Source organism: Mauremys reevesii, linkage group 22 (genome assembly GCF_016161935.1).
Source record: "Mauremys reevesii isolate NIE-2019 linkage group 22, ASM1616193v1, whole genome shotgun sequence".
NCBI lineage: Eukaryota > Metazoa > Chordata > Testudines > Geoemydidae > Mauremys > Mauremys reevesii.
The window spans coordinates 6,869,426-6,940,042 of record NC_052644.1 but is presented as its reverse complement, the minus strand read 5'-3'; the positions used below and the strand labels follow the sequence as shown (position 1 = coordinate 6,940,042).

Sequence of the window (70,617 nt, the reverse complement as noted above, 5' to 3'; positions counted from 1 at the left end):
CACTTGCATGCTGGGATAGCTACCCCTAATGCACCGCTCCCAATGCCGCTGAAAGTGCTGCAAATGTGGCCACGCCAATGCACTTGAAGCTGTCAGTGTGGACAGACGGCAGCGCTTTCCCCACTGCGCTCTCCGAAGGCTGGTTTAACTCAAAGCGCTTTGCATCTGCAAGTGTAGCCATGCCCTAAGAGGCAATACTTCCCCTCTCACAAGCACAGAGCCTGAGCGTAGAAAAGAAACTTTCAATAAAAAGCAGGAAAGCAACCCAGGAACATGCCACAAGCAGGATTCATAAGCTTAAAACCATGAGCAAAAGACCCACCCCAGAATATGTTGGGCAGTGTCTTTTGCCTCAGGTTCTTAAGTCCAACAACCAAAAGTTCCTTTAAAGTGCCCCTCCCTTCTCCCTCCACCCCACCCACGGTAGTTGTCCTTGCTCAGTGAAGCCCCAGAGACCTGAAAAGAGTTTTGTTTGTCTGAAATGCTGCCTCATGGAGCTGATGGAAGAGAAGATGAAAAGTCTGGAGTTGCAGGCTGCAACTCCAAACTTTATTTGCAGGCAGAAACTATGGTTGAGTTTCAAAGGGGATTTGAGCAGATGATGGAGGGAAACCAAGAGGAGACCGAAGAGAAGAATCTAAACTCGCAGATGCAAGTTAGACTGGAAAACTGTGAGGGTAGACTGCTGGATGAGGAAAGTCGTCCGTGGAAGCATGTGACTGCAAGAACCAGGCAGAGGAAAAAAGGCTGGCTAGTGAAGGAGAAATAGAGCTCAGGAATAGGTCTGCTGAGTTGGAAAATGAAGAAGGGGCACAGCAGGCAGTAACAGAAGGCGGGAGGGTAAGGAAGAAGAGAAGTCCTGCAAGAAGAGAAGAAGAGTCAATGAAGATTGCAAGAGTTCAGAGCCCCAAGAGGATAGAGAATGACTCACAGATGATAGGAAGGGAGAACAAAAGAGAAGGACTTGCAGTCACAAAGACCAGGAGGAACAAGCAGAGTGTCACACCAACACCAGAAAGAGGCAGGACTACATGACTGGGGAGGGGACTCCTGTGATGTTGCAGTCTATATAATTTTATTAAAATATGCTAGTGAGTGAATATAATGTAACTGGAATATGCTTCGTGCAAAAGGTCTCTTGTAAGGTATAATTACAAAGCTTATTATCTACTGAGTATGATCATCCTATTTGTATAAATGTACCACTCCTGTATTTGAAACTAGAAATACGAAATATAACTCTGAGGGCCTATTGTAATTATGCAAAGTGTGGGCCATTAATAGTGGTTTGGAATCTTGACGACGCTCATTAACCAGGACAATTATCTGCAGATGGGTGTGTTTTACCTGTAAGTCTTCCTGTATATGTGTGTGCTAGCAAGTGGGCAATGAAGTCTTGCAGTGACATGTGATCATGTCACCTGGACTGGAATCCATCTTTAACCTGGTGTCTTTCCATTGAGAAGGAGGGGGTGGGAACCCAGAGAGAGATAAAGGATTCCTGCCTTAGGCAAAAGATATACAAAGGGGTGGAATAGAAAAAGAGGAGAGTGGAGCCATCATGAGGAATCCCCCAGCTACCACCTGAGCTGGAACAAGAGCTGTACCAGGGGAAAGAATTGTGCCCAGGTCTGGAAAGTGTCCAGTCTGAGAAAAAAAAACTTACTGAAGCATCTCTGAGGGTGAGATTATCTGTATTCAGTTTGATTAGACATAGATTTGCGCATTTTATTTTATTTTGCTTGGTGACTTACTTTGTTCTGTCTGTTACTACTTGGAACCACTTAAATCCTACTTTCTGTATTTAATAAAATCACTTTTTACTTATTAATTAACTCAGAGTATGTATTAATGCCTGGGGGAGCAAACAACTGTGCATCTCTCTCTATCAGTGTTCTAGAGGGTGAACCATTTATGAGTTTACCCTGCATGAGCTTTATACAGGGTAAAACGGATTTATTTGGGTTTAGACCCCATTGGGAGTTGGGCATCTGGGTGCTAAAGACAAGCACACTTCTGTGAGCTGCTTTCAGATAAACCTGCGGTTTTGGGGCAAGTAATTCAGACTCTGGGTCTTTGTTGGAGCAGACGGGAGTGTCTGGCTCAGCAAGACAGGGTGCTGGGGTCCTGAGCTGGCAGGGCAAACAGGAGCAGAGGTAGTCTTGGCACATCAGCTGGCAGCTCCCAGGGGGATTTCTGTGATCCAGCCCGTCACAACTCCCTACCAAGAAGAACACACAGACCAGTCAGAGCTGATCTGGAGAAGACCAGGGTGTGGTGTCTGCTGGGAGCTAATATACGGGATGCAAACCTAATGCTGAAGAAGGTCCTAATGCGAGCAGGAAATAATCCACTGACTGTCCTTCATCTAGGAACAAATGATACTGCTAGATTTTTGTTGGAATGCACTAAGGGAGACTCTGCCAGGCTGGGGAAGACACTTAAATAAATGGAGGCTCAGGTGATTTTCAGTGGGGTTTTATCTGTCCCTAGAGGAGGAGAATGAAAGCAAGACAAGAATATGATGATCAACAGATGGCTCGGGCAGTGGTGCTATCGGGAGGGCTTTGGGATGTTCGACCACGGGCAGGCATTCATGGACAGAGGACTGTTCTCCTGGGATAGACTCCACCAGAGTAGGAAGGGAAGTAGACTTCTTCTGGGATGGAAGTTGGCAGAACTGATTAAAAGAGCTTTAAACTAGGAATTCAGGGGAGATATTCATATAATCTCCACCCTCGAGTCTAATATTATGTGTCTCCCTTAACATGGAGTCACAGACGATCCCCTTGGGCATGCCGCTCTATCCTGAAACCCAGGCAAGCTTGACTCTGTGATAGATGGTCACTTTACATTAAAAAACAAAACAAACAAACAAACCAACAATATTCAGGTTACTCTCAAGTCCCAAAAGACCAGTCTCTTACCCCAGGTCAATTGCACTTCAGATCTCATACCAAAGACAAGGCCTGTAGCCAATCCTGTAATAAACTAACTAAAGATTTATTACTACAAAAAGAAATGAGAGTAATTTAGACGGTTAAAACTGGAAACACATACACACAAATAAGTTACAGCCTTAGATTTAAAAAGGTAATATAAGGTTCTACAAGAAGCAGTTATATGTCCTTTAGGGCTGACCCATGCTAAGCAGCGGGGGCATTTGTGACATACCAGGACACAATCCAGCCTAGTGGGGGATGCGACACCCCTACCCTGCAACCTTGTTACAACGCCTCACTGAAGTAGCTCCCTCCTGGCTGCTCACAAACAGCCTTCCAGCATGCAAGCCACACCCATTGTCTGTGTGTAACTGTAGCCTGCCAGCTACACCCTGGCTCTCATCAGCCTTGGTTATATTGCAGGGTGAACCCAACACACCCCCAGTCCCAGATCTTCCCCCAGAAATATAGGTCCTATACTGCCCAGCCCTCTCCTAGACAGTACAAATATATTAAATCCTTTAAGATAATAGAATGCCATCTTAATACCTCAGATAGTTACAGACACTTCAATTTAAACATACCAAATTAGATAAACCAGTAAAACAAGTTTATTAATTACAAACAGATTTTTTAGTAAGAATAAATAATGAGGCATGAAAGTCAGAAATGATTACAAGAAAAATAAAGACAAACTGCTTACTAATGCCTAACTTAACAAACTACATTATATTCCAGCAAAATTTCTCACATGCTTCCAGCAAGATTATTGACCAAACTCTTCAGGTCAGGACCGCACCCATAAAGCCCAATGGCTGTTTCCTTTTGTCTTCTCAGGTGCAGAGAATGTGATAGACAAGGAGAGAGAGAGAGAGAGAGGTGTCTTCCAGTTCTTTTACAGTCCTGTCCCCCATTTGAGAAGCATTTCCAGCTGGGAGCAAGGCCACAGGCAGTCTGGTGAAAAAAAGGAAACTCCATGTTGTTTCTTCCTATAATGTAGATTTTGTCCCTGCCAAAGAAAAGCCACTTAGCAGGCAAAGGCTGAGGCAGCAGCTTGGCCTTTGTCTCGGAGGAACTGGTTTAGGAAACATAGTTCAGTCATGATTTCAGCTTATGTTCATAACTTTACATATAATGTTGCTATGGACATTTTGGTATTGGATTGGTCAGCAAGGTTTTCATGCATCTCTATCCTGTTATAATGTAGCAGCAAACATTGACATTGTTTATACTCTCGTAACTAAATAACCCATCAAAAGAGAAACGAGGCTTTTAGCATGTAAATGAAGAACTCTAAGGGTAGGTCTATACTTACCGCGCGGGTCGACGCGGAGAGTTCGACTTCTCGGAGTTCGAACTATCGCGTCTAATCAAGACGCGATAGTTCGAACTCCCCACGCGCTCCGGTCGACTCCGGAACTCCACCACCACAAACGGCGGTGGCGGAGTCGACCTTGGAGCCGCGGACTTCGTTCCCACGGCGTCTGGACTGGTGAGTAGCCCGAACTAAGGTACTTCGACTTCAGCTACGCTATTCACGTAGCTGAAGTCGCGTACCTTAGTTCGACCCCCCCCCCCCTTAGTGTAGACCAGGCCTAAGAGAAAAGACCTAATTTCGACGCGAGTGGTCATTGTATGTGATGATTGGAGGTCAAAGACTCTAAATGCATTCCTCGCTCTCTGTCATCAAAGGAGAAGCTCACGTGGGTAGTGAGCCCGTCAGCTTGTTTTCTGCGAGAAGAAGCTGTAAGTATGGATTCAGGGGAAAACCCTTCACCTCTGGACTGTCTGAACTCTTACAGGGAAGTGTACCAGATGCAAAGCGGAGATCCCCAGAGACAATCTGGGAAGCCTGAAAAGACTTTTGGGAAACTGACAGTTTATTACATCACTGCCACCACTTGTAATTACAAACTGTGACTCACTTGGACATATATTTTTTAATCTGTCAATAACTCTCACTTCCTTTTCTTAGCTAATAAACCTTTAGGGTATGTTTACACTACCTGCCGGATCAGTGGGTAGTGATTGGTCCATTGGGGATCGATTTATTGTGTCTAGTGTAGAGGTGATAAATCGGTCCTCGATCGCTCTGCCGTTGACTCCTGTACTCCGCTGCGGCAAGAGGCGGAAGCGGAGTTGACGGGGGAGCGGTGGCACTCGACCCCGCGCCGCGAGGACGTGAGGTAAATTGACCTAAGTTACGTCAACTTCGGCTACGCTATTCTCGTAGCTGAAGTTGCATATCTTAGGTCAATTCCTCCCCCCAGTGTAGACCAGGCCTTAGTTACTTTACTATAGAATTGGCTACCAGCATTGTCTTTGGTATAAGATCTAGATACCAATTGACCTGGGGTAAGTGACTGGTCTCTTGGGACTTGGAGCAACCTGATGTGGTGTGATTTTTGGTTTAAGTGACTGTGACGATGAGGTTCTGGCGGGACCCAACTGAGAGAGCCAATGCAGGACAAATCGCTTAAAACAGGGCAGTCACAGCCCTAGGCTGGGGTTTTTCCACCTCTAAGGCAAACCAAACCAGCAGACAAAGAGGACTTTGGTCTCAGCCCACTGGCTAACCACAAGTTGTGACGGAGCGATTCTGGCAGGACCCGACTGAGAGTGCCAAATCAGGACCAATTGCTCAAACAGGGCAGTTACAGCCCCAGGCTGGGGTTTTTCCACCTCTAAGGCAAACCAAACCAGCCAGACAAAAGGGACTTTGGTCTCACCCCACTGGCTAACCACAAGTCACACAAGCAATTTCCTTAGACACTCCAGTCTCCCAGTATCACCACCAGTGCACTCGTCCTGGGGATAAATGGTTATGAAAACCAACACCCCAATAAAAGAAAAAGGTTCTCTCAATCCCAAAGGACCAAGCCCCAGACCCAGGTCAATATACACATCAGATCTTACCCACAAATCACGCTGTTGCCAATCCTTTAGAATCTAAAATCTAAAGGTTTATTTACAAAGGGAAAAAGGTAGAGAAGAGAGGTAGAATTGGTTAAATGGAATCAATTACATACAGTAATGGCAAAGTTCTTAGTTCAGGCTTGCAGCAGTGATGGAGTAAACTGCAGGTTCAGTTTAAGTCTCTGGAATGCATCCCCCGCTGGGATGGGTCCTCAGTCCCTGGTGTAGAGCTTCAGTTTGTAGCAAAGTCCCTCCAGAGGTCAGAAGCAGGATTGAAGACCAGATGGAGATGAGGCATTGGCCTTATATAGACTTTTCCAGGTGTAAGAATCCCTTTGTCTTCACTGTGGAATTTTACAGCAAAATGAAGCCTAGAGTCACATGGGCCAGTCCCTGCATACTTTGCTGAGTCACAAGGCGTGTCTGCCTTCTCTCCATGGGTCAATTGTGTAGCCGATGGCCCTTTAATGGGCCATCAATCCAGCTATGCCGGCTAACATCAGCTTGTCTGGGACACTTCCCAGAGGCAGAGCAGAATACAAACTATAGACATTACAGAGCCAATACTTATAACTTTAACTACAAATGATACAGACATATAGACAGCATAATTATAACCAGCAACCCATAATCTGGTCTTAGACACCTTAGATGACCCCCTTTATCTAAGATTTGGTGCCACTGCAGGACCTTGGTTGCAACCCATGTTCTATATGGTCCCAATTTATATTAATAACGTCACACCCCCAACGCAAAATTGATGCAGGAAGGGATGACAAAACATCGCTGACTGCATCCCAAGAGCCCCCTTTCCTTGGGTCTGTCTCACTACAGCTAGTGTTGGGCTAGAGGCCGTACCAGTGTATAACAGAAATGGTTTATCAAAGTCATGTTCAATAACATGATTGAATCTCTTTACAAACTCAAGGTATAACTGGGTTAGAACAATAGTGGACTGGATCTGCTCTTGCAGTATGGTTCCTGTATGTTTCATGTGATCTTGCCAAGAGCTAAAGAAAACAGCTACTTTATCCATACCAGCTTTGGCCAATGTTTGGAACCCAATTAACATTACACCAATGTAGATATTGATGTTGTTCATAGTACAGGAATCTTGGCATTTAGCCATGAAAGCAATATGGTAGTGTGCCTCAGTTTCCCCTTTCATACAGCACATCAGGTCTGGAATGTATTTTCCCCTGTGAAAAGTTCCAACACTGTTTACAGGCATTAACTGTGAAACATCAGTATAGCAAGGCCCTTTAACATAAAGTGTGTTTTTATGTATTCCTTTCAACATGTTCAAGGGATTTTCCAAAAGATTAGGCACATTATACATTGTTACAGTTAGCATTAGCAATAACAACAAATTGATTGCAAGTGTCCATCTACAAACATGTTTGTCATGCCACACCCTTGGCTCAATACCATTGGAGTTTGGGCCTTTTAGGGTTAACCTGTGGGTTCCCTTTGCAAAATTCAGTCTTCTCTTTCCTTCTTGTTCTTTAGGATTAAATCCCGATTTCTCTTGCTTAACAGAATTCACTGGCTGATGGGGCGGGCCCTCTGTGCTAACAGCTATTAGCAATTCTGTCTTCTCCCTGCCAGCCAAGTAATTCGCATCAACACAGACACTAGCTTTTAACTCTTCAGCTGCTATGGATTCCAAGGCTGGACTTTGTCTCACAGAGATACCACACAAATCCAAAGAGTCTGAGGGTGAGAGCTGGCTTGCTCTCCCCTGCCTCCTCAAGCATTTAGCCATACAACTGTTCTGCTCTGAAACACCAGTAACTGAATCTGTCCTCAGATCCTGAAGCACAGACTGCTCACTTACAGATTCAGCATGGAGACATTCCTGTCCCAACAGCATTGTCTCCCCACCAACAAGCTGGCCACACACAGCCAGGTGGTTATAGGGCTGCTCAACTTCCTTAACAGCTTCTATTCCACCTGAGACCTTTTCAAAGCTGCCCACACTGGATCTTTCAAAAGGAAAGTCAGTGGATCCATTCACAACAGAAAATTTCTGGCTGTTAGGAACTGAAACTTTCTTGATTAAATCACTTTTACACCCTTCAGTTGCAGTAAACTGCTTGCACAGGCTACCATGAGGATTCCTTTCCCTAGGAGCTTCTCTAAGCAGCAATTCACCCTCACAGAAATTCTGCCCTTCACCTCTCCACCTAGGGCTTGCTCTACAGGAACACTTCCCTGAGCAACCACAGCCGCTTTCTGGGTCTCACTTACACTTAGACTCACTTCAGGCCCCACAGGCGGATTTCTACACAATCCCCTTTTAGGCACACCTACAGACTTTCTAGATAACAGGTCAGAAGCAGTCTCCTTCCCTTGGCCATGAACAAGTTCAGGAATCTTTTCCTTCTTGCTACAAGTTGTCAAACTGTCAGTAGGTAACACACTTAAATCACCTTCATGCTCTCCTTGTGCCCCGGCTAGGGTATCACCCTGATCAGACAGAGTTGCTGCACCCTTTTCCAACCACACATTAGCAACTGGCAAACTACAAGCACCAGAACTGTCTGGTCTCTGGGATTTTGCTAAGACACTAACTGGATGCAACCTAGTTACAGTGCCATTCTCCCCAGCAGACCCAAACTCAGGACCATTCCCTTCCTGGGCTTTAGCTGTATTTACAACCAACTTCGAGACAACTGAATCACCCTCAACCATCACAGGCTGAAAGGCCCCTTCTGTCTGCTCCACAGACACAGAAGAGCCGGAGACACATTCACCTTCACCAGACACACAGCTTGGGATTTCACTTCCCTTGTCCCAGCACACAGGGCTGTTTACAGACAACTGCTTGGAGACCGAGGTAGCTCCCTTCATAGGCAAGTCAATACTCCTGACAGACACAGGCACATTCCCTCCACTGTCACATTTCTCCACACAGGAAACAGGTAAGGGATATGGACACTCATCTTCCACTATCCCTCCCTTCCCAAACTGCTGATTAGACAAAGCCATCAGCTCACAAGGCTGCCTAGGCCCCTCCAAACTTTCCCTACCAGGCACATTGCCTCTCCCAACAGATAAGCTGCTGCTCTTTTCACTACACTGAGCTACTTTTAGCAAATCACAGTTACCCATTTCAGGTTTACCTCTACAAGCTGCACTAGCCACCAATCCATTACCCATTACAAATTTACCCTTTCCTTCCTCAGTTAGGGCTTTAACCTGACCATCTACTTTAATCTGCTCCTGAGAAACATTTTCCTCACCAATGAGATCTTTCTGCTCTTGATCTAACTCCAGATTAACTTCTGAGACATCAGACAGACATTCAGAAACTTCATTCCCAGACAAGCTGCTTTTTTGCACAGACAAACCTTTGGAGCAACCCACCTCAGGCAAATCCTTGCTCACAATAGACACAGGTTTAAGATTATTCCTCTCCTGTGACTGGCTACCTGGATTGAACAAAGCTTCAACATTTTCCCCAATTAAAAGATCTTTAGGCAATAACTTCCTGACGCCAGCTATCACTTCATGCTGAGCCCCATTCCACTCAAGGTGGATTCTGGCTAAAGGCACAAGGACAGTAAACTCACAGAGGATCACAACATTCACACTCTGATTTGGTAAATAATCTTCCTCTTTGACCAGATCTGCTTTAACAAGAGTGATGTTAGAAGCCATAGTTTGCCCTAAACAGCTTTTACCATTGACTTTTACACTCTCATACATAGCACTGGCACCATTTATGGGGCCACCCCCTACTGAACACACAGTAACAGCATTGACATAAAAGGTGGCATTGTTGGGGTACATTTGGTTACCCCCAGACAACTGCTCAGAGTTATACAACATACCAACATTGTTACAAACTGGACTTTCAAGAGGATACAGTCTCTGCTGTTCTTCCATTGCTTTTTTGACTTGGAGTTGGAGTCTAGCTGTCTCTTGTTGCACCTTGTGAGTCTCCTCCTCAGCAGCCAGCAGCTCCAGACGCCCCTTACGAGCTTTTTCTTCTCTCTTAGCAGCCTCTTTCCCTCTCTCAGCTGCCTCTCTCTTTCTCTCAGCTGCCTCTCTCTTTCTCTCAGCCGCCTCTTTCTCCAGCTGGGCCAAGACTTGCTTCTCTTCCATTCGAATTTTTGCCAGTTCTTGCGCATAATCAAACTGCAGGCTGTCTCTCAAGGCTTGCAGTTTCCTTGCTTTTTCTGATGCTTTCTGTCTCATGGTCACTGACCTTTAACCAACCAAACTCTCAATCCCAAAGTTAAAATTTGGATAGCGTGGGGTTCTGACCCAAAGCTTAATTGACCTGGTTCTGTGGATCCAAGCACGACTACGCCACTGTGACGGAGCGATTCTGGCAGGACCCGACTGAGAGTGCCAAATCAGGACCAATTGCTCAAACAGGGCAGTTACAGCCCCAGGCTGGGGTTTTTCCACCTCTAAGGCAAACCAAACCAGCCAGACAAAAGGGACTTTGGTCTCACCCCACTGGCTAACCACAAGTCACACAAGCAATTTCCTTAGACACTCCAGTCTCCCAGTATCACCACCAGTGCACTCGTCCTGGGGATAAATGGTTATGAAAACCAACACCCCAATAAAAGAAAAAGGTTCTCTCAATCCCAAAGGACCAAGCCCCAGACCCAGGTCAATATACACATCAGATCTTACCCACAAATCACGCTGTTGCCAATCCTTTAGAATCTAAAATCTAAAGGTTTATTTACAAAGGGAAAAAGGTAGAGAAGAGAGGTAGAATTGGTTAAATGGAATCAATTACATACAGTAATGGCAAAGTTCTTAGTTCAGGCTTGCAGCAGTGATGGAGTAAACTGCAGGTTCAGTTTAAGTCTCTGGAATGCATCCCCCGCTGGGATGGGTCCTCAGTCCCTGGTGTAGAGCTTCAGTTTGTAGCAAAGTCCTTCCAGAGGTCAGAAGCAGGATTGAAGACCAGATGGAGATGAGGCATTGGCCTTATATAGACTTTTCCAGGTGTAAGAATCCCTTTGTCTTCACTGTGGAATTTTACAGCAAAATGAAGCCTAGAGTCACATGGGCCAGTCCCTGCATACTTTGCTGAGTCACAAGGCGTGTCTGCCTTCTCTCCATGGGTCAATTGTGTAGCCGATGGCCCTTTAATGGGCCATCAATCCAGCTATGCCGGCTAACATCAGCTTGTCTGGGACACTTCCCAGAGGCAGAGCAGAATACAAACTATAGACATTACAGAGCCAATACTTATAACTTTAACTACAAATGATACAGACATATAGACAGCATAATTATAACCAGCAACCCATAATCTGGTCTTAGACACCTTAGATGACCCCCTTTATCTAAGATTTGGTGCCACTGCAGGACCTTGGTTGCAACCCATGTTCTATATGGTCCCAATTTATATCAATAACGTCACACAAGTCACACAAGCAATTCCCTTAGACACTCCAGTTTCCCAGTATCACCACCAGTGCCACTCATCCTGGGGATGAATGGTTATGAAAACCAACACCCCAGTAAAAGAAAAGGGTTCTCTTGATCCCAAAGAATCAAGCCCCAGACCCAGGTCAATATACGCATGAGATCTTACCCACAAATCATGCTGTTGCCAATCCTTTAGAATCTAAAATCTAAAGGTTTATTCATAAAAGGAAAAAAATACAGATGAGAGCTAGAATTGGTTAAATGGAATCAATTACATACAGTAATGGCAAAGTTCTTGGTTCAGGCTTGTAGCAATGATGGAGTAAACTGCAGGTTCAAATCAAGTCTCTGGAGTACATCCCCCGCTGGGATGGGTCATTCAGTCCTTTGTTCAGAGCTTCAGTTTGTAGCAAAGTCCCTCCAGAGGTAAGAAGCAGGATTGAAAACAAGATGGAGATGAGGCATCAGCCTTTTATAGTCTTTTCCAGGTGTAAGAACCTCTTTGTCCTTACTGTGGAAAATCACAGCAAAATGGAGTCTGGAGTCACATGGGCAAGTCCCTGCATACTTTGCTGAGGTTACAAGGCGTATCTGCCTCCTCTGCATGGGTCAATTGTGTAGCTTATGGTCCTTAATGGGCCATCAAGCAGGCTAGGCAGGGCTAACACCAACTTGTCTGGGGTGTCACCCAGAGGCACAGCACAAACTTGAAATACAGACAGTATAGAGCCAATATTCATAACTTCAACTACAAAATGACACATGCATACAGACAGCATAATCATAACCAGCAACCCATAACCTGGTCTTAGACACCTTATATGACCCCCTTTACATAAGATTTGGTGCCACTACAGGACCTTGGTTGCAACCATGTTCTATATGGTCCCAGATTATATCAATAACGTCACAGTGACCTTTTATCACAAAGTTCAGTTTGTCTGGGTGGCAAGATAGACTGGAGAGTCTACGGGGACTGTCCGTGACTCCATGGCAAGACTGGCCAGTGAGATGTCTGCTCTGTTTTCTGACAGTCTGCCCTGACGTAGGCACTCACAGTTGTGAATCACTCCAGACAGCTCCCATTGGGGATCAGATGCGTCTAAGTCCATGAAATTGCAATGGGACATGTACATCAGTGACTGGGATGGGAGCGCATGCAGTTCACTCTTTGAGTGAGCTACAGGCTGCCTTCTAGGCTGGGCAGATGATGAGTGAGCCCCTCAGTCCCAGACAAACCCCAAGTCCTTCAGCCTTGGGTAGTACACTCATTTATGCCTGGTCTGCCTACAAATGGTGCACCTCAGGTCTTCAGGCTCCCTTAGTGAGGGTCTACCATCACTGCCTGCCTTCCTCCCCACTCACTTTGGGTTTACCCAAATCTCACTTCTGCGGAACCTCCACTAATTCTCCTTCCCAGGACCAGTCCCCTTGGGTCTCTTTTCATAGCTGGACCTACTGTCCACAAGCTGAAGGCCCGTGTACACGAATCCTTAGATGCTCAAGCCCCTGACCACGTATTAAGCTCAGGAGACCTATTCCACAGAATTGCTCTAAACCCATCAGGTGATACAAAGGTTCCAGGATAGTGACACTGGCCCGTCTCACCCACTTGTGGGATTACACCCAACCTCCATCTATGTCACCCCTTTGTTATTTTGCACACTGCGACACCCCTGCTTATGGGCCTCAGGTAAGAACTCAGACATAGAGCTGGTCCACATTAAGAAGCGGGGTCGAACTAGGGTACGCAAATTCAGCTACGTGAATAGCGTAGCTGAATTCGAAGTACCCTAGTTCGAACTACTCACCCGTCCAGACGCCGCAGAATCGAAGTCCGCGGCTCCAAGGTCGACTCCACCACCGCCGTTTGCAGTGGTGGAGTACCGGAGTCGACCGCGGCGCTTCTGGAGTTCGAACTATCGCGTCCACATTAGACGCGATAGTTCGAACTCCGAGAAGTCGAACTCACCGCGTCGACCCGGCTGGTAAGTGTAGACTAGCCCATAAGGAACCCGTCTCTTTGGACCTGTTCCCAGCACCAATTCGCCCCACCCAGTTGTCTAGAAACCCCATTTGCTGGGGTAAGGGAGTGGGACGACACTGCCAGTTTGCAGGGGAGATTTGGTTCACGTCACAAACCTTCTCAGAGTGGCTGAGGTGGGCATCTGTCTCTCCAGGAACTGTGAGGCCACTTTTTGGGTGCACTTGCGTCCCCCCTTCCTCCAATCCCCCCCCCCGCACCCAGGGCAGGGACACTGGAACAAACTGTACCCCCTGGATAGGAGAGAAACCACTTGAAGCCAAGGGGTGCAGCAGCAGCAGCACTGCCAGTGCCAGCACCTGGGGGGGGGGCGGCTTCTCCCCAGGGGTGAAAAAAAATCCAAACGCCGCTGATAACGACACGATTTCATTTATTTTACGCTCGGGGTTTTTGGAAGTTTGGGGCGGGGGACGCTGCACGGCCCAGCCCCGCGCTCCCTTTTCTGCGTCTCCCTGCAGCCGGGGCAGGGGGGGACCCGGAGAAGCTGCCACCCGGGAGGCGCAGGGAGCGGCCGCGGCTCGCCCATGGGGCGCCTTGGCTACTGGCCCGGGAGCGGAGGCGGCCGAGCGGGGAGCCCGGACCGCGCTGGCTCTCGGAGCAGTTGCAGGGCGATGGGGCCGGCAGCGCGGGGCTGCCGGTGCGGGGCGCGCGCGGGCCGCGGCCGCTGCTGCTGCTGCGGGCCGCCTGGACGCTGGGCCGGGCGGCGCTGACCCACCTGCTGGCGGCGCGCGGGAGGGGCGCGGAGCTCGCCAGCTTCGGAGCCTGGGCGGGTGAGCGCGGGCCCCGGGGAGGGGCTGACCGTGCGCCCCCCCTCCAGTGCCGGCCGGCGGGGGGGCTACGGGGCGGGGCTGATGGCTCAGACCCGGCGGCTGGGGCGAAGGGGAGGTGGGGGGGGGCAGGGCGGGCTTGGCAGGTGCGACCGAGGGCTTCTCACACACTGCCTTTTGGCGACACAACAGCAAGAGCCGACACAGGACAATGGTGTCAGGTACCAGGGGGTAGCAGCCCTGATAGGCTGTAGCCACCACAAAACCAACCCGGGGGCCCGTGGCACCTTAAAGACTAACCGATTTATTTGGGCGTAAGCTTTCCTGGGTGAAAAACCAACTTATTCAGCTGCATGGAGTGACAATAACAGCTGCAGGCATTATATACTGACCAGGATTTGGGGGGCGGCCTTTTGCCGTCCTTGGTGGAAATTCGGCGGCAGGGGGTACTTCCGCTCCGGGTCTTCCACTGCTGAATTTCCACCGGTCCTTCACTCGCTCCGGCACCCGCCGCCAAAGTGCCCCAAAGAGCGGAAGGACCCCCACTGCTGAATGCTCAGAGAGGAGATACCTTGATTCAAACTCCTTGAATCAAGGTATCTCTCCCAAGGACAAGGGGAGGAGGAAGAAGGGGAGGGGGAAAAGTGAATCCCTCTTTGTTTGATTCAAGGAATTTGAATCCAGGTATCTCTCCTAAGCACTAGGAGAGGGGAGGAGGGAAATGGATTATTTCCCTTTGTATTGAGATTCAAGGTGTTTGGATCTGTGTTCCCCAGGGGAAGTTTTTGGGGGAACAGGGAGTGTGTCAGACACTTAAAACTTGACTGGTGGCAGCAAGAACCAGATCTAAACTAGGATTTTAGTTTAGAGGAGTCCATGCAGGTCCCCATCTTGTGAACGCTAAAGTTCAAAGTGGGGAATAAACCTATGACATGACGTGATGGCCAGTGGTGTTCTGTTATTTTCCTTGTTGGGCCTGTCCTGTAGTAGGTGATTTCTGGGTACCAGTCATCACTCTTGATGCTCAGAGAGGAGCACTGCCGCCTAGGGCGGCAAAAATCCTGGTGCCACTCCTGATACTGACACATGAAGAGAAGGGAGTTACCTTACAAGTGGAGAACCAGTGTTGACAGGGCCAATTCGATCAGCGTGGATGTAGTCCACTCCCAATAATAGATGAGGAGGTGTCAATTCCAGGAGAGGCAAAGCTGATGTTGTAATGAGCCAGCCACTCCCAGTCCCTATTCAAGCCCAAATTAATGGTGTTAAATTTGCAAATTAATTTTAGTTCTGCTGTTTCTCTTTGAAGTCTGTTTCTGAAGTTGTTTTGTTCAGTATAGCTACTTTTAAGTCTGTTATACAATGTCCAGGGAGACTGAAGTGTTCTCCTACTGGCTTTTGTATGTTACTATTCCTGATGTCCAATTTGTGTCTATTTATTCTTTTACGTAGGGACTGTCCAGTTTGGCCAATGTACATGGCAGAGGGGCATTGCTGGCACATATAACATTAGTAGACATACAGGTGAATGAGCCCCTGATGGTGTGGCTGATGTGGTTGGGTCTCTAATGGTATCGCCAGAGTAGATATGGGGACAGAGTAGGGATTGGTTCCTGGGTTGGTGTTTCTGTGGTGTGCTGTGTAGTTGCTGGTGAGTATTTACTTCAAGTTGGGTGGCTGTCTGTAAGCGAGGACTGGCCTGCCTCCCAAGGTCTGTGAGAGTGAGGGATCGTTTTCCAGAATAGGTTGTAGATCATTGATGTGCTGCTGAGGTTTTAGCTGGGGGCTGTACGTGATGGCCAGTGGTGTTCTGTTATTTTCCTTGTTGGGCCTGTCCTGTAGTAGGTGATTTCTGGGTACCAGTCTCACTCTGTCAGTCTGTTTCCTCACTTCCCCAGGTGTGTACTGTAGTTTTAAGAATGCTTGATAGAGATCTTGTAGGTGTTTGTCTCTGTCTGAGGGAGTGGAGCAAATTCGGTTGTATCTTAGGGCTTGGCTGAATGGTTCGTGCGATGTGTACTGAATGGAAGCTGGAGGCATGTAGGTAAGTATAGCGGTCAGTAGGTTTCCGGTATAGGGTGGTGTTTGTGTGACCATCAGTTATTTGCACCATAGTGTCTAGGAAGTGGATCTCTTGTGTGGACTGGTCCAGGCTGAGGTTGATGGTGCGGTGGAAATTGTTGAACTCCAGGTAGAATTCTTCAAGGGCCTCCTTCCCGTGGGTCCATATGATGAAGATGTCATCAATGTAGTGCAAGTAGAGGAGGGGCACTAGAGGACGAGAGCTGAGGAAGCGTTGTTCTAAGTCTGCCATAAAAATGTTGTCATACTGTGGGGCGGGTACCTATGTGGGTACCCATAGCAGTGCCACTGACGTGGAGGTATAAGTTGTCCCCAAATCTGAAATAGTTGTGGGTGAGGACAAAGTCACAAAGCTCAGCCACCAGGTGTGCTGTGGCCTCATCAGGGATATTGTTCCTGACAGCTTGTAGTCCATCCTCGTGGAATATTGGTGTAAAGAGCTTCTACATCCATGGTGGCCAGGATGGGGTTTTCAGGAAGATCACCAATGCATTGTAGTTTCCTCAGGAAGTCGGTGGTGTCTCGAAGATAGCTGGGAGTGCTGGTAGCCATAGGCGCTGACTTACATGGGGCTCTGGGGCTTTAGCCCCATGAATAAATCCCAAGCAGGGGCTCTGCCCCACCAATGTTTTTTCTCCCCTGCTTGGAGCGCGCCGCCGCCGCCAGGGCTGGAGAGCTTCCCCCCTCCCCGCCCGGCCCCAGAGAGCTTAACTGCCTGAACGCAGGCAGCTGCGTCTGCGTGTCTCAGGTGATGGGAGGGCGGCAGGTCCCCGCCGCTCGGCCGCTCCGCTCCATCCCCGGCGCTTGCAGGGGTCGCGCCGCCGGGCTTTGCCGCTGTGGGCTAGAGGACAGGCTGGTCACTGGCCCGTCCCCAGCAGGGGCAGGGGCCGGGAGCTGTGCTAGGAGCTCTTCCCAGACCTGTGCTCCTCTCCGCGGCGGGCTCGCTGGCCTGCTCTGGCCTCCCGCTCACGGGCAAACGCTTGGAAAGAAACCAGGCGCCTCATTTTAACTCCCCCGAGCTGGAGCCTGCGGAGGGAGTGGGGACCGGGGGACACTTCCCTGGCGGCGATCGCTGCTGCACGGGCCCTGTTCCTGGGGGCAAGGGACCAGCGCAGGCTGATGACTTGCAAACTCGAATCACCCGTGAGCCACCCGGCGCTGCCGCAGCCCGGCCCCGCTGCGGGAAGGAGGGGCTGCTGCAGGAACAGCGGAGAGGCGCTCAGAGGACACACCAGGTCCCGGGAATGACACCGGCCTGGCCTGAACCAGGGCTTATTTCTCTCCCATTTCACAGGTGCTGCCGGCCGGTCCGATCTGTGCAGGGAGGAGCGAGGTGTGTGCTTGCCGGCATGCCCTGTCCTGGGGGCGGGGCCGCCCCCTCAGGAGAGTTTGGGAGGCTGAAGCCCCCGGGTGGGCACCCCGAAGCGATCTCTCTCTCTGCATGTCTAACCCATCCACCCGCCCAGCACCGGACTACACATGCAGACAACACCCCTCTTTCAGCCTGTGCTGGAGGGGCGGGGGGGTTGAAGCCATTGCTGTTTAAAGGGCTGTGGCTGGGTCCCTCTACTCTTTTCCCATGCTGCTCCCTAGGAGGGAGAGATCACTGCGTGGGGGCGGGCGGGGACTCTTGCATGATACTTGTGAGCTCTCACAGCCGGGTGGCCACAGGTGAGTCCCCAGGGCAGCATCATTGGCACATGGGAGAGGAGGAGCCCCGAGGATAGAGCAACTGAAGGTGAGCTAGGGTGGCTCTGGGCTGGGGGGGGGGTGTCCTTTCCCTTGTGCTGCACGGGGAGGGAGTTTCTTTAAATGGGGGCTGGGAGTGGGATTTTACTTGTAAGACTGTCACTGCTGAGCTGTTTGACCTGGGCAGGGGGGAGACCTCTGTCTAGGGAACAGGTATACCCCTGCTAGGCACAAATGTGCCTCAACCCTGGCCCATCTGGGAAAAGAGTGGCTCTCAGCTGGCAGAACCAGGCCTCACGGCTGAGATAGCCAACGACAGGGGACATTGTCTACAGCTCATTTCCAGCAGATGGTGGCATCTTTCCAACTCTACCCACTTGGACTAGGGCCTACAAGTGCCAGTCTTCCTTTACCACCTCTCTGAGCCATTCAGACCCCTGCATTGCTCAGCTGTTTGCTTTTCAATGACCTAGCAAACACCCTTCCACTGTCCGGATGTAGCTGAGCTGAACTTGCTTTACTGTTCAGTATTAGCCTCATTTCACAGATGGAGGAACGGAGACACAGAAAGGTTGAAGCCAACATTTTCAAACCTGGGTTGCTAAAGTTAGATGCTACAACCTAATTTAGGTGGCTAAATAAGTGGCCTGATTTTCAGAGGCAAGGAGCAAATAGATTTGATTCCAATGGTGCTGCATCTTGGGGGGTGGGGAGCCCAGAACCAAGTTCTGGGTCTCTCCCCATTTCCCCAGCCAGCTCCAAACTGACACTCCCTCCTCTGGCCTCTGTGTCTCTTCCGGACAAGGAGGCCACCTGATCTTTGGCCACAACACCTTCAGTTGGCATCTTGCAGGGGAAACTGAGGCACCCATACAGTATTCAGAGAAAATATTAAGAACACTCCCACTTCATCACAACAGGTGCAACAAAATATAATACTGTATATTGAAGTAGGCAAGTGCTGCTTCTGACTTTCTACTTTTAATTGACCTTTGTAATCTTGTGGCACTGATGCATTGTAGCTTCATTTTATATCCGCTTACAGGGCGGGAGCCGGGGCCGGCTCCAGACCCCAGCGTGCCAAGCAGGAGCGTGGGGCGGCATTGTCCTGGCAGGGCGGCATTAGGCTCCGGCGGACCTTCCGCAGTCATGCCTGCGGGAGGTCCACAGGAGCCCTGGGAGGAGCGGACCTGCCGCAGGCATGACTGCAGTGGGTGCGCTGGTCCCGCGGCTCGGATGGAGCTCCCGCAGGCATGCCTGCGGATGCTCCACCGGAGCTGCGGGACCACAGGACCGTCCGCAGGCACTTCAGCCCCGGCCGCGGGACCGGGGAAGGGCGGCGCAAGCGGCGCAGCGCGCCACCCTGCTTGGGGCGGCGGAATTTCTAGAGCCGCCCCTGGCGGGAGCGGGGGGGCACCACCATTTTGGGCCCCACCAAAAATTATACAAACCTGCCGCATATGCTGGTAGCGAAGGGTCTGAGGACAGAGTCCAAATAGCCAGATAATCCTGTTGTAAGAGTGCCGATGCCTGAGATGATGGGGTGTCCACGGTTTCCAGGTTTATGGATCTTGGGTAGCAGATAGAATATCCCTAGTCGGGGCTCTAGGGGGTGTCCCTGTAGATTGTTCCCATGCTGTTGCTGGGAGTTTCTTGAGCAGATGGTGTAGTTTCTTTTGGTAACCCTCAGTGGGATCAGAGGATAGTGACCTGTAGAATGCGGTGTTGGAGAGTTGCCTGGCAGCCTCCTGTTCATAATCCGAGCTATTCATTATGACCAAAGCACCTCATTTGTCAGCCCCTTTGATTATAATGTCAGAGTTGTTTCTAGGCTGTGGATGGCGTTGCGTTCTGTATGGCAAGTGATGCTGTTTGTTCACAACTTCAGCCTGTGCACGTCTGTGGAAGCACTCTGTGTAGAAGTCCAGTCTGTCATTTCGACCATCAGGAGGTGTCCACGCAGCGTTTTTCAATGGGCCTTTTCTCGTGAAAAACGCCCAGTTTTGGCGACAAAAAACTTCCACCCCTAGGAGAGACTTTTGTCTTTTACCCTCCCTTTATTGTCCACAAAGAGCCAGTGTAGACACTGCTGATTGTTTTGTTGACAGAACTAGCTTCCCCCAGTATCCCACAATGCCTGCCCTGATTGCTGTGCTCAGTGTTTTGATCTCTGCTCACCCTGTCGATGATGGTGTCCCCACTGTGGACATTATCTGTCGACAGACATTGTCGCAGACTCCGGGGCTGGAGCACCCATGGGGAAAAATTGGTGGGTGCTCTGCATCCTCCAGCAGTTCCCCTGCCCGCCCGCCCCTCTCCAGCTCACCTCCACCTCCACTCCGCCCCCCCCCCACCAAGTGCGCTGCCGCATCCTGCTTCTCCCCCTCTCATTCTCCATGGCCTGGCACCTTGGGTCACCAGTAACACTGTGCAAAGCGGGTGAGTGGGGTGGAGAGCAGAGACCAGTAGAACCAGCAAGAGTCCCCATCAGACCACACTAGGCTCCCTGCCAAGGGGAAAAGGGACACCACCACTGATGTTCCCTCTAGGGGGGCTGGGGGAGGGAAGGCTGATACTGGGGAAACCCCCACACAGAGTGCTCTGCTGGGGTGGACAGGGGCTTAGTGTTCCTGCCTCATGGGAGCAACCTAGCCTGCCAGAAGGCAGGAAGCAGTGGGCCGGGAAGGGGGAGGTCCCAGTCTGCCCCCTACCAACATGAGGTGGGTAGGCCTGACACTGCCTACCCAGATAAGTATGGGACTGTAGTGCAGGGATTATAGGGCTGTCGGGGGCTTGTGTGGGGGTGAGCTAGAGCTCCAGATGGCCTAGTTGGGCCCTGTCTGAATGCTCCGGTGGGCTGGACTTGGCTGTCGCTCAGCAGAACTTGAGCCTATTCCCCCCACACACCGGGCTCTGCTCCTCCCTTCTGGCCAGGGGGCTCCACAGGTCAGGTGGGTGGAGGAGCTGGGGCAGGCGCAAGTCAGTGGTGGTGACTCTGTGAACTACCACCGGTCTGTGGCAGCCAAGTGAAAAGTCACTGCAGCTCCGTGTCGTTAGGGTTGAAAGACACTTACCATTTAAAAGCTGCTCCATCAAGCTGAGAGAGGGGCTGGCTCCTGGTCTCCCCTTCCTTCCACTGCTTCTGGATTAGGCGAAGGAACCCAGGATGCCCAGGTTTCCTCGGGCTGCCTCCAGATTTCACAGAGGATGCAAAATTCAGCTTTAAACAGATACTGTGTTGCCATTTGAATTACAGAGCAGTTGTTGCTCTAGAAGGTTTGTCCTTCCCTTGCTCGTGTGCTCTGTTAAGCAGTACAGTAGTTAATGTTGACATTTATCCCTGTTGGGCATCTGAATAATCATTCTATTGAGAAGAATGGGGCAGTGTCCCCCCGCCCCCCCAGTGCTATTGTGTTAGGCTTTCTGCAGATTCAGGCTGACATTGCTGTATTGCTTACGCTTGGACTGCATTTTCAAGGCTTTCTTTGCAACCAAAAGTGCGATAGGCTTCCTGCTTTTTTTTTAATGCAAGCTGTGTTTCTGGAGAACAAGCTGGAAGCCTAAAAGGGAGTACTGGGTGGCTCCAATTTGAAGAGGTGGTGGAAGGTCCAGGAGGAGACTCCGCACAGGAAGGAGGAGGAGAGGTGCAGCAGTGAGGTCTATGTGGGAATTCTTGGTGTAGAGAAAGTCCCTGAAAATGTGGGAGGGGAGGAGGTCACCTAAGGCTACAATGCAGGGAGACCAGCGATGGCTCCAGGCACCAGCGCTCCAAGCACGTGCCTGGGGCGGCAAGCCACAGGGGGTGCTCTACCGGTCCCTGCGAGGGCGGCAGTCAGGCATTCTTCAGCGGCTTGCCTGTGGGAGGTCCGCCCGTTCCGTGGATTCGGCGGCAATTCGGCAGCGGGTACGCCAAAGCTGTGGGACCGGCGGACCTCCCGCAGGCAAGCCACCAAATCTGCAAGACCGGGGACCTCTCTCAGGCAAGCCACCGAAGGCTGCCTTACTGCTGTGTTTGGGGCATCAAAAAGGCTAGAGCCGCCCTTGAAGGAGACAAGAGGAGAGGGCTTGTGACAAGATTGGGACTCACCACCACAGCACCTCCTGCTGGTCGTCCTGGGGAATTAGCTCAGTCCAGTGGAGCACCCTCTCTCAGTGGTGTCCCACCCATTGTCTCACCCTTGGTTGGCATCTGAGCCCACACCACTCTCCAACTCACGGTGTCCTCCTCCAGACCACTGCCCTCCGGCAGTGCCCCTTAGTTCATCCACACCCCCTTCTAGGGGGCAGGGGGTTCAGCCATCTCTCTACACCCCAGCAACCATGTCCAACAACACACCCCAAAGTGTGATCCCTCCTGTTGGATCTGGCATAGTCTGTGATAGCCACTCTCCATGGCCGAGGGCTAAGTGTACTGCAAGGAGGGGAAGGGAAATCCAGGCCTGCCCTCTACTCTGGGTTCCAGCCCAGGGACCCTCTGATGGCAGCCTTGCTGTCCTCCTTCTCTGTCTACTTCCCTGGGCTACTTCCCCTTCAGCCCCTTGCACCAGCTAGGCCCTTCCCTTCAGGGCCTGCAGTCTAGCAGACACCAGGCTGGAGTTCCCTTCTGCTTCCCTGGGCCTGCCCTGCACTGTCCCTGGTACTAGTCTCCCCACTCTGGAGACAGACCTTCCCCTCTCAAAGGCCTGGGACAGACTGACTGCTTTTGTTCTGGGCAGCCTTTATATATGGCTGAGCCTGGCCCTGATTGGCTACCTCCAATCTGGGCCCCGATTGGCTCCCAATAAGTCCTTCTCCTATTGGCTGTCTGTCTGCACATAAATTCTCAGGGAGTGGGGCAGTTGCCCCACTACCGGGCCAAAGAACAGAGCCTTGAGGGACACTGATGGGGGTTTTGCCAAAGCTGTAGATAGAGGAGGAGGAGCAGACATCCATAAAGTTCATAGAGAAAATTGAGCTGATAGAGCAGTATGAAGCCTGTGGACGTGGCCAGTGGGGTGTTGCCAATGACCTCAGCAAGAGTTGTCCCAGGGAATGGAACTCCCCCAGGTTCTCAGTATTTGGGGGTGATAACGAAGTACCCCAGGTGCTGTCTCACCAGAACCTATAGAGAAGGACTCTCCCTCCCTGCTCTGGGATTGAAGGGCCCAGCATTGATCCAGACCCTAGATAGGGTGTTCCCCTCCCTGCTCCATGGAGCTTGCACCAAACCATGCTGGGGAGTGTGTGCAAAGCATGCAAATTCCCCAGGGGAGTGGTTCTCCGCTACTGGCCTAAGGAGGCATTTACAGCCCGTACCTCTCTCCTCCTGCAGTGGTGACTGGAGCGACATCTGGGATTGGAAGAGCCTATGCCCATGAGGTAATAACCAGTGCTACTTTGGATCAGCTTTGGCACAAGGGAGAAGTTGACCCAGGAGTAGCTGTGGGGCAAACTGAGCAGATTTAGGGCTTCCCAGATTCTCCTGAGTTCTCACCTTAATTTTTTTCCAGCTCGCCAAGAGAGGCCTCAATGTGGTGCTGATCAGCCGCTCCCTGCAGAAACTGAAGCAGGTGGCAGCTGAGATAGGTAAGTAAGATGGGCTGGGCAGGCTCCTGCATGTGAGTGGGGGGGGGGTCTATGAACCCCTGTGTGGATGCCAGGGGAGTTGGGCACCCAGGTAGTTAGAGAGGGAATCTTATGCGGTGCCACCTTGTGGCTGCATTGTTACCAAAGCACAGTATTAGAGCTTGGGGTGAGTGAAGGGGTAGGGAAGTGGGGTCTGGCTTGGGCTGTTAACCCAGACCCTGCTGCCTTCCCCCCTGCCACTCCCAGGGGCTCTGTTACCAGTAGACCAGGCCTTACCCTCTCCACCCCTAGCTCAATTGCTGCAAGCCCAGGCTCCTTCCCTTTCCCTCTCCCGGGGACCTGTTGCAGCTAGCCTAGATCCACCCCCACCCACCCCCCATTTCCTCTCTGCCCAGGGGCTCTGTCACCCTGAGCTCAGAGCCCACCCCCTCCCCAGCCCTGCCTTCTCCTCTGTTTTCTCCCCAGCCCCTCCCCAGGGTTCTTATCTTGCTCTGATTTGGCTTTCCAGAAGAGCAGCATGGCCGAAGCACCAGAGTTATTGAAGCTGACTTCACCCAGGGGTCAGAGATCTATGAATCAATCCAAACCGCCCTGCAGGGCCTGGAGATTGGCATTCTGGGTAAATGGGCTCTTGGGTTTTGTTCTGTTTGTCTTTGCAGCTGCCCTGGCCTGAAACATACCTGGGCCAGAAGCAGTGGCCTGTGGCTGGCGCTTGCTTTCCCAGGGAGGTGGCAGATGTCATGCTCTCCGTTCCAGTTAGGGTGACCAGATGTCCCCATTTTATAGAGACAGTCCTGATTTTGGGTTCTTTTTCTTATATAGGCTCCTATTACCCCTCACCCATTGTCCCAATTTTTCACATTTGCTGTCTGGTCACCCGAGTTCTGGTGTCTGTGCAGTTCCCAGTGGACTGCACCCAAGTCGGTCTCAGAAATAACCTGGCCAAACACTTGATTTCAGTTGAGCTCACGGGTCTGATGTAAACCTAACAGATGAGCAAATGTCCTTGTAGCGTCTTCTGGGACCGGAGGCTGCCATGGACATGTGTGCACCTAACAGCGTCTTCTATTTACACTGTAGGCAGGCAACCCTAACTAGTCTAGAGCCACGTGCTTGCTCCCGCAGTCTGTCTTCTTCATCCACTCCCACTTGCATTTCCTTCAGCCTCCAGAATCTTCTGCCTCCCACACCACATGCACTAAAATCCAAATGGACGCCACTGGTAGCTGCTTCTCATCACGGCCTTTACTCTCTGAGGGGACGTCTGCGCTTTGAGCTGGAGGTGTAATTCTCAGCTCGAGGAGCTATACCCATGCTGGCTCTGAGCTCATGCGCTAAAGATAGCGTGTAGCTGTGATAGTGTGAGCGGCGGGAGGAGCAAGCTACCCTAACACCTATGATTTTGTATGGATACGTAGTTGGGGCGGCTAGCTTCTACCACCATGGTTACACCCTATTTTTAGCATGGTAGCTCAATCAGAGCTAGTGCTGGTATGTCTCCCCAAGGTAGGAATTATACCCCCAGCTCCAAGTGCAGATGTACACTGTATAGCAAAGATCCCAAACATCCCTCCCATTTTGGGGAATAGTTGGATCCAGATCCAAACCTCCCTGCTTGGGCCTGTCTGAACCTGGTTCTTTGGGGCCTAGTGACAGACTTGTATTGTTTCTAAAGTGCCAAGTGTTTCTACGACATGATGCTCATCATTCAGAACAGCTGGGCCTGATGCATTGTTCTTTTAACAGTGAACAACGTCGGAATGTTCTATGCAACGGGACCAGCGAATTTCCTGGATATCCCCAACATTGAGAAGGTTTGTCTTGTTCAAAAATTCTTGCCAGGCTGGTTTCTTGTCTTGCTGATAATCTGATCTCCCTGGGACCAGGGAGTGAAGCTGGGTCTCTGTTAAGTGGTTCAGATGGTTTTTTAGTGCACTCTGAGCACTGCTCATCTCGTGAGGATGTAGAAGTGTGTTGTTCGCAAACATGCTAAAAGTCTAGTACCACCAAGGGAATGTCGACTTGGACACATGTTAAGCGAGATGAGTTAAAAGACCGGCCTACGGAATTGAGGGAGCTGTCACCCACTCCCTGACACCTCCCTCTTCCCACTTGCCTGCCTCAGGTGGATCTCAGTGCAGGGGAAAGAGTGCCCAGGGAATGGGCAGAGTTAATGTGACCGGGCTTTTCCTATATGAAGAATTAGGTTATAGGGAAACATAGGGCATGTCTCCATGGGGCATGCAGCTCAGCCTCTATTTCACATCATCTTCGGGGCCCAGTGTAACGAAGTCTCAAAGGCAATACTGAATTTCACCACAGAGTCCCCTTGTGGCTTTCATATTATTTGACAATAAAATCTCTTTATCCCTTCACCTCTGTATCAAGGTGAGTCCCTTTGGACCCTTACCGTGGCTCACACAGTCCGTGCTGGTCCCACTCCACGCCCTTAGCCACTGTCCTTTTGCCACTCTGTACAGAGAGACCCACCTCAGGTCTACCCCGGTTCTTGGCCTCACACAGGGAGTGCATAGAGCACTGCTTATACAGTCCCCACAAGCGATCACCTCATCTGTCTCTCCGGAGCTTAAATTCTCAGAGATTATTTCCCAGAGTTCCCCAGGCCCCCCTACCCCCCTTTGGGGCTCTGGGCTTCAGTGACAGGATGGGGGTCTCGGGACTTGGGGGGCTGCAGGGGCTCGGGGCTTCGTTGGGGTGTGGGGCCGCACCAGGGCTTCTGCGGGTTTAAAAAATATTTACCAGAGCTTCCCTCCTGGTGGCTCCGGCTGAATTTAAGCCCTATGTCTCTCTTAGGGTTTTAGACTGCTGGCCATCACCATAGTAAGGGAGCGTCTTCCACTTAAAAGCAATAGCAGAGTCCCTGGTGGATTTCATGGAGTCCCTGGCCCTTCTCCAGAACAGCCAATCTGAAGAGACCAATGGTCACAAGATAGGGCATGCAAATCATGAGAATTTAAAGACATCATCAAACCACAGTTTTTTTTAGTCTGTGCTTTGTCTTCATAACTTCCTCTGCTATTCTGCCATTGTGTGTGTGAGAATTTCACTTGGCTTGACTGCACGCAGAAGTGCATCCCTCTCCTTGGCTCCTAAGATGGAGCTCCAACTCGTGCTCCCCTCACCTCCAAGACAGGTGAACGGCCAGCCGTTTCTTATTACATCTCGACTCCCCCCCAACCCTTGGCTCACTGACCTGGGGTTGTCCCCTTCCCTGGACCCGGCAGCACCACCTCCCCAACTGCCCTTCCCGCTGCCTTGTTGCTGCCCGAGGGCTTCTCCTCTCCCACGTAGAAGTGTCCTGGAGTTGGTTCCCAAGTAGAAGAGAAGTCTCAAAGCAGTGGGAGGCAGGGCCCTGCACTGCCCCAGGACCCACTCTCTGCTCTAGGACCATATGTGAAGGCAGGTGGCAAGGCAGGTCCACTAAGGCTGTCACCCACAGCTCTGCCCAACCCTGGAAACTCTATGGGACTGGAGGAGCTTCTTGCATCATCACGACAGCTCCTCCTGCAGACGCACAATCCTGTGACTTGCCATCGGTTCATGAGAATAGGTAACACTGGCCTTCCCCTGGCTGCTTGGCGGGGAATCCTCTCCCTACCGTGATGCTGCCATTTGATTCCTTCCGTCTCCCATCACGGTCCCTGTACCCTCTTCAGCCTTTCACCTGCCTCCACATCCCCCTGCGCCCCAACCCTTAAATCTGCCTCCTGCTCCTCCTCATTCTCCCCATCCCTAGACAGTGCCCTGGCTAGCTCCCTGGACCATAGAGTGGCAGCAATTTTGTCTGTGGGCCTGGCTTCAGTCTCATTGAAAACAGTGGGAGATGGCTTTTGAAAATGCCACTAGGTGCCTATCTGCATCTTCAGGCACCAAAATACCTTTAAGAATCTGCCCCTAACTGCCTAAGTATCTGAGTGATCTGATCCCCTTTTCCCTCCGAAGCTGTTAAACCTACTGCTGTCTCTTTCTCTCTTTAGACGGTAAGCTCAGTGAGACAGGGGCTGTCTCGATGTGTCAGTACAGTGGCTGGGATGCTACCCACCACAATAAACACGACCATGTATAGTGACAGATGAAAGTGCTAACCCGCCCATGCAGGGGGGCAGTCTCAGTGCTGTGCATGACAATAGGGAAGGAGAGGTCATTATGTCTTTTCCTTTCACTCCCTCTCCCTTCAGACTCTGTCAGATATTGTGAATTGCAACACCCTCTCAGTGGCAAAGGTAAGTGAAATAGAGCTGGCATCCCTAGGCAGCTTTGGTGGCTTTCTCTTGTTTCTTTTACATGGGGCATGACACGAGGAACCGATAAACTCCTGGGAAACCGCAGGGTGTTACCCGTACAAAATTCTCTGTTACTCACACACTCTCGGGGCACCCACCTTTACCCAGTTCCTAGGGCTCAGGCATAACCCTGTGGGTTTTCAGGACCTTTTACCAGTGAACGAGCCTTACACAGTAATACCCTTATCCTCTATTAACAATCACCAGAAGCAGACTGCACACGTTACACATACAGTGCTCACCACTCCCTGTAAGACAGATGAACTTTCCCTGCTGGCCAGTCAGGACCAGGTCCATCTGGGGGAACTCCAGCTTCTGCACCATATCATTGGCAGAGTGTTGAGATCTGGCAGCTCTGATCTTTGGGGCTGTGTCCTGGAGCTAACTCCAAAGAACTTTCTTTTGGACCCCAGTTTATATAGTGAAGTTTGAGTCCTTTTTAGCTGTACCTTAACCAGTCATTATACTCAAATGTTACTAACCAGTCCTAACATAGTGTAACAAAATTCTCTAACCAATCCTACCCCACCACCTTAATTCATTTACACCCTGCAAAATTAATTATGTAACCAACAGAAACAATCAAAGAACCAGACAGAGCCCATACAGATAAACAATAGGGAAGTGGGGACCATAGTGACAAAACAAAGAAATGAGGATTTCCCAACCACAGCTATTGATCAGTGATTCCTTGCCAGACAGGCTGCTGTCAAACTAAGTTTTCTTTAACCATCTTAAGATCTGTTGCTTTCCCTGGTGATAGTGGGTGCTATTAGAAGGGGGGTCTCCTTAACAGCCTGATATTACAGTTTTAAAGTAATTTAGATGGAATGTGAGAATGTGACTTCCTGCTTCTCAGCTAATGGCTGCTGCTCGGCTGTTCTTTTAATCTGGCTGCAGACGAAGGCCTGATCCTTACAAGATGGGAGAGAGCAGTTCCAGTTTTGGGTAGCAAAGGGCCGGTGGGCGAAAGGAAGGAGGAGTGTGAGGATGGGCAGTGTGGGCGCTAATGGGAGAGGGACAGGGACAGCACCTATTACTGAGGGAAAGAGGGTGCCGGGGGGATGATTTGGGAGCATGAGGCTGGTCATGTCAGGAGTGTGTGGCTGGTGGGGGGAAGGCAGAGGTAAGGACTGTCCCTGCGTCTGGGGGCTCTGGCTGATGGGGGGGGCATAGCCGGTGGGGGCAGGGCAGGCGGAATGAGGGTTGTCGCATGTGGCTGGTGAAGGGAGGACAATCTGCCATTGTGGGGCATGGCTGCTAAGGGCGGGGAGGAGCTGATGATGGCCCCTGTCATGGACAGGGCATTGCTGGCAGGCTGGGTGGCAGGGCCTCTCTCGTGTCTCACCGACGCCTCTCATTGCAGATGACTAGGATGGTCCTGCCCCAGATGCTCACCAGGTACAAGCTGCAGGAATTGACTGTGCCTTGGCGACTGGGGAGCCCCGTGCACCGGGCCTGCCTGACCGCGGCCGCAGCGCGGTGCCGTCTGTGCGCCTCTGGGTGGCATCCGCCTTTAGCTGCACCTGTCCTGCACTGATCAAGAGCCTTCCTGGGCAATGAGCTCTCCCTCTCCCCTGCTTCAAGCGATGGGTTTTCCCCTCTTGCCCCCCGGCTGGTTGCCTGGGCCTGGGCAACGAGCACACCTCTCTCCTTTTTCCTGGGTGCTCTCTGGAGCCATCCTCACACAGAGTTCTCTCTCTTCATGGCAGGAAGAAGGGGATCATCATTAACTTGTCCTCTGAAGTGGGCCGCCACCCCCAGCCACTGGTCACGGTGTACAGTGCTACCAAGGTAAGGAAACTTACACCCTGTGCCCCCTGTCCCTAGCACCCTTTTCTCTCCCATAGAATCATAGAATATCAGGGATGGAAGAGACCTCAGGAGGTCACCTAGTCCAACCCCCTGCTCAAAGCAGGACCAACCCCAACTAAATCATCCCAGCCAGGGCTTTGTCAAGCCAGGCCTTAAAAACCTCTAAGGAAGGAGATTCCACCACCTCCCTAGGGAACCCATTCCAGTGCTTCACCACCCTCCTAGTGAAATAGTTTTTCCTAATATCCAGCCTAGACCTCCCCCACTGCAACTTGAGAGCATTGCTCCTTATTCTGCCACCACTGAGAACAGCCGAGCTCCATCCTCTTTGGAACCCCCCTTCAGGTAGTTGAAAGCAGCTATCAAATCCTCCCTCACTCTTCTCTTCTGCAGACTAAATAAGCCCAGTTCCCTCAGCCTCTCCTCATAAGTCATGTGCCCCAGCCCCCTGATCATTTTCATTGCCCTTCACTGCAATCCATCACATCATCCAGATCATTAATGAAGATGTTGAACAAAACCAGCCCCAGGACCGACCTCTAGGGCACGCCACTTGATACCAGCTGCCACTAGAAATTGAGCCTTTGATCGCTACCTGTTGAGCTGACAATCTAGCCAGCTTTCTATCCACCTTATAGTCCATTCATCCAGCCCATACTTCTTTAACTTGCTGGCAAGAATACTGTGGGAGACCGTATCAAAGGCTTTGCTAAAGTCAAGGTATATCACAACCACTGCTTTCCCCATATCCACAGAGCCAGTTATCTCATCATAGAAGGCAATCAGGTTGGTACGGCCTGACTTGCCCTTGGTGAATCCATGTTGACTGTTCCTGATCACCTTCCTCTCCTCCAAGTGCTTCAAAGTGGATTCCTTGAGGACCTGCTCCATGATTTTTCTGGGGACTGAGGTGAGGCTGTAGTTCCCTGGATTCTCCTTCTTCCCTTTTTTAAAGATGGGCACTATATTTGCCTTTTTCCAATCGTCCGGGACCTCCCCCTATCACCATACATTTTTAAAGAGAATGGCTAACGGCTCTGCAATCACATCAGCCAACTCTCTCAGCACCCTCGGATGCATTAGATCCAGACCCATGGACTTGTGCATATCCAGCTTTTCTACATAGTCCTTAACCTGTTCTTTCACCACTGAGGGCTGCTCACCTCCTCCCCATACTGTGCTGCCCAGTGCAGAAGTCTGGGAGCTGACCTTGTCTGTGAAGACTGAGGCAAAAAAAGCATTGAGTACTTCAGCTTTTTCAACTTCATCTGTCATTAGGTTGCCTCCCCCATTCAGTAAGGGTCCCACACTTTCTCTGACCACCTTCTTGTTGCTAACATACCTGTAGAAACCCTTCTTGTTACCCTTCACATCCCTTGCTAGCTGCAACTCTAATTGCGCCTTGGCCTTCCTGATTACACCCCAGCATGCTCAAGCAATATTTTTATACTCCTCCCTAGTCATCGGTCCAAGTTTCCACTTCTTGTAAGCTTCCTTTTTGAGTTTAAGCTCAGCGAAGATTTCTCTGTTAAGCCAAGCTGGTCGCCTGCCGTATTTGCTATTCTTTCTGCACTTTGGGATGATTTGTTCCTGCGCCCTCAATAAGGCTTCTTTAAAATACAGCCAGCTCTCCTGGACTCCTTTCCCCCTCATATTAGCCTCCCAGGGGATCCTTCCCATCAGTTCCCTGAGTGAGTCAAAGTCTGCTTTTCTGAAGTCCAGGATCCGTATTCTGCTGCTCTCCTCTCTTCCATTTGTCAAGATCCTGAACTCGACCATCTCATGATCACTGCTGCCCAGGTTGCCACCCACTTCTACTTCCCCTACCAATTCTTCCCTGTTTGTGAGCAGCAGGTTGAGAGGAGCACGGCCTCTAGGTGGTTCCTCCAGCATTTTCACCAGGAAGTGGTCCCCAAGATGCTCCATAAATCATCCTGCCCTGCACTGAGATCCCAAGAGTAACAGCAAGCCCTCCGTGGGAAATGACTTCTCTTGTCCTCTCTCCAGGGTTCTCCTCCTTCATCCAGACAGGCTGCTGGATCCTCTCATAAGAACGGCCATGCTCAGTCAGACCAATGGTCAAGCTAGCCTTGTATCCTGTCTTCCAACAGTGACCAGTGCCAGGTGCTTGAGAGGGAATGAACAGAACGGGGATATTAGGTGGACTATAAGGTGGATAGAACACTGGCTAGGTTGTCGGGCTCAACGGGTAGTGATCAACGATGTCTAGCTGGCAGAGTGGAGTTCCCCGGGGGTCAAGCGGGGTGCCCCAGGGGTTGGTCCTGGAGCCAGTTTTGTTCAACGTCTTTATCAATGATCTGGATGATGGGACTAATTGCACCCTAAGCAAGTTCGCAGATGACACTAAGATAGGAGGAGAGGTAGATAAGCTGGAGGGTAGGGATAGGGTCCAGAGTGACCTAGACAAATTGGAGGATTGGGCCAAAAGAAATCTGCTGAGGTTCAACAGGGATAACTGTAGCGTCCTGCACTTAGGAAGGAAGAATCTCATGCACCACTATAAACTGGGGACTGACTGGCTAAGCAGCGGTTCTGCAGAAAAGGACCTGGGGATTATAGTGGATGAGAAGCTGGGTACGAGTCAGCAGTGTGCCCTTGTTGCCAAGAAGGCCAATGGCATATTGGGCTGTATTAGTAGGAGCATTGCCAGCCCTAGTACTGACTGACACCGCCAGGGACCAAGAGTTATGTAATCCTTCTGTGTACATCCTCCTGGCACCATCGCTTTTCTTACACCAGGACTCTGATGTCAGAGAATCTTTTCTGCAGTCCTTGCCAGTACTGTGCTCACCATTTTGGCCCCAGGAATTATCAGTGTCAACCCGGTTGTTTGGCTACTAGAGCTGTCAAGTGATTTAAAAAATTAATTGTGAGATTAAAAAAAATCATTACTAATTGCACTGTCAAACAATAATAGAATACCATTTATTTAAATAGTTTTGGATATTTTCTACATTTTCAAATATATTGATTTCAATTACAACATAGAATACAAAGTGTACAGTGCTCACTTTATATTTATTTTTTATTACAAGTATTTGCACTGTAAAAAAAAACCCAAAAGAAATGGTATTTTTTCAGTTCACCTAATACAAGTGCAATCGCTTTATCATGAAAGTTGAACTTACAAATGTAGAATTATGTACAAAAAACATAACTACACTCAGAAATAAAAATGTAAAATTTTAGAGCCTGCAAGTCCATTCAGTCCTACTTCTTTTTCAGCCAATCACTTAGACAAACAAGTGTGTTCTTCTCCTTCCTTGAAGCACCTGAAAATCCTGTCTCGGTATAGGGGGTGGGTTTGGAAAACACCCTCCCTTGGTCTCCATTAGCTGCAAAGCCGCTCTCCTGTTAAAGCCTTGTGCTTGTCTTACTGGATGGGGAAGGCCTTGTAAGGGCACCCAGTGCTTTCTCACTCCAGCTACCCATGAGAGCCAGAGCAATGGGCCTTGTCCCAGCCACCCGTCCTTTCAGGATCTGCTCTTGAGGTTTCTTAGCTCCCTTGTGACATGTCCCCTTCCCCCACCCCCACACGCTACCCTTTCCCCTCTCCTGCTCCATTGCAGTCCTGTGGCTTCATTTCCCTTTTCTCTCCATTACAGAGATTTGTAGATTTCTTCTCGAGAGGCTTGGAGGCCGAGTACCGCTCCCAGGGCATCCTAGTGCAGGTACAGAGCAATGAGACCTTCTCCCCTTGGACGCAAGGGCAAGGAGCACTCTGGAGTTTGGGGCCAGCAGTTGTGGGAGGTGTCTGGGGATGCAGCTCTCTGTGCTTGCCATGCTCCACTGCTCCATCTGCAGGCAGCACTTTCCACTGCCAGCTGCTGGCATTCAGCAGCCCCCTGTGCAGAGGCGGGGAAGGGATTCTCCATTATTCTCTGGGAGGAGGTGGGGGAAGGAAGCAGGAGGGGAAGGGAGATTCTCTGTATGGGAGTTGCTGGGTGCGGGGCACTTATGAAAATCTGGCCATTGGTGCTCTGCCCTGCTGTGAGACAGAAGCTTATTGCCTGTTCTCTGCCCCTCCTCAGGTCAGAGGGGATTTGCTGTGCTGTGTCAGAAGCCCATGCTCTATTCCTGATCCCTTTTCTCCCTCCATGGACTGTGAGATAGCATGCTCACCCATGGGGAAAATAGCCATCTTGCATGGCTCTAATGTGACCCCTCCAACCAGGAGTGACTGAGATGAGCTGTGACTAGCATCGTCCCTTCCTCTGTGGCTGCAGTAGTCAGGCCGAGGTGGGAAACTCTCGTGACTTCACAGTGAAGGTGATTGGGCCTTCAGTGCCAGCCTTGTGAAGGATCAACTCTGATATCCGGCTGGCAGGCAGACTGAGCCTAGAGATTGTGCCAGAATGCAATAGAACAGGCACTAACTCTCTCCCCTCTGTCTCCCCTCTGTCCCCTCTAGAGTGTCCTGCCTTTCTTTGTTTCCACAAACATGACCAACAACATCAAACCCAACCGCTTTGTGAAGACAGCAGAAAACTTCGCTCGTGAGGCCTTGAACACAGTGGGCATCAGTAGCAGGACATCTGGCTGCCTTTCCCACTCTGTGCAGGTCAGTCTGGCAGATGGGAGCATTGGAGAATGAGGGGGAGTGTCTGGTCTGGCTGCTCTCCCGCTCTGTGCAGGTCAGTTTAGCAGGTGGGGCATCGGGGGGGGTGGGGTGGGGCAGCTCTAGGAGTGATGCTTCTGACAGCAGCCACTCAATGTTAAAAGTGAACGAATAAGCCAAATAAAATTCAGCTGTAAAAGCTAGAAGGGAATAGTGAGAATCAGGGCCGGCTCCAGGGTTTTTGCCACCCCAAGTGGCAGGGGGGCAGAAAAGCAGCGATTGGTGGCAATTTGGTGGTAGCTCCACCGCGCCACTTTCTTCTTCGGTGGCAATTCAGCAGCAGGTCCTTCCCTCCGAGAGGGACCAAGGGACACCCCCCCCGCCGAATTGCTGCCGAAGAGCCCCACGTGCCGCCCCTTCCCCTTGGCCGCCCCAAGCACCTGATTGCTGGGCTGGTGCCTGGAGCCGGCCCTGGTGAGAATGAGGATTCCTCTTCCAGGCTCTGTGCTGAGGAACTAAGGCACCAGAGGTCGAATTTAATGTCCTACTCCTACTATAGACCACTAAATCTTCAGGGAAAGCTGCCCTCGAAAAATGAAGCATCTGCCAAAACAATAGCGTGCTATGGACTTGTGCAGTTCACAAAACTATCCCTCTTGCATGCATATCTGCACACATAGCTCAGCGTTAAGATGCTAAACCAGGGGTCGGCAACCGTTCAGCAGTGCTGTGCCGAGTCTTCATTTATTCACTCTAATTTAAGGTTTCGTGTGCCAGTCATACATTTTAACGTTTTTAGAAGGTCTCTTTCTATAAGTCTATAATATATAACTAAACTATTGTTGTATGTAAAGTAAATAAGGTTTCTAAAATGTTTAAGAAGCTTCATTTAATTAAATTAAAATGCAGAGCCTCCCTCCACCCCCCACCCCCCCGGACCAGTGGCCAGGACCCGGGCAGTGTGAGTGCCACTGAAAATCAGCTCGCATGCCGCCTTTGGCACTGGTGCCACAGGTTGCCTTACCCCTGTGCTAAACAAATCTGAGTCAACTAGAAATAGTCATGTTCTGATTGCAAATATTAATACAATATTTTCTGATACTGGAAAGGAGACTAAAAGGCATTCACTCAGGCTTATACCATATCTATGGGATGCCAACTCTTCATTTAATACTTCACACCCTGAGAACAGTAAAAATAAGTAATAAAGCAACATGGAGTAAACAAAACCACCAACAAACAAGTGACAAGACTGAAAATACGAAGGGAAGCAAAACATCAAGTGGTTGGTTATGGGGATTTTATGAGTGTTTGGGAGGACCCACGCTGTCCAAGTGCAACAGAGCCCTGTAGAAACAGGCAAAGTTCTCCTGGTTTCACACTGTGTGTGTCACCAACTCAAAAACGTAGGGTAGGCTCATTACGTTTTTACAAGCCCTTTAAGTAAACGAAGCACATTAACACAGGGCTTCAGAGGTTACAGACAGATCCCTGCTTCAAAGAGCTAGCAAATAAGATCTTCATTCTACAAAGCACCTAACATCAAACCCCTCATGCTTGCTACTTATGGGTCAATGGGAGTACTCTGAAGAGCCAGAACGATATCCCATAGCAAAGATCTGGCCTTAATGGTTTCCAATACCTCTCCCCAAACAAATTTTAAAACTTAATGGAAATCACTCATCTGGAATCCAAGTGATTGCCATTAAGTTTTAGAATTTATTTGGGGACAGGCATCTTTCCTGGCCACTGCAGCCCCGGAGCTGGGGCTGGGACATGACAGGTTAGAAAATACAAGAGTGATACTTCAAATTAAACTTTAAAGCTGTAATACATGTTCCCAGACAAAGCTAAGTCCAAACATTTTAAGCAGCTGGTGGAGGTAGCACTCATTTTAGGAACTAGATTGATTAACCTATGTATCAGTTAAGTAATGCTGAAAAGCCATCCAATGCAAAAGCTAGGCATAAATGATACATTGTGTCTCTCCCTGGCTGCGGCATGCAGCCCAGCTGGGGCTGGGATTCCCTAAACTTAGTCCCCACCCCCACCTGACCGCACTGACCCCCAGCCCCTATTTCCACCCACCTACTCCCTATTTCCCCCAGCACCTCACCTTCTTCCACGTCCTCTCTAGAGTCCAGGAGGCACCTAATTACTGGAGCCATGTGAGTAAGTCCCAGAGAGATGCAGCCTTAGCCATTTTGCAATTAGAGCAGAAAATGTTGGTGCCGAGAGTAACTGCCCTGATCTAATTGGCCCTGTCAACACTGGTTCTCCACTTGTGAGGTAACTCCCTTCTCTTCATGTGTCAGTATATAATGCCTGCATCTTGTAATTTTCACTCCATGCATCTGAAGAAGTGGGTTTTTTACCCATGAAAGCTTATGCCCAAATAAATCTGTTAGTATCTAAGGTGCCACCGGACTCCTTGTTGTTTTTGTGGATACAGACAAACACAGCTACTCCCTGATGGTTCAAAATGTGACCTAAAGACTAGAAGACAAAAGGAAACAAAAGGTTTTTTTTTCTTCTCTAAGTATCAGAATTTTAAGCCAGTCTTGTGGATTTTTGGGTCCTGACTCGGTGGTTTGAGCATTAGCCTGCTAAACCCAGGGTTGTGAGTTCAATCCTTGAGGGGGCCATTTGGGGATTGGTCCTGCTTTGAGCAGGGGGTTGGACTAGATGATCTCCTGAGGTCCCTTCCAACCCTAATAATCTATGATTCTATGAGGCAGCGTGATCTTAAGAAAATCACCAAATATTGCAAGATTAATGAGGAATCACAAGAGTTGTCAGTGCTGGCCCGGGCTGGGCCTGCACCCCTGTGGAAGATGAGGGGGGTCCTGTGCTGAGGACCCAGTTGTCATGCAGACAAAACTACACAGGATCATTTTGGGAGATAAGGCAAAGATGCCACATTCTTTATGATAACACAATTTGATTTATGACCAATACCTACACACACACACGCGCGCGTGCGCGGCTCTGGGGATTTTGCCGCCCCAAGTACGGCAGGCAGGCTGCCTCCGGCGGTTTGCTTGCGCGAGGTCTGCCGAAGCCAAGGGACCAGCAGACCCTCCACAGGCAAGCCGCCGAAGGCAGCCTGCCTGCCGCCCTTGCGGCGCCAGCAGAGCGCCCCCTGTGGCTTGCCGCCCCAAGCACGCGCTTGGCGTGCTGGGGCCTGGAGCCACCCCTGCGCACGCGCACACACACCAGATGTTCTGCAGCTGCTGTATAGTTACCAGTCCTGAACATAGCTTGAGTCCGTGGCTTGATTTCCCAGCTTGGGTTCATAGCTTGTGGCAGCTAACTGGCTAGGAAAGCCGGGCACAAGGAAGGCCTGGGTCTGCCCTCCTATGTTGGCAGCAGAACGTTACCCAAAGTCTTCCATCTCACCCATCTTTTTTTATAGGCTTTCAGTTTTGAATTCAGAGGCCATAGGTCTTGCTGTGTCACACTGCCTCTGGGTTCGGTGTGATTGATCACCCGTCAATTGCAGACGTGACTTTTAGTCTCGGACCTGGCTTTGATCTTCCTTCTATTGTACCTTTGTTCTTTTCTTTTTAGGGTGGACTCTTCTTACTTTGTTAGGGCTCTTGTCTGCATCTTCAGCGGTTGGTGTTTGAACTCTATTTCATCAATACAGGCTGGTGCTGGAGATTGATTCCATCATCCATACATACCTCAGTCACACATCTAAACTAACCTAATAAGATTACAGCAGGGTTTTGCAAAAATGAAGGTTGCAGCAGGCTTTTACAAAATGAAGTGAGTGTTTTAAAATGGAGTTTGAATTACAATATGGACAAGTGTAAGGAATGACAGAGTGAACAGAAGCTACAATCTAGACAAGTATAATGAATGGCAAACAGTGAGCAGAAGTGACAATGTTGAAACAGTGCAAGTTTCAGTGACTTAAGCAGTGATTGGATTGAAAGTGAAACTTACAAGGGCAGCTCTTAACAAGCATCTCAATTGTCAATTAGCCAGTTATTGGGGTAACTGTTGTTTCATTCATAAAACTTTACTTATGAAGTTACATTAATAAAGTGAACAATTAAAAATAAGTTCATTCATCAGTTCTACACAGTCCCGCACCCTCTGGGCTTCATGTCTCTGTGCTGAAGAGCGAGGCCCCCGCCCCTTGCTGCTTGTGAGGATCATTCGCTGCAATTATGTCACTGTCCCTGTTTGCAGCACAGCTGCTGGGAAGTTGCTGCGAAACCTGAGTCTTGTTGATGTCACCTTTGGGGAACAGGAGGAAAATGTCCGGGCCCCAGTTAGAGAAACATGGTTTTCACGGTGATCAGTGCAGCTACCTGAGCAGCCTGGGGAGTTGGGCTGCGTTCTGAGCAGGAGTCTGACAGGTCACATGTTCAAGGCTCCTTGCAGCATACTGAGTGACAACACACAGCCTATTAGACAGCACACCAGCAGCTGTGACGAGCGTCACCATCAGCTTACATCTCCTCTTCAGCCTTTCCGTTTCTCCCCTACATTTGTCCACAACAGCGCTTGATAAGACACCTCAGTGCAAGAGGGTACCTCTGTCCATGCCCTGTTTGACCAAGACCACGCGTGGAGTTTAGACTCTAGATTTACCTTTTGCCTGATTAATCACATGTCTCTTCACAGGTGGTAGCAATTTAAATGACTTGTCCCTTCTTTGCTCATTTCAGAGCTTCATTTATGACCTGCTGTGTCCTGAGTGGTTATGTCTCTCCTCCCTTGGGGTTAAATACACTCAGGCCGTGTGGAGGAAGTTGGAGGCCCAGATGACCGCACTGAAACATGAGCAGGCAAGAACTCACATGCCCAAATGATGCACCACTAACCACTGGAAGAAATTACCAAGGGAAGGGGTGGAGTCTCCGTCTCTTGAAGTTTTGATCTACTTTGGATGTTTTTCTGGGAGATGCTTTAGCCAAATGCAAGTTATTATACTCAATACAGGGGTAAAAGAGTGAAATTCTACGGCCTGTCATATGGCAGAGTCAGGCTACATGATCTAATGGTCCCTTCTGGCCTCAAAATCTGTGAATCTGTCAGTCTAAAGCATGACTTGAAGGGGGAGCAGGAAGCCAAGAGGCTGTAGGGTGTTCAGAACAGGCCTAAAATGTCAGCCTGAGAACCAGCTCCTACAGACCTTATACTGGCCCAGAACCAACTGGCTTCAGTGGGAAATTTTGTCCTATTAAGCCCTGCAGGATTTGGCCCTGAGTCTTTTCATATCTCATGTTGCATGAAATAAACAAATGCCTCTCCCTGCTGTCATGTCCAGTTTGTACCGTTCCCCCGCCCCCCATCACCTCCGTGCCTGCCAACCGTCCCTGCCAGACAGGCAGAGGACTGCAGCTCTCTGAGATAGGAGCTAGCGGAGACAGAAATAAGAAGTCCCTGTTGTTCCTCTATCAAGAACCACCCAAAGGGCTTTCAAGTGAGTACATGGGACTCACGCCATCTACCACCAGCTCCTTAGAAAGGCTGGAAGGGGTAACTTACTGGGCAGAACGCAGTTCCCCAGCCTGGAATGAAAGCAATGCTACTCTCCGGAAAACAGATGGGATCACGGGTGACCAGGTGAACTCACGATTTCTGCTTCACATCTCATCTGAGATATGACTGTGGAGCAGCACTGCACTCCCTCGTACGACATGGAGACTTGGCTGCAGTGCTGACTAAAGGCTTGTGTCTCTGGGAAGGATTTTCAACATTCTTGTGTTACTGTTATTGGCCAGGCAGGGGATGGGGCAGTGACCTCACATAGTAAGTCTACACTGCAGCTGGGACCAAGCCTCCCAAGTCAAATAGACAGACGTGCCCTAGCGAGACTCGAGCTAGCACGCTCAAAATCGCAGTGTGTGGACAGTGTGGTTCTGGCGGAGACTCAGGCTTGGGCAGTGGTCCCCAACCTTTTTTGTCTAGCGGGCGCAAGACAAAAGACCGTGGCGGCGGAGAAGCATCCGCCGAAATGCTGCCGAAATTTGGCGGCATTTCAGCGGTGACGCCTCTGGATGACGCTGCTTGTTGGTGGCAAGCAGTGTCATCCAGAGGCGTCGCCACTGAATTTCGGCGGCATCCAGAGGCATCGCTGCCGAAATGCTGCCAAATTTCAGTAGCATTTTGGCGGATGCTCGTCCGCTGGCCAGTACGTGGGCGCACTTAGATGCCCCCATGGGTGTCGTGGCGCCCGCGGGCACCGTGTTGGGGACCCCTGGGCTAGGGCCTACCGCTGGGCTTGAGCTCGGGGGGCTAGTCTGAGCTGCAGCATCCACACTCAAGCCCTGCTAGCATGAGTCTGTCTACCTAGGCTGGGGAGGCTCATTCCCAGACATACCCTCCGAGACCTGTGTCAGGGGAGAACACTTGCTTTGACTACAGGGGTGAGACATATTAGTCTGCCCTCGGTAGCTACCTGTACTGGCCTCAGCCTTCTCCTGCATCCAAAAGAAAGGCTAGAAAAGGACCACCCAGTTTGCAAAGAGTAACAGGGAAGGTTTCTACCTGGTCATCGCCTTGAGATAGACACAGTCATCAGCACATCTCTCTGCCCAGTCTGTGCAGTGAGAGAGAAATTGTTGGCAGCGTCTTGTGTCAGAGAGGAGATGTTATTGTTCCCAAGACACCTGCGATACCAGTAACAGATTTTTGACTCTAATAGAAAAAGAAATTCCTGCTGCAGCTGATGGAAGGGGGCATATGTATGTAGGTCACACTCCTCTCTGTCTAACAGTGCCAGCTATCCAATGGGATAACCTGGTCAGCTCCTCCCACTCCAGCGCTGGATCTCTTCCACCCTGGCCCATAGTGTCAGAGAGTCAATTGATTACAAGATACCCTGATTTCTAAGGCTTTTAGAGTGACTTGTGCATGTTATCTTCACAGCCTCCCTGTTCCCCCCCAGCTATGGGGTTTATGTCCTCATCTATAAGATCTAGTTCCTTTGTATCTGTTTCCTCATCTATCTTTACCTGGGCATGCTTCTCACCTGCTTTCTTCTACTTCAGAGAGAAGCATTTCCCCCTTCCCTGAGAGGAAAGGGTTCTTTCACTCTCAACAATTGCCATAGATTTGCCAGACTTCCTACAGACATGGAGTCTTTTCATGAGGGGTGGGATTTCCCATGTGAACATGCTTATCACAGCCTTCTCTAGCAAGACCTGTTCTTCATGTCTGAAGTCAGGGTCTCATCTGCTACAACACGGCCATGAGCTTTATAGACCTGATCCTCTCTGCACTCTCTAGACTAGAGGGAACCATAAGGGGGAGGGGTGGTCTGTAACAAACTCAGGAACAAAGATGTCTGGTATTTTTCTGACATAGAGTCTTAGGTTCCAAGTCCAGAAGCAGTGGCAGATTAATGCACAGGGCCCAAGCACAGGGGCCCTGGACAATTTGGGGGCCCCCCTAGGAGTGGTGGAACCTGCATAGAAGTTGGGAGGGGCCATCAATGCTGGAACTGTGGTCTTGTTCCCAGCTTCTCCTTTTCCCATTGAGACGACCCCTCCTCCCCCCGCAGCAAGGCCAGAAGCTGGAGCCAGGCAGAGGTAAGAGCTGCCCAGGGACCCCAGGCTACTGTAGGGAGACCCAGACCCTCCATCTGCCCTGGGCAGGGTGTGGTGCCCAAAAGCAGCCCCCAGCCCAAGTCCCCACCCTCTGGGGCATGTCACTGCTGGTGAGACACATGGATGGGGGCTCCAGTCCTGCCTCCTTCCCTGAGGTCTACAGCCACACAGTGTGGGGAGAAGAGACCCTGCCCTGGCTTGAGAGGTGGCGGGTAGCCCCGGGAAGGTCGCAGTGAGGAGCTGGACAGGGAGGGCTCCTCCAGCACAGCTCCCACTGTTACTGGACCAGTTTCAGTGGCTGCTGCACAATACCCACACTCACTCAGTGCCTGTGCCTGGCTCCTCCTGTCAGGCTGCCCTCCCACCAGTCCCTCCTGCTCCTCCTTGGTAAACAGGTAGCAGAATGAGGTCCTTGCCCATGGGGACAGGATGCCTTCCAGGGAAAGGAGCCACTTATGTCCACTTGTAAGAGGTTTGAATTAAGGCAGCATTATGGGAAGCTGCCATTGATCTTTCAAGCTTGGTGCTACTCCAGCAAAGGCAACTGGAGGATTGTAAATTAGAGTTAGAGGTGGTTAAAGATAGTTTGGCACACCAGGGTTTGGAGTCAGAAGCAGAGTTAACAGACCACCTAAGAAACAGGAGCTGTGACTTGGTTGCAGGGGAGTACAGAAAAACCAGTTTCAAAGTGAAAAAGGGAGAGTGAGCAGGTTAACGCATGGAGTTGCTCGGAAACAGTTAACTACAGCAGGTAATGGCAGTCTTGCAATGCATTTGGCATGCAAACAAAAGCACAAGGCACTGGTGGAACAAATTCAGGGTTTGCAGGAGCGGGTAACAACCCCCACTTTTCTCCCAGCGCCAGGATAAAAACCTAGGGGAAAAGGTTCCTGTAGTGGGGCAGCTGCCTCACTCCCTGAGAGTGTGGGCTGCAGCAGGCCAGTGGGTCGGCGCAGACGGACAGCCAATAGGAAAAGGGCTTATTGGGAGCCAATCGGGGCCCATATTGGAGACAGCCAATCAGGGCCAGGCTCAGCCATATATAAAGGCTGCCCAGAACAGCAGCAGGCAGTCTGTCCCAGGGCTTCAATAGGGGAAGGTCTGTCTCCAGAGTTAGGAGACTAGCACCAGGGACAGTGCAGTGCTGGGCAGGCCCTGGGGAGCAGAAGGGAACTCCAGCCCGGTGTCTGCCAAGCTGCAGGCCTTGAGGGGAAGGGCCCAGGGACCTGGACAGATGGAGGGCAAGGAGGGCAGGATGGCGGCCACTAGAGGGTCTCTGGGTTGGGACCCAGAGTAGTGGGCAGGCCTGGGTCCACCCCGCTTGCCTTATACCCGGCCAATAGGAGTGGCTGTCTAGGGCTGCACCAACCCCCTGCCAAGAGGGGTGTGACTTTGGGGATGCAGTGGCCTACACTGGCTGGGGTGTAGAGAGACAGCTAATTGACCCCCCCCACCACTGGAAGGGGATGGACTAAGGGGCACTGCTGAAGGGCAGTGGCTCAAAGAGGACACTGCTGAGTGGGGAGCAATGTGGGTCCAGACATGCCAACTGAGGGCAAGATGATGGATGGGATACCACCAGGAGGGGGCGCTCCACTGGACTGAGCTAATTCCCAGAGCAACCAGTGGGAGGTGCTGCGGTGGTGAGTCCCAACACTGTTACAGTTCCCAACTGTTTTACCCTAGGGAGCCCTACCCTTTGCTCCAAGCTAACCATATCCTTTTCTTCTCCTCCTCAGTTTGCTTAATATGCTGCTGTTAGCCTGTACTTTAAAATAGTTTCACAGGGTTAATTGTTGGCTTTCCACCTTAACCCCCCTTTGCACTTTTGTTTTTCTGAAGTTTTAATGGAGAGTAGTTTGGATACTTATGGGAAAAATGAGCTCTCAAAACTGGAGACTCTCATACAAAACCAACCTTCCACACAAACTCCCACATGGCTGGACTTCTCAAAAATGAGACAAGCCATTTACAATGCACACTTCGCTTCTCTACAGAGAAAAAAGGACAGTAAACTATCTAAACTCCTACCTGCCACAGGGGGCTATAAGAGTGGTACCTTTAACTCACCCAACAATATTGTTAATCTATCCAATCACACACACAGCCCGGCAGAAGAGTCTGTCCTATCTCAGGGGACTCTCTGCCCCACCATCCTCACAAACATGATACAGTTCTGCGGTGATCTGGAAGTCTACTTTCATTGTCTCCGTCTCAAGGAATATTTTCAACAGAGCACTGACCTACAGGAACCCTCCTACCAACACTACAAGAAGAACTCTGCATGGACTCCTCCTGACGGTCAAAATGACAGACTAGACTTCTACACAGAGTGCTTCTGCAGACGTGCACAGGCTGAAATTGTGAACAAACAGCATCACTTGCCCCATAACCTCAGCCATACAGAATGCAATGCCATCCACAGCCTCAAACAACTCTGGCATTATAATCAAAGGGGCTGCCAAATTGGTGCTGTAGTCATAATGAACAGGTCGGATTATGAACAGAAAGCTGCCCAGCAACTCTCCAACACCACATTCTACAGGCCACTATCCTCTGATCCCACTGAGGGTTACCAAAAGAAACTACATCATCTGCTCAAGAAACTCCTGGCAACAGCACGGGAACAAATCTACAGGGACACCACCCAGAGCCCCGACTAGGGGTATTCTATCTGCTACCCAAGATCCATAAACCTGGAAACCCTGGACACCCTATCATCTCAGGCATCGGCACTCTTAGAGCAGGATTATCTGGTTATTTGGACTCTCTCCTCAGACCCTTCGCTACCAGCACTTCTAGCTATCTTCGAGACGTCACTGACTTCCTGAGGAAACGACAATGCATTGGTGATCTTCCTGAAAACCCCATCCTGGCCACCATGGATGTAGAAGCACTTTACACCAATATTCCACATGAGGATGGACTACAAGCTGTCAGGAACAGTATCCCTGATGAGGCCACGGCACACCTGGTGGCTGAGCTTTGTGACTTTGTCGTCACCCACAACCATTTCAGATTTGGGGACAACTTATACCTTCACGTCAGTGGCACTGCTATGGGTACCTGCATGGCCCCACAGTATGACAACATTTTTATGGCTGACTTAGAACAACGCTTCCTCAGCTCTCATCCCCCAGCGTCCCTCCTCTACTTGCACTACATTGATAACATCTTCATCATATGGACCCACGGAAAGGAGGCCTTTGAAGAGTTCCACCTGGATTTCAACAATTTCCACCCTACCACCAACCTCAGCCTGGACCAGTCCACACAAGAGATCCACTTCCTGGACACTATGGTGCAAATAAGTGATGGTCATATAAACACCACCCTATACCGGAAACCTACTTACCGCTATACTTGCCTACATGCCTCCAGCTTCCATCCAGGACACATCACACGATCCATTGTCTACAGCCAAGCCCTAAGATACAACTGAATTTGCTCCAATCCCTCAGACAGAGACAAACACCTACAAGATCTTTATCAAGCATTCTTAAAACTACAATACCCACCTGGGGAAGTGAGGAAACAGATTGACAGAGTTAGACAGGTACCGGAAATCACCTACTACAGGACAGGCCCAACAAAGAAAATAACAGAACACCACTGGCCATCATGTATAGTCCCCAGCGCATTATCAGTGATCTACAACCTATCCTGGAAAATGATCCCTCATTCTCACAGACCCTGGGAGACAGGCTAGTCCATGCTTACAGACAACCCCCCAACCTGAAGCAAATACTCACCAGCAACTACACACCACACCACAGAAACACCAACCCAGGAACAAATCCCTGTAACAAACGTGGTTGCCTACTCTGTCCCCATATCTACTCTGGCAACACCATCAAAGACCCAACCACATCAGCCACACCAAAAAGGGCTCATTCACCTGCATGTCTACTAATGTTATATGCCATCATGTGCCTGCAATGCCTGTCTGCCATGTACATTGGCCAAACCAGAAAGTCCCTATGTAAAAGAATAAATGGACACAAATGGGACATCAGGAATGGTAACATACAAAAGCCAGTAGGAGAACACTTCAATCTCCCTCGACATTCTATAACAGATTTGAAAGTCACTATTCTTGAACAAAAAACTTCAGAAACAGACTTCAGAGAGAAACAGAACTAAAATTCATTTGTAAATTTAACACCATTAATTTGGGCTTGAATAGGGACTGGGAGTGGCTGGCTTATTATAAAAGCAGCTTTGCCTCTCCTGGAATTGACGACACCTCATCTATTATTGGGAGTGGACTACATCCACCCTGATTTAACAGGCCCTGTGGACGCTGGTTCTCCACTTTTGAAGTACGTTATTTCTCTCCCCATATGGTTCCACTTGCTCATCATCTTCCTGCTGAGGCTTCTGCTCCAAGGTTTCACTCACCATCCCAACAGCTGCTGGGACAGAGAAATAAAAACCTCAGAAACAGGAATAGAAAAGGGGAGAACTAACCAAAATAACAGCTGCAGATGGGGGAAAAATTCCCCCAAGGGGAGAGTGGAGGGGATCAATTCTGCATCCAATTCCCATTCAAACACTCAGGGAGAAGGAAGTTTGGTCAGTCAGGATGGGTCAGAAATAGGGCTGTCAAAGTGCAGTTAGTTCTACCAATTAACACAAAACAAATTAACTAGATTTAAAAAATAGTTGCAATTAATTGCAGTTTTAATCATACTATAAAACAAAAACAGAATACAAATTTAAATTTATTAAAAATATTTTTGGATGTTTTTCTACATTTTCAAAAATATTGATTTCAATTACAACACACACTTTATATTATTTTGTAGTGCGATCTCTGTATCATGAAAGTGTAACTTATGAATGTAGAATTTTTTTTACCCTAACTACACTCAAAAACAAAATAATGTAAAACTTTAGATCGTACAAGTGCACTCAGTCCTACTTCTTCAGCCAATCGCTTAGACAATTTTTTTTTTTTTTTAACACATTTATGGGAGATAATGCTCCCCTCTTCTCATTTACAATGTCACTTGAAAGTGAGACTAGGCATTCACACAGCACTATTGTAGCTGGCGTTGCAAGGAATTTGTGCCAGATATGCTAAACATTCATATGCCCCTTCATGCTTTGAATTTTCATATTTTTTTTACAGTGCAAATATTTTTCCAGTTCATTCATGAATATGTTGAACAGTAGTAGCTCCAATACAGATCCCCTGGGAACCCCACTATTTACGTGTCTCCACTGTGAAAACTGACCATTTATTTTTCTACCCTTCGTTTCCTGTCTTTTAACCAGTTACTGATCTGTGAGAGGACCTTCTCTCTTATCCTAGGACTGCTTACTTTGTTTAAGAGTTTTTGGTGAGGGACCTTGTCAAAGGCTTTCTGAAATTCCAAGTATAAAATATCCACTGGATCAGCCTTGTCTACTTGTTTGTTGACCCCCCTCAGAAAATTCCAATAGATTAGTGAGGCATGATTACTCTTTACAAAAGCCATGTTGACTCCTCCCCAACAAATCATGCTCATCTATGTGTCTGATAATTCTATTCTTTACTATAGCTTCAGCCAGGGTGACTGGTACTAAAATTAGGCTTACTGGTCTTGAATTGCTGGATTGCCTCTGTAGTCTTTTCAAAAAAATTGGTTTTATATTAGCTATCCTGTTATCTAGTATAGAGGCTGATTGAAGTTGTAGGTTACCTATTACAGTCAGTAGTTCTGCACCTGTTATTTATGAGTTTCTTCTATTGGGTGAATACCCTCTAGTCCTGGTAACTTATTAAGGCTGAAATTACCAATTTGTTCCAAAACCTCCTCTATCAACATCTCAGTCTCGGACATTTCCTCAGATTCATCACCTAAAAAGAGTGGCTCGAGTGTAGGAAAGTCCCTCATATTGTCTTCAGCGAAGACTGATGCAAAGGATGCATTTAACTTCTCTGCAATGGCCTTGGCTTCCTTGTGTGCTTGTTTAGCATGTCAGTGACGGAGTAGCTCCACTGATTGTTTGTCAGGCTTCTGATGTACTTTAAAAAAAATGGTGTAAGTTTTAGCAACTTTTCCTAGGTGCTCTGCAAATACTTTTTTTAGCTTGCCTAATTTTTCTTTTACATGTGACTTGCCAGGGTTTATGCATTCCATTTTGGTTTAGGTAGAGCCTATCCCTCCTATATAGGCTTCTCCTTTGCCAAGAGCTTCCCAAGTTTCTAACCCTACTCCATCATCAAATGTTAAATTAAAGAGATTGAAACTCACATGTGCAGCAAGATGGTCTTTTAACAGCTCAAAGGCTTCCAGTAATATGCTCAGCTGGAATGGATACCCCACCCCACTGCAGATGCAGCCCGATCTCAGGCCTCTGCCAGCTGTGCCCATTAACCCCCTTCTCATGTGGGTAACTACTTCCCACGGAACCAAAGAGAATTTGCGACAGGTGGGAAAATATCCCAAATCAGAGGCTTTACATGGATAGTGGAGAATTAGAGAGAAAATGGGGCAAAACCTGAGACCACCACTGAATGGGTCAGTAAGTGCTCCAGGGAGCAACCGAGACAGTCCCCAGAGTCCCCCCTGCCTGGGACTGGGCTGAGGGGGCGGATCCCTGCCTGGCTGCCTGGTCTGGTCACTCCCTGTGAAGCCCCTGGCACTAGGGTGAACAGGGGACTGGGCGGGGGTGTGTGGTCAGGCTGACCCCGGGGCACGCTGGGAAGTGTAGTCCGCGCGCGCTCTCGCTCACGCTGGCCCTCTATTGGCGGAGAGGAGTGTGTGTGCGCGTCAGCGCGCCGCGCTCTCCGCTCCCTGATTGGCGGTGGAAGGCGGGCCGGCCGGGTGCGCGCGCGCGTTGCTGTAGGGGCCCGGAGTCAGCTACGGAACGTTCGTCTCCCTGCCTGGCGCGCGCCCGGTGCTGACGGAGCCAACGAGGGGCCCGAGGGGGACGTTCTCTGCCGCCCCCGCCCGGAGCCGCAGGCACCAGGTGCCGGCGCGAGCTGGGGGCCGCGCGCTGCACAAAGGGGCCGCGCGCTGCAGGTCTCGCAGCCCCTGGGGACGCGCCCGGACTGCCGGCTCGGGCAGGCTCTGGGGGCGGGGCCCGGGCGGTCCCCCTGCGGGGGGTCAGGCGGGACGTGCTGGAGATGGGGGGGTTGGACCATCTCTGGAGCCCCTGGGGCGGCCGGGCTGGTGACGGGGGGGGGGGGGCTAATGACCCCCCCCTTTGATTTGGCCACGTGTCCCTCCAACAGGGCTACAGTTGCCCCTGCTTGTCTCTGGCGGGTGTAAATCCAGGCAGGTGTCTCCCCTTTCTAATCACTGACCCTGTCTCTAGTCTCCGCCTCAGGTTTTACCCCGTTTTCTTTTTAATTTTTGCAATGTCAATTTAAAATCTCCTCAGAGGTGGGCAGCTTTAACAGGGAAATCCTTGCTGATCTTACACACAAAAAAGAAGCTTAGAAGACGTGGAAGCTCCAGGTCGGGCAGCCCCAGATACTGCCTGCTCCCCCCAGCTGCCAGTCACCTGCACACCCTTGTTGTGCCCCCCCCTCCATTGCCAGGAAGCTTTCCTGCTCCTGTCACCCTCAGGTACCCTCTTGAGTTTGAAGCAACTCCCCAAAGGGCTCCCTGCTGGCGGTGGTGGAAAAATATACTGTCTGTTTATTGCAGTGTCTCTCAAACTTCTTTTACTGGTGACCCCTTTCATACAGCAAACCTCGGAGTTTGACCCCACTTATAAATTAAAAACACTTTTTTGTGTATTTAACACCAGTATAAATGCTGCAGGCGAAGCGTTGGGGGGGGAGGCTGGCAGCTTGTGGACCCCCCCCATGTAATAACCTCGCAACCCCCTGAAGGGTCCTGACCCCCAGTTTGAGAACCCCTGGTTTATTGAACTTCTGTATACAGTTCTGTCAAATTGTCCCAATGTTCTCACATATTTAATATCGATATAAAATCCCTTTAGATCTTCATGGTTTTCTAGCATATTATCAAATATTTCTTTTTTGCCCATTTCCTCCACAATTCTTGGAAATTAATATAAAATCTCCTATGTGCATTGCTGTAGTAGCCATGGTGGCCCCAGTATACTGGAGGTTGTCCCCTTGATTTATATACAAATGTTTGGTGTTATTCTCTATCCTGTTCCTTATGAATCCTAATGTGTTAGCTTTTTTTGGCAGCAGCTGTGCGTTGAGTGGAATTTTTTTATTGCGATTAATTTTTTTAATCTCTTGACAGCCCTAATATTTATAGAACCCTTATCTTATTGTCTAATGTCACTTGCTTGGCGTAACTCACTTTGTGACTTAATCTTTCTGATTTTGTCCCCACATGCTTGTGCTATTCTTTTGTACTCATCCATAGCGATTTATCTGTGATTTCGCTTGTTTAGGATTCCTTTTTATTTTCTGGTCATTAAAGAGCTCCTGATAGAAAGAAAAGTAAGCAGGCAATATGGCTCTGTCTTTCCTTCACATTGTGATAATTTGCCATTGCTCCTTTAATATTGTCTCAGAGAAACTGCCAGCTGTCCTAGACTCTAATTTTCACCCCAGATTTTATTCCCATGGGACCCTACCTACCATTTTCCAAGTGTGTTGAAGTCTGTCTTTTTGAAGTCTGTCTTTATTTTGCTACTCCTAGAATTTTTGTTACTCCTAGAACCATGAAATTTATCATGTCATGATCACTTTTGCCCATATTGCTTTCCACCTTCTGTTTTCTAACTAATTCCTTCTTGTTAGTCAGAATCAGGTGTTAAATGGCCATCTTCCACTTACTGCTTCCATCTTCTGAAAGAAACAGTTGTCCTCAGTACATTGCAAGAACTTATTGGATACTTTGTGTATGGTTGAATTATTTTTCTAACACATGCTTCCCTGCCCCCCCCCCCCCCATTACTAACTGTCTTTTGAATTTTTCTGTTATTTGCCTGGGTCTAGGACATCAGTGTGCAGGGAAAGAGCCTGGGGGGAATTGTGATGTGAAATTATTTCCTGTTCTGACATGTCTCCTATCACCCTTTTTGCTGTAACAGGCTGCAGCGTAACATCCCTGTTTTGCTCCAGATCATTCCATCCTTCCAGGGAAGGGAAATGGCTGCAGTGGAGCCAGTTGAGGTAGGGATTATCAGAGGCTGGTGGGTTCCTGTTGGAGGGAGAAGGGCAATAAATACATAGGAAGTGGGCACTTCTGGGGGGTTGATCTGGAGGTGGGCGGGGTCAGGGAAATACACAGGGTGGAGGGGACACAGTGTGACAAACTTGCTGCAATTTGTTTACTGTGAGGCCTAGATATGAGCAGCAGAGCCCTGGGGTTTGTGGGTGGAAATTCCCTAATTTGTCAAACAGGAAACAAACCCCGTGAACTGGGCTGGGAAAACGTACCAGCCTCCATGTGCTGTAGCCTGAACCTACGAGCCAGATGCTGCTGTGAGATATGAAGGGGCACCCCCACCCCCGCTCTGCCCCAGTGAAGACACCTCAACCCCCTCCCCTCCAGCTGCTGGTAATGGGGAGGGTGTTGGGATTCCCACCAGGAAATTGTCCCTGGGCCCTGCTGGGGGCTCCATCTCCTGTATCAGCTTCTGGCTAGTTAGGTGAGCAGTGAGAATGAGGAGACCACTGCCTCTTCTCTCTGCTAGAAGGGTTCTCTTTTCCTCCCCTCACCCTGATGCTTCCTGGCTGCTCTGATGGAGTGAGCGTATGCTCACTTCCTGCCTTCCAGAGCTTTCATGGGATTGGACCCTCTCGCCTGTCAATATTAATGTCACTAGGCAGCAGGTACTGAGTAGCAGGTTCTTGCTCTTTTAGGGACCAGTGACCTTCGAGGAGGTGGCTGTGTATTTCACCAAGGAAGAATGGGCTCTGCTGGACCCTGCTCAGAGAGCCCTCTACAGAGATGTCATGCAGGAGAACTATGAGAATGTGACCTCGCTGGGTAAGGATTCCCATCCCCTTGGTTATTAGAAGGGGAAAAGGAGGAATTAAGGTTTACAGCATCCCACAGTGCAACCTCAACTGCCCTGTTTCAGCTACGTCTTGACAGGCCAATGACACATACTAGCACTTTATCCTCCTCACTACAGAGTACTCTGGGAACAGAGCACAGCAGCAGTATAGCATAAAGTCCAACACTTTTTCTTTGCTAAGGCAAAACTTGTAGTTTGGTCCAGTGTAGAAAACAAAAGCTGCATACCCCTAGCCTGCACTCCAACACTCAGCCTACTGCACACGATCCACCTCAGACTTTCACAGTGTTACCACCCTTTGTTGCACTGAGGATTCCTTCTGAGTCACTTACCCCTCATGGCAGTGGTCCCCAACCTTTTCTGTGGGGCGGGCGCTGGACAACTAGCCGCCAAGGACCGTGGCCGCCGGACAAGCAGCCGCCAAAATGCCGCCATGATGTGGCAACATCAAGAGGTGTCACCACCGAAATGGCGCCGTGAAGGAGCGTCATCAAGAGGCATCACCGCCGAAATGCCACCGAAATTCAGCGGGATTTCGGCGGTCGTGCTTCTTGACGTTGCTGCTTCTTGGTGGCATTTTGGTGGCTGCTTGTCCGGCGGCCGGTAGGCGGGCGCACATGGATGCCCCAGCGGGCGCCATGGTGCCCGTGGGCACCGCGTTGGGGACCCCTGTTTCATGGAGATCACTTGCATGTATGCCACCAGACTGCTGACAGTTGTCGTGACAAGAACATACCCTTGTGCACCTTTGTTGACCTACCTACAACATTCCTCAATTCAATGAGGAGTACTTGTTCCTTCAAGTTTCACATGCACCTCTCTTCGTATCAGAATCACAGCTCTGCCAAGCTGCTCCAACTATTCCCTAAAATGGGTGAACCTGAGTGCTTGTTTAGCACCACTATCACCTGGTGGCCCCACTGATTGTCAGGGTTCCTGCTTCTGATGTACTTTAAAACAAAACAATTCGTGTTAGTTTGTGACTTTTGCTTGTTGCTCTTCAAATTAATCCTAAATGAGGATATTGATAGGATAGGCGTCACAGAAACTTGGTGAAATTATAATAAATGTGACATGGTAATACCAAGAAACAAACTATATAGGAATGACAGGGTAGGTTGTGCTGGTGGCAGAGAGGCACTATATTACTCTTGGGGTAATTCTGTGCCCAAAAAATTAAAATTCTGTGCACATCGCAAAATTTTGCATATTTTATTTGTCAAAATAACGCAATATAATCACGCTGGTTTCAGTTATTTAGGTAATTTAAACTACACTAAAATGGATTAAGAGTGGGAGTGGGGAGCATTGGAGGAAATAGTAATGTAGCTAGATTTGACTCTATTTCTAGTTATGGCTGCATACATTTGTTGGCTAATATGCTCAGTGTTACATCATTGGCAACTGAAGAGCAAATGAGGGCTGGGGAATCAGCCTCACAATTTATATTGGCTACTGACCATCTCCAGAAACATCAGTGGCAAACAGTTCATACAGCACATTTGTTCAGTCCAAAAATTTAGCCCCGTTCTAATCACTAAAGCACCAGAAGGATTTATAAGGCCATACTGTCCTTTACACCACTCTGGCACTGTAAAGGCACCTTAAAACTTTTATACCTATTTTATACTCCTAGGGGAATTCACAAAGACAATAGGAACAATTCACAAAGCAGGCAGGCTGCTACATTCTGCTCCACCTGAGGGGACAGAGCCTGCCCCATACTTAACTCCTCAGAAATACCCTAAAGCCCTGCTCCTCTACGCCGAGCATGCCACAATGGCAAGCAAGAGGGACAGAGTGTCTTTCTCACATGCATGACTGCTCAGCTCCTCCCCTCCCCGCCCCCGGTGGTGATTTATGTCTCTACAGGCTGCTCTGGGCACCCGAACCAACCTGCCTGCATTGCTGTGAGGAGTGTGTGACCACTCTTGCAGCTTCCCTGTCAGAAGTCGTTTTTCTGCTGGGAAGCAAAGAAATCTGCAGGGGACATGAATTCTGGATACGCACAATGACAGAATTCCCCCAGGAGTAACTCTGTGAAAGAAACGGAGTCAAATATAGAAAACATTTTAAGTGAATCAAATTATGCCATAGAATCTCTACTGATAGAAATTCCATGCTTGAATAAAGAGAGTATAGCAGTAAGAATATGCTATTTGATCACCTGATCAGGATGGTGATGGTGACTATGAAATGCTCAGGAATATTAGAGAGGCTGTTAAAATAGAAAACTCAGTAATAATAATTTTCAGCTATCCCCATATTTACTGTGTAGATGTCAGCTCAGGATGGATGCAGAGGTTAAGTTTTTAGAAACCATTAATGGCTGCTTATTTGAGCACCTAGTCCTGGAACCCACAAGGGGGGAGGGAATTCTTGATTTAGTCCTAAGTGACAGACAGGATCGGGTCCAAGAAGTGAACCACTTGGTAATAGAGACCATAATGTAATTAAATGTAACATCATTGCAAGGGGAGAAAGTGCCAACAACTCCACCACAATAGCATTTAACTTCAGAAAGAGAAACTGCACAAAAAGTGAGAAAGTTAGTTACGTAGCAACATTTTTAAAATACCATAATGGAGGCTCAAAATAAATATGTACCCCCAGATGGGGATAAAAAGAAAAGTAAGAGGACTAAGAAAATACCACCATGGCTAAAGAGTAAGGGTACGTCTATACTACCTGCCGGATTGGCGCATAGTGTTCGATGTATCGGGGATCGATTTATCAGGGATCGTCTGAACGCGATAAATCGATCCCCGAATCGATGCCCGTACTCCACCTTGGCAGGAGGAGTAAGTGTAGTCGACGGGGGAGCCGCAGCAGTTGACTCGCTGCTGTGAGGACGGCCAAGTAAGTTGAATTAAGATACACAACTTCAGCTACGCTATTTTCATAGCTGAAGTCGAAGTATCTTAGTTTGAACCCCCCTGCTAGTGTAGCCCAGGCCTAAATAAGGCAGTTAGAGGTTAAAAAAAAGGCATCCTTTAAACATTGGACGTCAAACCCTACTGAGAAAAATAAAAGGAGCATACATTCTGGCAAATCAAGTGTGAAAGTATAATTAGGCAGGCCAAAAAAAGTAATTTGAGGAGCAACTACAAAAAGTCTAAAATTAACACCAATTTTTTTTTTCTGAAGTACATCATAAGCAGGAAACCTGACAATCAGTGGGGCTGCTCAGTCATTGACATGCTAAGCAAGCACACAAGGAAGCCAAAGCCATTGCAGAGACGCTAAACGAATCCTTTGCATCAGTCTTCACTGCAGAGGATATGAGGGAGTTTCCTAAACCTGACCCATTCTTTTTAGCTGGCAAATCTGAGGAACTGTCCCAGACTGAGGTGTCGATAAAGGAGGTTTTAGAACAAATGGATTTATTCAGGTTGAAATGGTCACCAGGACTAGATGATATTCACCCAATAGTACTGACGGAACTCATACATGAAAAGTGCAGAACTACTGACTGTGATATGTAACCTACCACTTACAGTCGGCCTCTGTACCAGACTGGGGGTAGCTAATGTAATACCAATTTTTTAAAAAGGGTCCCAAGGGGATCCTGGCAGTTTGAGGCTGGGAAGGCTAACTTCAGTACCAGGCAAATTGGCTGAAAACTATAGTAAAGAACAGAATTGTCAGACACAAACACAATTTGTTGGGGAAGAGACCATTTGGCTTTTGTAAAGAGAAATGATGCCTCATCTATTAGAATTCTCTGCGGGAGTCAACATACATGTGGACAAGAGTGATCCAGCGGATACAGTAGAACCTCAAAGATATGAACAACGGAAGTCCTCAATCAGGCAGCAGTGCAGACAAACCCCACAGGGGTTGGGGTGGCAGTGGGAGGAGGGAGAGCGAGAGAGGTAGCAGGGTCCCGGAGAGGACTCAGGGCTTCTGCCCCTCAGGAGCACCCGGGGTCAGGGCTTTAGACCAGGAGGGAGTGTTGGGGCTTAGGGGTTCAGGCTTGTGGCTCTGCTCCCAGCTTCAGCCCTGTGCGGGGCTCTGAGCCTTGGGGCTTTCGATTCGAGGGGATTGTCGGTTTCAGCCCCAACACTCCCCCCGTAGCTAAAGCCCTGAGCCGCAGCACCCCCTCCCCCCGCTGAAGCTGGGAGTGGAGCTCATAGACACATAGACTTTAAGGTCAGAATGGACCATTATGATTATCTAGTCTGACCTCCTGCACAATGCAGGCCACAGAATCTCACCCATCCACTTCAATAACAAACTCCTAACCTATGTCTGAGTTATTGAAGTCCTCAAATTGTGGTTTGAAGACCTCAGGCTGCAGAGAATCCTCCAGCAAGTGACCCGTGCCCCACGCTGCAGAGGAAGGCGAAAAACCTCCAGGGCCTCTGCCAATCTGCCCTGGAGGAAAATTCCTTCCCGACCCCAAATATGGTGATCAATTAAACCCTGAGCATGTGGGCAAGACTCACCAGCCAGCACCCAGGAAAGAATTCTCTGTAGTAACTCAGATCCCATCCCATCTAATATCCCATCCCAGACCACTGGGCATACTTACCTGCTGATAATCAAAGATCAATTGCCAAATTAATTGCCAGAATTAGGCTATCCCATCATACCATCCCCTCCATAAACTTATCAAGCTTAGTCTTAAAGCCAGATATGTCTTTTGTCCCCACTACTCCCCTTGGAAGGCTGTTCTAGACCTTCACTCCTCTAATGGTTAGAAACCTTTGTCTAATTTCAAGTCTAAACTTCCTAGTGTCCAGTTTATATCCATTTGTTTTTGTGTCCACATTGGTACTGAGCTTAAATAATTCCTCTCCCTGCCTAATATTTATCCCTCTGATATATTTATAAAGAGCTGCAAGCCTCAGCGCTCCCACCAGCTCTAAAACACCGAGCCCTGTTGCTTCCATGGGGCAGAAGCCCAGAGCTCTGGTGCCTTGAGGGTCAGAAGGCCCCGCCCCTCCGCAGCTGCAGCCCCAATCCCCTGTGTGGCTGAGGTCCATCACCCAGGGGTGGGCAAACTACATCCGGAGGCCACATCTGGCCCTTTAGATGTTTTAATTTGGCCCTTGAGCTCCCACCAAGCAGCAGGGTCCGGGGTTTGTTTCACTCCAGCCAGGGAGTGGGGTCGGGGGCTTTCCCCGCTCCACATGTGCTGTGGCTCCGCACGGCTCCTGGAAGTAGTGGCATGTCCTCCCTCCAGCTCCAACCAGTAGGGGCAGCCAAGGGGTTCCGCATGCTGCCCCTGCCCCAAGTGCCACCCCCCATTGGCTAGGAACTGCAGTCAAAGGGAGCTGCGGAGGTGGTGCCTGTGGACCTGGCAGCGTGCAGAGGTGCCTAGCCGCACCTCCGCATAGGAGCCGGAGAGGTGGACATGCCGCTGCTTCTGGGAACTGCTTGAGGTAAGCACCAGCTGGAGCCTGCACCCCTGACCCCCTCCCATGTCCCCACCCCCTGCCCCAGCCCTGATCCCCCTCCTGCCCTCCAAACCCCTCAGTCCCAGCCTGGAGCACCCCCAATCCCTCATCCCCAGCCTCACCGCAGAATTCGTATCCCCAGCCAGAGCCCTCCCCCCCACACCCCAACCCTCTGCCCTGATCTCCCCATTTCTGGCCCCATCCCAGAGCCCGCACTCCCAGCCAGAGCCCTCACCCCCTCCTGCAACCCAACCCCCAATTTCTTCAGCATTCATGGCCCGCCATACAATTTCCATACCTAGATGTGGCCCATGGGCCAAACAGTTTGCCATAACCTCCTCTTCAGAGTTACAGAACATTTCAGAGTTATGGACAATCTCCATTCCTGAGGTGTCTGTAACTGAGGTTCTACAGTACTTTGACAAGTTCCTTCACCAAAGGCTCTTATCCCATGACAGCTTACTTAAGAGGGAAGCCCCTCTTGTGGATCAGTAACTGGTTAAAAGACAGGAAACAAAGGGTAGGAATAAAAGGTCAATTTTCACAGTAGAGAGGTGAATGATCAGGTCCCCCGGCATCTGTACTGTTCAGCATATTCACAGCTGAACTGGAAATAGGGAGGTGGCAAAGTTTGCACATGATGCAAAATTACTGAAGATCATTGAGTCCAAAGCAGATTGAGAAGAGTTACAAAAGGTTCTCACAAAATTAGATGACTGGGCAACAAAAGAGCAGATGAAATTCAGTGTTGATAAATCCAAAGTAATGCACATTAGAAAACATAATCCTAACTATAGATACAAAATGATGGGGTCTAAATTAGCTGTTACCACTCAAGAAAGTCCTTTTGGAGTCATTGTGGATAGTTCTGTGAAAACATCCAGTCAGTGTGCAGTAGCAGTCAAAAAAGCTAACGAAATGTTAGGAACCATTAGAGAAGCAATAGGTAATAAAACAAAAAATATCATCATGCCACTATATAAATCCCTGGTATGCTACACCTTAAATACTGTCTGTAGTTTTGGTCACCCCATCTCAGAAGAGATAGTTAGAATTGGAAAAGGTGCAGAGGCCAAAAAAAATTAGGGGTATGGAACAATTTCCATATGAGGAGAGATGAAAAAGACTGGGGCTGTTCATCAGGGTGAGTTGGGGCCAGGGGAGGGATGCCCCTCTCGTGGCAGGTTGGGGGCCGGGAAAGGGGCACCCCTGCCGCAACCATGACAGGTCCCCAGGTGGGTTCCCCAAGCACCTGTGCGGTGCTAAATAGGCTGCTGCACGGCCACACAACTTACGGGGAACTTAAGCTAAGACCATGGGAATGTTTTCCTTGCTTAGCTCCTACCTGCCATGAAGGCATTGTCAGTGTGCTTTTAATCTGCCAAAGGCACATTCCACGGTCATTCCGCACCTATTAAGCCTATTGTTGAAGCAGTCCTTGCTGCTGTCCAGGTTTCCTGTGTAAGGCTTCATGAGCCATGGGAGTAAGGGGTACGCTGGATCTCCCAGGATCACTATGGGCATTTCAACATCCCCCACTGTAATCTTTTGGTCTAGAAAGAAAGTCCCTGCTTGCAGCTTTCTATGCAGGCCAGTGTTCCAAGGGGACTTCCCCTCTGGCTGGAGTCTTCCCTTTCTGGGATATGGAGGTACCTGCTCTGGGTTTTAGGAGCCCCTTTGATCATGGGTGTCTGGCTGTGTGTCTTCCCAGTAGACATGGGCACAGTTAAATTCCTCATAAGAAGAGTGTCCTGCACTTTTGAGCACCTGGGGATCTGGCCCCAGGATTTTACTCATTTAATATGATCTGGAATTAAAATAACAGAACTTCCTGTGTGGGTGACAAATGTCCTATGAATTCACCTGATCTCACTTATGATCTTTCCCCTGGGCAGGATTTCCAGTTTCCAAACCTGATGTCATCTCCCAACTGGAACGAGGGGAAGAGTCGTGGGCCTCAGATCTCCAGGGCTCAGAGGAAAGAGAGATCCTGAGAGGCATCTGCACAGGTGAGCAATCATTAAACCAACTCAGAAACTGTCAGTACCTGAAGGAAACAGCTGGGATTCCCAACAAAGACCTTGTGAGCTCTCCGAGTTCAGGATTGTCCTCATCAGGGGTCATATTCTCAGGGCAGATATTGCTCATGGTTTCCTACCCATCCTGACTAACTCCTGGCAGTAGTTCCTTCCCTGAACTCACTTCTCCCTGAGTGTTTGGATGCAAACTGGATGCAAAATTGATCCCCTCTTCTCTCCTCTTTGGGGATTTTTTTTTCCATCTGCAGCTGCTCTTTTGGTTTGTTCTCCGTCCCTTCTGACCTTAAAGTCTATGAGTCTATAAAGTCTATTCCATTCCTGTTTCTGAGGCTTTTCTTTCTCTGTCCCAGCAGGTGTTGGGATGGTGAGTGAGACCATGAAGCAGAGTCCTCAGCAGGAAGAGGGTGAGCAAGTGGAACCACCTGGGGCGTTATGGCAAAGATGCAAAGGGAGTGTGACCAGGAGTTGTGAGCAGGGAAAAGCCTGTGAGAGTCAGCACATTCCAGAGAAGTGGCAGGGAAACCAGCCAGTGCAGAAATTTGGTAAATCTGTTAATTATCAGGGAACTCACAAAGGCCTCAAGGAAACCACAGACCAGCAGAGCATCCCCATGGGAGAGAGAAATAACACATGTGCTGAGTGTGGGGAAAAGTTCAGTAGGCACTCACGCCTTATCAGCCATCAGAGAATCCATACTCGAGAACAACCCTATGAATGCTGTGAGTGCGGGAAAACCTTCGCTCAGAGCTCAACCCTTATTAAACATCACAAAGTCCACACAGGGGAGAAACCCTATGAATGCTGTGAGTGCGGGAAAACCTTCACGCGGAGCTCAAACCTCATTGCACATCAGAGAATCCACACAGGGGAGAAACCCTACAAATGCTGTGAATGCGGGAAAACCTTCACTCTTAGCTCAACTCTCATTGCACATCAGAGAATCCATACAAGGGAGAAACCCTATGAATGCTGTGAGTGCGGGAAAACCTTCACTCAGCGCTCAAACCTTATTACACATAAGAGGATCCACACAGGGGAGAAACCCTATGAATGCTGTGAATGCAAGAAAACCTTCACTCAAAGGGCATCTCTTATTAGCCATCAGAGAATCCATACGGGGGAAAAACCCTATGAATGCTGGGAGTGCGGGAAAGCCTTCATTGTGATCTCAAATCTTATTAAACATCAGAAAAACCACACAGGGGAGAAACCCTACGAATGCTGGGAGTGCGGGAAAACCTTCGCTTGGAGCTCAAACCTTAGTTCGCATCAGAGAATCCATACAGAAGAGAAACCGTATAAATGCACTGAATGCGGGAAAACCTTCACTCAGATCTCCCACCTTATTACACATCAGAGAATCCATACGGGGGAGAAACCCTATGAATGCCTTGAGTGCGGGAAAACCTTCACTCGGAGTTCAGTCCTTATTATACACCACAGAATCCATACAGGAGAGAAACCCTATGAGTGCTGTGAGTGTGGGAAAACCTTCACTCAGAGCTCAACCCTTATTACACATCAGAGAATCCACACAAGAAAGAAACCCTATGAATGATGTGAGTGCAGGAAAACCTTCACTCAGAGCTTAATCCTTAATACACATGAGAAAACTCATCAAGGGGAGTGCCCCTAGGAATGCTGTGAGTCCAGGAAAACCTTTGCTCATGGCTCACACCTTAATGGATATCAAAGGACCCACAAAAGAGAGATCCTATGAATTCTCTGAATGTGGGAAATTTTGTCAGAGTTCAGCCCTTATTTATTATCAGAAAAGCTGTAAGGGAGATAAATACCATAAATCTTGTTTAGGGCTGAGAAAAGATTTTGTTTTCCTTTTGCTAATTCCCACATAATGAACTTCAAGGCAGCATTAATGTCATTGTGGTCTCTCAGCTCCCCCAGCTGAGTTGTCTGCTTTTCCCTTTTGCACTCACCCTTCCTTGGGTGAATCCCACAATTTTTTCTTTTTCACCAACTCCTTTGTCCTATGTCATGGAAATGTGTGTCCCTCCAACAGGAATGTCCATCAGCCCCAGGTGCGGGAACTGAGAGTCACTTCAACTAGGTACATGGAAGTTAAATCTACCTGGGCCTTGACTGCAGTAGGATATTCCATGGAGTTAGATAGCTCGAGTTAGCTATCCTGATGAAAGAATAGTTGTGGTTTTACAGTAAAGGAAATAGCCCATGTATAGTGGCCAGGGAAATTTAGCAGATTTCCTCAAGACCTGACATAACCTCCATCACTTCTAGTCTAAACAAATTTGGAGCATCATATTCATACTTTTCCTCCCACTGCAAAGTGATTGTTAGTCGCCAGGTTCCCTCACTAGGGACAAATTGTCTCATTCCCAGTTGTTCTCACAATCCACTGGGTTGTGCTGAATCACTGTGTTTTGTATCATTTTTCTTATTTTAAATATAACAAAGAGAAGGAGCAGGATTAGGGATAGGAAAATATGTTTTTTCAACTTCTGTGACACCTGAAGTGGTGAGTTGGAAGGATTCCCATGTTCAGAATTAGCTCAGCAGTATTTCCTTGTCTGAGCCATATAGAATTTATCTTCTACACATTTTACAACTCTACCTCTCAATGTGTCATATGATTCAGTGTTCTCAGTCCTCTGCTTGGGAATCACACTTTGTTTTCTTTGATCTTAAAACCTAGTAATTTAGGGCCCGAGATGAAATTGGCAGAGACCTGGAAAGGGAATTTTACTGGATCTCAAACACAGTGCCATCATTTGGAGTTTAAATCCCAGTTTCCAACTATTAGCAAAGGAGATGGAATTGTTTGCAGATGGGAAGGTTAGCTGGGTTTTTGTTTTGTTCTGTTTCTGTTTTTTTTCATTACAATGATTCTAGAAGTTTTGTAAATAATACAACTCAACACTAATGAGTGAAGCAGGTTTGAGTGGATCAGAGGAGAATGCAATGAGAGAATCTCTTGTCTTGGTTCTGAGTCAACACATTTAACCTGCTCTGGAATTTCTAGTTCTATGAAACTGGATGTATCTTATATCTCTCCGTGATGTGGGTTTTTCCTCTTTCTTGAGGGCCGTTTGGTCACAAAATGGGATATTAGTTTGATTTGTCAAACTGTGGCTCTGATTTATTGGGGACTTTGAGAAAATGACTATTTTAGCAAGTAGTCATTTCTTAGTTTATTTTTGTTTTTTCCCTGCCCCCCTCCATGATGACATGGAGAAACTTCAAGTGCAGTTCAATCAACAGAAGAGAATACTCCGAGTTATTGGACATATCACCAACTGTTTTTAAATCTCCAGTCTGAAATGGTGAACAAGAGCATGCCCCAAATCATGCAACTAACAGAAGTAACTGGATACAGTCACAGTGCTGTTCAGTTGTTTAGATCAATGTTGTCTCAGATGATCTGGGAAGAGAATTCCACAGTAAGTGATTAGGAACTAGGCAAAAAGCTTGTATATGTGTTTCCCAAGGCAGTTGTGATGCAGGGTCTTGTGACAGACTTGTTCACCCCTGCACACTACTACAGTAATTTTTGTATAAGGCATGTCTTGTGAGGTACCATTTAAAAATTCATAATTTGCTGATCAATAGTATGGAAAAGTACACATAGCAGCACTGTAGGTAATGTAATAAACACAAGCTGAAATCATGGCTAAAAGTATGTTTGGCAGATAAATCTGAGGAATGGCCAAAAGCAATTCCTCAGAGACCAAATGCCACCTCAGCCAAGTGTAAACAAGGCTGATGGACCATTCCCTGCTAAGTGGCAGGAAAGGAGGAAAGAGCAAAAAAATCTGCATTTTAGGCCTTGTCTACACTAGAGTTTTTGTCAACAAAATTATGCCGCTTTAATTAAACTGCTGTTGTATGTTCACACTATACTGCTTGTGTTGGCAGAGCGCATCCACACTAGCAGGTCTTGCACTGACACAGAAAGGAGCGCACTGTGCAACAGGACACAGGCCGCTTTGGGAAGGGCTTGCAATGCCTTATGGAGCAGGTACAGTGTCACATGATGCAGGTTTCTCAATCCCATTGTTCCATGGGCATCCTACTAGATTGCCAGCTGTTTTTCAGTGGAAATGTGTGTGGGGGAGGGGGAAGTGTGGGACAGGTAGTGTGTGTGTGTCTTGAGGGAGAGTGAGTATGTCGGCATTCTGTCTCTTTAAGTTCACACAGGAGCCAGAAGCAACCAGTCTTGAGTTAGGCCACCACACACACACACACACACACACACACATACATACATACACACCAGCCCTTTCCTCCCTCCCTGGCTCTGCACAGCAGAGCAGTCCCACCCACAGCAGCAGCCTACCTGCCGTTGTGTTCCTAGTGCGGGGGAGAGCAGGAGGATTCCATGTTAATGATTTGCTGTTTGCTGCGGGAACGGAGCAGCATGCTCAGCTATCAGAACTTCCTAGAGCTTTGAAAGGGGAGGAGCACACGCCTGCAGGGCGGCCGAATTCAAAACAGTGAGCAGAGTGGTCACAGCGGGCATTCTGGGATACTGGGGGATGCCAGTTATGGCGACATAATGAATTGCAGCATCTATACTGATGCTTTGTCACTTTAACTTTGCAGCAAAAAGCTCTGTGTCTCTCATCTAAGTGGTTTTGTTTTGTCGGCAAAAGTAGCATTGTAGCGTGTGCACCCTCCACTGTTTTGTCGGCAAAAGCTGCCTTTTGCTGACAAAACTGTAGTGTAGACAAGGCCTTAGCAAAGAAACAGCATGGAGTTCTCGTCCACACAGACTACCTGTAGCCTTGCTCCCAGCTGGAAATGCTTCTCAAAGGAGTTTGAACGGGACTATAAAAAGAGGGGGCAGACACCCCTCAAAACACCTCCCTCTCTCTCCCTGTCCATTGCATTCTCTGCAACTGAGAAGACAAAATGACACAGCTGTTGAGCTTTGGGGGAGGAGTCCTGGCCTAAAGAGTTTGGTCAGTGAGACCGCTGAAGCATGTAGGTGAGAAAATTTTGCTTTGAAACTAAAAATTTCTTAAGTCTGTGTTAGTGAGCATTTATCTTTATTTTTCTTGTAACCATTTTAACTTTTATGCCTCATTACCTGTACTCATAAAATCTCTTTGTAGTTAATAAACTTGTTTTCTGTTTTATATAAGCCAGTGCGTTTAAACGGAAGTTTCTGAATAACTAAGGCCATGTTTATGTCACGGAAGTCATGGAAGTCACAGAATCCGTAACTTCCAAAGATCTCCATGACATTCTCTGCTTCAGCCCCAGGGGCTGCGGCATTCTGAAGCTGGCAACCAGCGGGGCCCTGACAGGGTTCCAGCCATAGCAGTGATGGGGGCCCTGAAAGGTTCCAGCGACAGGTGACAGACTCCTGAGGGAGCCCTCCCCAGGGTTCCAGCAATGGGTGACAGTCTCGTGTGGGGGGAAGGGGATGCCTCGGGTGAGTGACTGGGGGTGTCCCGTTTTCTTTTGGGGAAATACGGTCACCTTGAGCTCTCAGCCGCCCTGGGCAGAGGCCGCCCCCCTTGCAGCTTCCAGCTGCCGTGGGTGGAGGGGGATCCCCACAGCTCTCAGCTACCACGGTGGTGGAGGAAACCATGGAGCCGCAGCAGAAAAAGTCACAAACAGGTCACGGCATCCGTGAATTTTTATTTATTGCCCATGACCTGTCTGTGACTTTTCCTAAAAATAACCATGACAAAATCTTAGCCTTACGAATAACTCATTGAAATAAACTGGCATATTATTCTCTTAAAGGTTTACTGGACGTCAGATATGTTGTAATGTCCAGGAGAGGGCTGGGCAGCACAGGATCTACATTTCTGGGGGAAAGGGCATGTGTTAGGGTTATGCCCTGAAGTATAACCAAGGCTGAGTGTAACCCAAGTGTGGCTGGCAGGCTGCAGTTACACACACACACTCAGGGTGTGTCTTGCATGCTGAAAGGCTGTTTGTGAGCAGCCCAGATGGGAGCTACTTCAGCAAGGCATTGTAAGGCACCCAGGATTTCCAGGCAGGGGTAATACAGCTACTCATTAGGCTGGATTGTACTCTGGGATGTCTCAGCTCCACAGGACGCTGCTCCTGACGTCATCTCCTAGCTAAGCCTGTGGTTTGGGAAATGCTGTCCCTAACTGTGGCAATATGGAGGAAATAGAAGTGTGTTTTTGTTGAAGTCGCCCCTCAGCAGGAACTGCAAGTGTGTGTGAAATATAATCAGTGTTGAAGCTGAGAGAGCTGCAGGAAAATAAATAACGATTTTTGCTTAGAAACCCCATCTCAGGTAGCCAACAGAGACTGTGACCTAGGCTTATGTCTAGTTCCTAACTGACACCTGTGCCACCAGTTTAAAGGAATAAACTGGTCGTGTTTGCAGAAGCTATTCCTGACTAGCACTGCTGAGATTTTGGGTGTTTTGTTAAAGGAATCTACTCCAGGGAAGTGTGTACGTTGAGGGGTTTGGCGGATAGAAATAACAGGCACCCAGCTGTTGGTTTTTACCCCAGAGAAGGAAGCTATGGAGAGCTATGGTCAAACTGTTTTTAGAACACCGCTCCCTGCTTCAGTGGCATTGATTACAGCCCCAAAGGATGCCAGGGTTAGATGGGAAACAATTGTCCTTTACCATTTAGCACCAAAGTGTCAGGAGAAAAAGCGAGAAACATTTGGTGCCTTCACAGGACATTCCTTGCTTATGGCTTCCAATCTGGCTGCCTGGTTGGACAAAAAGGACATTTGTGGTGGGTGAATGATGGTAACTGTTAGAAGAAAACGAGCAGGTTGACCCAGAGGCGGATATGAGTTCTGGCTTCTTTATTGCGATACTTGTTCCTCTGGACCCAATTGTCCAGTAAGCACCGGATTGATTACAGCACACACTTTTTGTTTAGATTAGTACCTACACACCTACATCCAATACAACACCCCAAAACCCCTTATTAATAGAAACACCCATTGTTAGTAAACCCACCCCTATCCATTATTCATAACATTATATGTTACTTTTACTTTGAAGATACATTTCTTTGCAACAATTTGTTGCCATAAATCTCCCTCATCAGCAGTTCTCAGGGGAGGGAGGAAGGGTCCGTGAACAGTTCTCAGAGGATGGGGAGGAAAAGGGCCGTAAGCCAGGGCTTGTTTATGTAGCTGGGAAAGGGAGGGAGGGGAAGATAACACTCCTTTTACCTTCTTTTACACAAAGGGCATTTCTTCTGCAGCTGCATCCTTTATGAGCAACAGAGACGGGAAGAATCTGGCAACTTATATTTTAGACAAAGAAATACTAAAAAAAATCTGCAACTTATGTATTAGACAAAGTAATACTAAAGAATTTGTAACTTATGTATTAGACAAAAATATTGCCTTTGTCGTCAGCACATTAGCAGCTTATTGTTACACTTAACCCTAAAATATCCCAACAGTAACCACACTTTCACCCTCTGTAAATGGGACATGCTACACCCCAGGGGAGTGCCCTGTAGCTCCATAGTCATCATTTGTATATAACTGTGATATTGCATATAAAGCAGCCCATGTGAGGTATCGTAGGAAAGGTTATGATCTGCTGAAACCCCCTGTTCCGTTTAAAGATATCATTAATGCATATGAAGTTATGAGAATTGTGTTGTATGACTGTCACTAAAATATACTGTGTGTTTGGGAAGCACCTAGATACTAGCTCCCCAAAAGACAGTAACCAGAGAGCTAACCAATGCCTGGGCGGGTGTCAAACAACCATCATCCGGCAAGGGAGTTACAATGCAATGACTCACCTGCACAAGGCCTCACCAAGGGAATTGCTCAATCTTGCCTCACCAAGGGAATTGCTCAATCTTGCCTGGTGACTCCGCAGTGCCCACCAGACATGCCTGGACTCATGTCCAAGCACGTGGGCTAAGGGTATAAAACAGAACACAGCGGCCCCATGCTTGGCCTTTCTCCTGCCCCCACCTAGGCTGCAAGCAACAAGGACGCTCAGAAGACTGAAGACTCCAACAGAGGAGACTGGGCCAGGTTTCAAGGGTGAAATCTGTGTACTATGAACTGCAATATGCAGTGGGGTGAGAAAAAACTGTTTTAATGTAGATGTTGCCCAGTCTAATAGGGTTGAGGGTTTAGAATGAGTGCTTCTTTTCTTTTCTTTTGCTAAGCACTCGGACTTTTTGCCTATTACTTATAATCACTTAAAATCTCTCTTTTGTAGTCAACAAACTTGTTTAACTGTTTATCTTTACCAGTGAGGTTGCCTGAAGTGTTTGGTAAATCTGCTCAGGTTTACAAAGGCTGGTGTATATCCACTTTCCATTGATGAAGTGGGGAACCAATTAATAAACTTGCACTGCTTATCTTGAGTGCCTGCCACACACACACTGCAGCAGCTTGGAAGGGAGGGAACATCGCACCCACTGCACAGAGCAGGAATGGGTGAGTTCTATGTGACTGTAAGGTGGGTGAGGAATGTCTTTTATTGGACTAACTTCTGTTGGTGAGCGAGACAAGCTTTCCATAAGCCCTCCCTCTTTTAGACGTGACGGGACCCTGGCCCACAGCCCCTCCCCCCGCCCCGTTCTGGTGCCCCTTCGCTGAGTTGCTCCAACATCAGCACGAGGCGTCCCACAGCTGGGGCAGGTATAGGACCCAGACGTCAAGCACAAGTGCAGTGGCATGCAAATGCCATAGCCAGTGCAGTGGCACGAAGTGCAAAGAAGGAGAAAATGAACTCACGGATGCTAGAATAAACAAAGTTGTGTCTCAGTCTTTCTCATTCAAATTTATTTCCTACTTATACTCGGGTATGTGACGCTACATTTTAGCAATCACTGCCACAGCAAGTGTCAAGTCCCTATTTGGAAATAAATCTCTTACTACTACTTCTATGTGTTTATTCTCCGAACCCTCCCACACACATTCTCTCTTTCTCTGCGGCTCCAAATTCCCAGATGCCATTGAAAATGTGCATTCAAATAATTGAAAGCGGCGGAAAAGACAAACCCCCCAGCACTGGAGAACAGACCAGCAAAAGCCTGAGATATCTAATACAGCCCTACCCGCACCCCCATTTCCTTCCTGGAGTTTTATCCTGTTACAGTCACTGCAGCTCTGCTCATCATCTGTCGCACAGAAAAAGGGTGAATGTGCAAAACCCATTGTTTGACCAACAGGATCCCACAAAATGCCATCACAAACTGGCTCCATAATAAGAGGAAGAACAACAATTTGCTTAGCAATAGTTGATCAGTGAAGAGTCAGAAGATGGTGGTGGCGTGAGAGAGGAGGAAATCACGAGCTCATGGGTTAGGGAGAACAGCAGCAGTAGCACTGTGGTGTTGTCACGGAGTGTAGGGGAGTCAGGCCCCGCACCCCCGGGCTCCCTGCCGATTCACAAGGACTCTCAGCCAGCCAGGAAAGCAGAAGGTTTATTTAGATGAAAGGAATACAGTCCAACACAGGTCTTGCAGGCACAGATAACAGGATCCCCCCTGTTAGATCCATCTTGGGGCCCCCAGGAGCCCCACAGCCCCCATCGGGGATCAGAGCCCTCTCTCTCTGCCTCCCCTCTTATCCCCAGCCAGCTCGTCTGCCCAACCCCCTCCGGCCCCTCCTCTCTGCTCAGCTTCTTTCCCGGGCCAGGAGGTCACCTGACCCCTTTGTCTCCAACACCTTTAGATGCACCTTTGCAGGGGAGGGGCCCGGGCCATCAGTTGCTAGGAGACAGAGTGTCAGGCATTAGAGGCCTGCACCCAGCATTCCCAGCCCCCAGTACGAACAGTCCCACTTCGTCACAGGTGTGTAGCAAGGATGAGAGGAAGATACACACAACCACACACACATTTTACTACTCAGCTTCTAGTGAGGCTGTAAATCAGATTATGGACAAAATAAATGTTGTAAACTTGCCTTTTTAAGAATTGTGTAATAATTTATAGTACAAAAAGTGCCGACATCACTCAACTATACTACATGTTACACTCTGCTGGGCAGTATGGTTTAGCAGCACTATTAACAGGTAAGTCTACTTTTAAACACCATGGTGTAGTCCTGAACTAAAGTAGGCTGATGCTAAACATAACATATATTCACTAGCATAAACACAGCACTAGAACACACTATACTGAAACATTCCATAGATAACAGGAGGACCTGACAACACATGGTAGGGTTAAAATATCTGTTAAGCCTTCCTACAGTTCAACACATTTCTCCACAAGCTTGCACCAGTTTACATTCAGTGTCTGTACTGCTTCATTTGGAAACATTCAGACGCAGATACACGGTGACATTATATTTGTCCAATCAGCAGCATTCATTGTAGTTGATAAAGCAGCCCAGTGCAAATAACATATTGCTACTAACAATAATAAAAATAAAACCGGCTGCCATCTTCCCTTAAACATCAGTGAAGTAAACTCCAGCGCCTGGACTTGGCACCATAGGTGTCAATGATCTGCTCAGGGTTAATGTCTCTGGTAAGGTCACTCTCAGTGTGCAGTAACCACAAAGCTGACAGTCTCTCTTGACCCACTGTGGTTCGTACCCAGCACATGGCAGAAAATGACATCTCGCCTCCAGCTGTGCCAGCAGGTCAGGGCCAATTTCCACGGTTTTGTAAAATTTGGATAAAATGTTGCTGAAGCAGCTGCCTGCAGGCTCTCCAGCATGATCTCTGGCAAACCCACCCTGAACCAACTGCAGCTCTGCGTGAGCGAGTGTGGAACTGCTCGAAAGGGCCCTTGCATATTGCCGGAGCAGCCCAGCAATGCCACCTCTGGATCACATGTTAGCCCTGCAGCTGCACTTTCAGCTATTTCCATGGACTGGGACGAAAACCTGCAATTGCATTCACCCAACAGTGTGTCCAACAGGAAAATATAGCAGTCAGCCCTGTTTTTCTTTAGTGCTCTCCTTTACATTTGGCTGATGGTTTCATTGTCTGAGTGTGTGTGTAGGGTGACCAGATTTGGGACAGTCCCGATTTTTGGGTCTTTTTCTTATATAGGCTCCTACTACATCCCACACCCATCCCGATTTTTCACATTTGCTGTCTGGTCACCCTATGTGCTTGTAACAACTGAACAATCAAGGAAGGCTGTTTTTTTCCTGAGTCGTTTATAAGCATACTTTTCATTTGTATCGGGGTAACAGGGACATCATGCAGCTCACAGAAGTTCTGGGCTTTCTCCCAAACATCATCCCACTTAGTGCTGGTTCACATACTAATGTGCTGACAGTTCTCTGACGTACACTGCAGGCCTGAGAAAGTGTCGTGTCTTGTGGCTGCAGAGCTTTGTGTGCTACGTGACTCATACTAAGACTACACTAAAAAAGGATCAAGCGCACAAAAATCTATTTTCTGCACATTCTTCTACAAACCTGATGTTTCAATAAATCTTCGGTAGGGAGGCACTGACAGTCCCAACAAGTGGCTAAGAAGTGCTCTCATGGAGTTTTTTTTACAGCAGATACATTTTTCCATCTGCATGCCCATCCCGTGTCACTTAAACTACACAATTCCAGTTTCACTCCAAGGGTCTTCTGGGCCTGCACGTAAGTATGGTGTGTGCCAGGCTGTGAAAAGAAG

The 70,617-nt window shown here is 49.0% G+C and overlaps 2 protein-coding genes and 1 long non-coding RNA gene across 6 annotated transcripts; all 3 read left to right on the top strand.

Moving 5' to 3' along the window:
• Positions 1-22,727: 22,727 nt before the first annotated feature.
• LOC120388126 (very-long-chain 3-oxoacyl-CoA reductase-like) lies at positions 22,728-39,411 on the top strand. Of its 4 annotated transcripts, XM_039509739.1 has the most exons (10): positions 22,728-23,201; positions 23,333-23,408; positions 23,917-24,027; positions 25,155-25,222; positions 27,608-27,652; positions 29,079-29,113; positions 29,425-29,506; positions 33,154-33,219; positions 33,960-34,109; positions 38,789-39,411. In XM_039509739.1, the coding sequence occupies exons 4-10, from the start codon at positions 25,169-25,171 to the stop codon at positions 38,930-38,932; spliced, it is 576 nt and encodes a 191-aa protein (XP_039365673.1). In that variant the 5' UTR covers positions 22,728-23,201; positions 23,333-23,408; positions 23,917-24,027; positions 25,155-25,168; the 3' UTR covers positions 38,933-39,411. The 4 variants fall into 4 exon arrangements, with proteins under 4 accessions (XP_039365673.1, XP_039365674.1, XP_039365675.1 ...); XM_039509740.1 differs by lacking the exon at positions 23,917-24,027; XM_039509741.1 differs by lacking the exon at positions 27,608-27,652.
• Positions 39,412-48,481: 9,070 nt separating this feature from the next.
• LOC120388141 lies at positions 48,482-51,504 on the top strand. Its single transcript, XR_005590505.1, has 3 exons — positions 48,482-48,634; positions 50,690-50,771; positions 51,465-51,504. It is a non-coding gene; the product is annotated as an uncharacterized LOC120388141 (long non-coding RNA).
• Positions 51,505-51,536: 32 nt separating this feature from the next.
• Positions 51,537-64,124, top strand: LOC120388102 (zinc finger protein 501-like). Its single transcript, XM_039509691.1, has 3 exons — positions 51,537-51,591; positions 58,920-59,033; positions 59,417-64,124. The coding sequence occupies exons 1-3, from the start codon at positions 51,558-51,560 to the stop codon at positions 60,619-60,621; spliced, it is 1,353 nt and encodes a 450-aa protein (XP_039365625.1). The 5' UTR covers positions 51,537-51,557; the 3' UTR covers positions 60,622-64,124.
• The last annotated feature ends 6,493 nt before the right edge of the window (positions 64,125-70,617 follow it).

What these genes read in the sequence shown, in the direction of transcription:
- LOC120388126 (XM_039509740.1), top strand. Translation starts at nt 25,169, where the DNA reads ATGTTCTATGCAACGGGACCAGCGAATTTCCTGGATATCCCCAACATT. An exon ending in ACACCCTCTCAGTGGCAAAG is followed by an intron (nt 27,653 to 29,078) that starts GTAAGTGAAATA and finishes CTCTCATTGCAG; the next exon opens with ATGACTAGGATGGTCCTGCC. An exon ending in CTGCCCCAGATGCTCACCAG is followed by an intron (nt 29,114 to 29,424) that starts GTACAAGCTGCA and finishes TCTTCATGGCAG; the next exon opens with GAAGAAGGGGATCATCATTA.
- LOC120388102 (XM_039509691.1), top strand. Translation starts at nt 51,558, where the DNA reads ATGCAGGAGAACTATGAGAATGTGACCTCGCTGG. An exon ending in TGAGAATGTGACCTCGCTGG is followed by an intron (nt 51,592 to 58,919) that starts GTAAGGATTCCC and finishes TCCCCTGGGCAG; the next exon opens with GATTTCCAGTTTCCAAACCT. An exon ending in CCTGAGAGGCATCTGCACAG is followed by an intron (nt 59,034 to 59,416) that starts GTGAGCAATCAT and finishes CTGTCCCAGCAG; the next exon opens with GTGTTGGGATGGTGAGTGAG.